This window comes from Rhinichthys klamathensis, unplaced genomic scaffold (genome assembly GCF_029890125.1).
Source record: "Rhinichthys klamathensis goyatoka isolate OS25496 unplaced genomic scaffold, OSU_Roscu_1.1 h1tg000440l_1, whole genome shotgun sequence".
NCBI classification, from domain to species: Eukaryota; Metazoa; Chordata; class Actinopteri; order Cypriniformes; family Leuciscidae; genus Rhinichthys; species Rhinichthys klamathensis.
In genome coordinates, this window is record NW_026606936.1 from 540436 (window position 1) to 599755 (window position 59320).

At 36.7% G+C, this 59320-nt stretch overlaps 6 protein-coding genes across 13 annotated transcripts in view; 5 read left to right on the forward strand and 1 right to left on the reverse strand.

Annotated features, from left to right (window-relative positions):
- crmp1 (collapsin response mediator protein 1) overlaps window positions 1-3194 on the forward strand; it is a 15401-nt gene extending 12207 nt beyond the window's left edge. For both annotated transcript variants that reach the window (XM_056236188.1, XM_056236189.1), the window contains exons 10-14: window positions 822-963; window positions 1046-1216; window positions 1796-1975; window positions 2736-2901; window positions 3039-3194. In XM_056236188.1, the coding sequence (XP_056092163.1) occupies window positions 822-963; window positions 1046-1216; window positions 1796-1975; window positions 2736-2901; window positions 3039-3130 (751 nt within the window). In that variant the 3' untranslated portion in view covers window positions 3131-3194. The remainder of the gene's footprint in view (window positions 1-821; window positions 964-1045; window positions 1217-1795; window positions 1976-2735; window positions 2902-3038) is intronic.
- Window positions 3195-6639: 3445 nt separating this feature from the next.
- On the forward strand, window positions 6640-7911 carry LOC130071395 (D(1) dopamine receptor). The gene has a single exon (XM_056236187.1). The coding sequence runs from the start codon at window positions 6657-6659 to the stop codon at window positions 7845-7847; it is 1191 nt and encodes a 396-aa protein (XP_056092162.1). The 5' UTR covers window positions 6640-6656; the 3' UTR covers window positions 7848-7911.
- Window positions 7912-13729: 5818 nt separating this feature from the next.
- Window positions 13730-28373, forward strand: fip1l1b (FIP1 like 1b (S. cerevisiae)). Of its 6 annotated transcripts, none has more exons than XM_056236175.1 (18): window positions 13730-13831; window positions 13924-14027; window positions 14927-14984; window positions 15430-15538; window positions 16226-16332; window positions 19003-19064; window positions 19188-19295; window positions 19382-19512; window positions 20407-20522; window positions 20674-20727; window positions 21725-21824; window positions 21920-22076; window positions 22257-22283; window positions 22497-22551; window positions 25384-25442; window positions 25608-25788; window positions 26056-26202; window positions 28026-28373. In XM_056236175.1, the coding sequence occupies exons 2-18, from the start codon at window positions 13949-13951 to the stop codon at window positions 28165-28167; spliced, it is 1692 nt and encodes a 563-aa protein (XP_056092150.1). In that variant the 5' UTR covers window positions 13730-13831; window positions 13924-13948; the 3' UTR covers window positions 28168-28373. The 6 variants fall into 6 exon arrangements, with proteins under 6 accessions (XP_056092150.1, XP_056092149.1, XP_056092152.1 ...); XM_056236176.1 differs by having other exon boundaries at window positions 13746-13831; window positions 13934-14027; XM_056236174.1 differs by having other exon boundaries at window positions 13731-14027.
- A 1019-nt stretch (window positions 28374-29392) lies between these two features.
- chic2 (cysteine-rich hydrophobic domain 2) lies at window positions 29393-35553 on the forward strand. The gene is made up of 6 exons (XM_056236184.1): window positions 29393-29689; window positions 30515-30569; window positions 32548-32703; window positions 33821-33877; window positions 33954-34013; window positions 34128-35553. Exons 1-6 carry the CDS (start codon window positions 29556-29558, stop codon window positions 34176-34178), a joined length of 513 nt encoding a protein of 170 aa, XP_056092159.1. The 5' UTR covers window positions 29393-29555; the 3' UTR covers window positions 34179-35553.
- A 617-nt stretch (window positions 35554-36170) lies between these two features.
- LOC130071387 (OCIA domain-containing protein 1) lies at window positions 36171-43878 on the reverse strand. 2 transcript variants are annotated; one of them, XM_056236173.1, is made up of 8 exons: window positions 43800-43878; window positions 43305-43389; window positions 43153-43206; window positions 43030-43077; window positions 42800-42929; window positions 41847-42007; window positions 40491-40634; window positions 36171-36249 (listed from the first exon to the last, which is right to left on the reverse strand). In XM_056236173.1, the coding sequence occupies exons 1-8, from the start codon at window positions 43848-43850 to the stop codon at window positions 36212-36214; spliced, it is 711 nt and encodes a 236-aa protein (XP_056092148.1). In that variant the 5' UTR covers window positions 43851-43878; the 3' UTR covers window positions 36171-36211. The 2 variants fall into 2 exon arrangements, with proteins under 2 accessions (XP_056092148.1, XP_056092146.1); XM_056236171.1 differs by having other exon boundaries at window positions 43791-43872.
- A 3051-nt stretch (window positions 43879-46929) lies between these two features.
- slc34a2a (solute carrier family 34 member 2a) lies at window positions 46930-54495 on the forward strand. Its single transcript, XM_056236196.1, has 13 exons — window positions 46930-47285; window positions 48442-48505; window positions 48598-48708; window positions 49773-49901; window positions 50592-50735; window positions 50910-51021; window positions 51874-52069; window positions 52234-52329; window positions 52437-52524; window positions 52656-52823; window positions 52954-53070; window positions 53714-53838; window positions 53930-54495. Exons 2-13 carry the CDS (start codon window positions 48445-48447, stop codon window positions 54482-54484), a joined length of 1902 nt encoding a protein of 633 aa, XP_056092171.1. The 5' UTR covers window positions 46930-47285; window positions 48442-48444; the 3' UTR covers window positions 54485-54495.
- Window positions 54496-59320: the final 4825 nt, after the last annotated feature.

The window sequence follows — 59320 nt, forward strand, 5'->3', positions numbered from 1 at the left end:
CTTTGCTGTTACAGGAATAAATTACATTTAAAATATATTAAGATGGAAAACATTTATTTTAAATTGTAATAATATTTCACAATATTATGGTTTACTGTATTTTTGCTCAAATAAATGCAGCCTTGGTGAGCATAAAACATCTTAGGCCGCATTTACATCACATGCTTCAAATGACCCAATACCGATTTTTTCCTCCCATGCGGCAGATTGATATGACCCACAAACGTATAAGCAGGAAAAAAGCACATGGATCAAGCACATGATTCATTTTTTTTTAAGGATTTCATCTTCATTGGGATTGGGGTTGAATCCTTAGGGAACCAGGACCGTAAAATGAGGCTTATCCCACTTGCATTGTGATCTGTAAACCCTCGCTTCCAAATCAATCTTGTTACCCACCATGTTTATTTTAAAATCTTTTATATATCCCTCCATGGCATATTTAAGTCCCACATGAAAGCACCTCGACAAGAGGTGGTCCTTCTGTGTCCAAAATTTATCAAAAACATCTTGGGACAAGGTTTTCACACTGACAGCTGTCATTAAATGACAGTTAGCAACTCCATTTGTTTGTTCGAGTTCGCAACAGTAACTAAGGGGGGCGGGGCTTACCGATAAGTCAATTGGTCATCAAGACCTACAGTATTCGGACTTACTGACCCCAAACTTGGTGTACAGTTGTACTTTCCATGACACATTATGCAACCTCTAAATAAAAATAAGGTAACAAAGAACATCAAAGCTATCTCTAGAGGACAGCTTGTGTTCGGTTTGTAGTTGCATCCCCTGTTGTTATGTGCCTTTTAATCTTCTTTCTTCAGTGGGGATCTGCAGGTTGTGGGCAGTGGACATTGTGCTTACAGCACCTCTCAAAAGGCCATAGGGAAGGACAACTTTACCCTTATACCTGAGGGGACAAATGGAGTGGAAGAGAGAATGGGTTTTGTTTGGGACAAATCTGTGGTAAGCGCATCTGTGAAATCTGTGAACCATTTATCTGTACGGGATGAATTCATCAGTCACCACTAAATTTTGTTCCCTGCAGGCCATGGGGAAGATGGATGAAAACCAGTTTGTTGCAGTTACAAGCACTAATGCAGCCAAAATCTTCAACCTGTACCCCCGGAAGGGGCGGATAGCAGTGGGTTCAGATGCTGACATTGTTATCTGGGACCCCGCCAAGATCAAGACCATCACAGCTAAAGCGCAGCAGTCGGTGAGGATTGGAAAGCTCTGCAAGATACTGTAATATTGAATGAATCTCTGGATTGCTGATATTTAGTTATACCTACATTTAACACTGTATACATTTGAATTGGACGGAATTATTACACTCTTTTTTATAAAAGTAGTAGGCCTACATGAAGGCCACGTACACACTGCAACTAAATTTGGTTGTCAATTCACCTTTTAGTACTCAATTATGTTCAGTACACACACACACACACACACAGTTCAGTAATTTACAGGATTGACAACCGCATTCTACAACCGAATGACCTCCTAAAAAATGCAGGTAGTGACAACCGCATTTACAAAAATTTTACGCAGTGTGTACGGAACCGAACTGAACATTAGTTGCTAATGACATATTTTAACGTGCATCAGAGATGTTTCTCTCTTCTTTATGTGTGGTTGGTGCAAGAAATCACAGGGAATCTTCTGTATTTTAACTAAACCTTAAATGATTTCAAAATATGAATGATCATTTTGTTCATGCTTGATAAACACTGGAAAATGTGTGGAATATAGAACGGATTTTCTTCTAGAACATCACTGTTCTTTTTCTTTCTAGGCTCTTGATTATAATATTTTTGAGGGGATGGAGTGTCATGGTGGTCCGGTGTATGTGGTCAGTCAGGGCAGGATTGTGTTTGAGGAAGGGAAGCTTCAGGTTCAGCAGGGGACTGGACGCTTTATCTCCCGCAAGCCTTTCCCTGATATTGCCTACCAGCGCATTCAGTACCGCAACAAGGTATGACTCTAGATTAGGCATTTCAAGCTAGTTTAAATTGTGAATATTTGACATGATTTATTCACTGAGCTTCCCTCAGTCTTAGTTAGATATGTTATATTAAACTATTTTCAAGTGATGTTATATATATTTGGGTTCAATAGGATTTTTTTTATGCTCAAAAGGTCTGCATTTAAAAAAAAAGTGATTGTGTGAAATTCTTTTTACAATTTACTGTTAATAAAATAACTGTTTTCTGTTCTAATATATTTTAAAATGTAATTTATTCCTGCTATGGCAAAGCTGAATTTTCAGAATTATTACTCCAGTCTTCAGTGTCACATGATCCTTCAGAAATCATTCTAATTTGCTGCTCAAGAAACATTTCTTATTTTTGAATACAGTTGCTTAATATTTTTTGTAACCATGATACAATTTTTTTTCAAAATTCATTGAATAGAAAGTTCAGCATTTGAAATTTGTTTTTTTTGGTGTTATAAATGTTTTACTGTCACTTCTGATAAATTTACTGCATTCTTGCTAAATAAAACTACTAATTTCTTTCAAAAAACATCGTACTGATCCCAAACTTTTGAAGAATAGTGTAGTAGCATAAAGGTTCAATAGTTGCTTTGTATCTATTTGTTAAATGATTACATAATCAAGTAATTAGTAGTAAATAATCCAGGGACAAAAATAGTGGAAAACAATAGTGTATTATCAAATTTTATAGGTTCACGTCTCACGGTGACAAACATGTCTTTTAACTGGTGTTTGGCAGATGATGACCAACCAGGGAGTTTCTCGTGGGATGTATGATGGTCCAGTATATGATGTCCCAGCAACACCAAAATACATAACCCCATCACCCTCTGCCAAGACCTCACCCACTACACACCAGCCTCCACCAATCAGAAACTTGCATCAGTCAAACTTCAGCCTATCAGGTAAGATAAGGTTAGATTAGAGGAAATTACCTTTTCTAATAATGAAAATAATATTCACAAATCTTTTGGGAAATATATTAATTTATATATCACATTAAAGTAAGTGTATATTTTCTTTAATATTTTTACATTTTTAGGGGCTCAAACCGATGACAACATTCCTAGGCGCTCCGGCCACCGCATTGTAGCTCCCCCTGGTGGTCGTTCCAACATCACTAACCTTGGTTGAGCCTTCAGCAGTGTGTGTGCGTGTGTGTGTGTGTGTGTGTGTGTGTGTGTGTGTGTGTGTGTGTGTGTGTGTGTGTGTGTGTGTGTGTGTGTGTGTGTGTGTGTGTGTGTGTGTGTGTGTGTGTGTGTGTGTGTGTGTGTGTGTGTGTGTGTGTGTGTGTGCGTGTGCGTGCGTGTGCGTGTGTGTGCGTGTGTAAGACAAATCATCAGTATTCCCCTCTCAAAGGGCCATACTATAAACAGATTTTTGTGCATTGCATGCATGTCAGAATATCACTACCTTACCTGTGCAGAAAATTTCCCGTCCACAGAGAATATTACTGTGTACATTGTACAATCACTGCTAAAGCAAACCTAGAAAAATACCTATAGATAGCTAGACAATCACTAGAAAATATTCTATATCCATAATGGAAAAAGTAGCATTTAAACAATTCTAATATAACTACTTATGTTTTTGAGTTGAGCCCCTCATTCTGTAGCCTCGTGAGACCATCCTGATCTCGCGAGCTTTCAAGGTTTCACTCGCAGATCAGTCTGGATACTTTCCGTTAAAGAAAATTTGGGAGCAGTTCACCAAACGAACGTCCAATCAGCGTTGGCTTTGAGGCGGGTTGAGGTGTGACGCAACGAGAAGCGCGACAGTTCAGTCTAAAGAACATGTCGGCTTCAGCGGATGAAACTAGCATCAGCGTGGCTATCGAGCAAGTTTTATCGGAATTACAGAGTATTTCTTCACTGAAAGAAGAGCAAAACACTGCTCTGGAGGCTTTTCTCAGAGGAAAAGATACGTCATATGCTTCGTTGATCTGATTGGTTGATTTGGCCCGTCTATCACCAACATAGGCCAATCAGCTAACCAGTATTTTCGCCCCTTACCAAAACTACTTCAACGGAAGGTTTCCAGATGGATATGCGGAGCAAATCCATCTGGCGGAGTCAGGTTACTCATTCTGCTGATGTGACCCCAGTGTTTGTGACATAGTGTTGAAAATGTTCTGCTATAAAGCCCTGTGAAGCCAGTCGCTGGTCATCCCACAAAATGGTGCTCTTCCTACTGGATAACTTACTGAACTAAAGATAACTTATTAGTGATGTTGAGGGAAAAGTGCTGTAGAATGCAGTTCTGAGATCGGTTTTGGCACAAGCACATTCTGAAGCTGAGCGAAGATCTGCCCCTGCAAGCACTTTTAACTCTCATGTTCTCTGTGCACTGAAATGGTTTTAATTCTGTGTTATCAGTCTTTTGTGGTAAAGAATAGTGATGGATTGCATGATTTCACTTTTAGATGTTGGTAATATTGACATCTGAACTTTGATTCGTACTCTCTATTTATACTTTTATTTTTCATCCAATCAAATTGGAATAATTTTACAAGAAACGTTTGTTATATCACTTTTTATTTTCATTTTACCTTTAGTAAAAAAAAGCTGCATGCAGCTCTTCTTAGCTCTGTAGATTATGCTTATTGCAAGATTAGATGTTGACTAGAGAAGATATTCAAATTACCTCAGTATTACAAATGCAAAATCAACTATATATGCAGCAACAGTAAGTCACACATGCATTCAGAGAGCTGAGAAGGCTTTTCGTTTCATTTTTCTTTTTCTTCAATTGTGAGATTTTAACAGTATTGCTCCACATCCAAATGGCACTAGCCTCACTGTGTACACTAAACGTCTTAATACTAAACTTCCACTAGATAAAGGGTGATTCCTCTTGTTTTGGACCAATACAAGGTCAATTCCAAGCCTGCTGTATTGCTTTCCCTGTTGTGATTTCGTATTGCCCTATGGTATTTATAGTGCTTATGACCAATGCTATTTTAGTTGGCTGATATCCACTAATGCACTCACTGAATATTGATAATGATATTCACTTTGCTATGTTAAATAAAGTCTGTGAATAGATGTTGTTGAAGCTGCTGCAGTGTGTTTCACTTGTGCGAGATTTATTTCTTCTGAATTAACCGAATCTGACAGACATGAACAAAGAAAACTGTAGTTGTAATTATCCTGGTTTGTCATACTATGTGTATTTTTGATATTTTGGTAGGCACTTACAAAATTTTGCCAAAAAAAGTCGAACATGTATGCAGCTAAACCATTTAGCAATTATGAAACTCAAAGCAACTCACAAAACGTACAAGGGTACGTCATACTATTTTGCTTTGGACAACATTTGTAATTAATAAATTGTATGAAATTACAACATGAGATAACTTGCTTCATTTAACATATGACCACATTTCCCCCCTAGCTCAAATCTATGAAAATAATCCATGAACCAATCATAAAAATCACACTCCACTCCAGCTGCTAAAGTGGAGCAAGAGCATCTGAAAGGCGAGGGAGTAGAAGGACTCAAATAGAATTAGAAAACTATAAAAATAGAACTATAAAATGTCCAAAACCAAGGCAAAACTTATTTGGATGAATGTCATAGAAAATGATCCATACATGAAACACCTGCTTGTCACACAAAAGGTTCAATAGGTCATAAAGAACAAAATACTTTCAAATTTTTTTAATTTTTATTTAAATATAAACTATATATAGGGCTGGAAATGGCAGATTCACTGGACTCTAGTTGGGATGATATTTTTATTTTTATTTCTATCTTTTACTTTCAATGAGTATCAAAACAGGCACATGAAAGGTAAATGAACAATATTTATGAATTGTGTGTACAGAATCTCTGCTTGGAGATAATTAAATTAAAGATACATTGTGTAGGAATGCATATGGTGAATGCAGAATTTAACAGATCACACAAACTATCAAAATAATTTGGATCATAATTTGGAAAAATCTAAATAATCATGTATCTAGATATCTACATATAAAAATATTGACTGCTTTTCTTAAACAATGGTTAAAAGGGTTGAAATATGAAATGTTGAAAGGTTTGAGGATGTTCCCCATTACATTAAATGAGGGGCCTTCAAAAATGTTGGACATGATAAAACTGCAAAAACAAACAATAGGCTACATGTTCCACTAACTTTTATTTTATTGTCTATACATTTCTACATTTAAAATAAAGTTTTTTCGTGAATTTGTTCAAAGGTGTGTTTAAAGGGAAGTATATTTGTTTTGTAGGCTACTGCAATGACATTCATGCATTTTTAAGCGCGGATTAAGTGTCCAAATACGTTTTGGGGCCACTATGTGTCTATTAAGTAAAATTGTTCTACAACGGTATGAATGTGACCGGCACTATATAGAAAGGAACCTGACACGAGACACTTCAGACTGTCGTTCAGCCATGTGAACATTTCAGCGAGGGTCTTAAGAAACAATGAGGTCACCCATAAGATCAGGTCAAAACGCTCGAGTAGATTGGATTGTTTTGCATGCGGTGTCCACCACACGGAACTGTTTTTGCTGTTTTTACTTTTCTTATTTGTGTTCTGTAAAGCACTTTGGTCTGTCTAAGCGGCTGTTTAAATGTGCTATATAAATAAATGAACTTGAACTTGAACATATATTGGAATGTTTTTGTTTTGTTTTTGACACTTAAGGACATGTACAACTTTACCTCATCCCTGATGCCTTCATGGCGCGCTCACGGAGAGCCAGCGGGTCGCATTTTCCTGGGGTTCGCTCTTTCTCTCCTCGTGCTGTGGACGCTTTTGGGGAATTTCACGGTTTGTGCTGCGGTTTTGCGCTTCCGTCACTTGAGAGGAAAAGTTACCAACATCTTTATCGTGTCTCTGGCAATGTCCGACCTGCTGGTGGCTGTTCTCGTGATGCCGTGGAAAGCGGCCACGGAGGTGACGGGACACTGGGCGTTTGGCTCTTTCTGTGAGTGCTGGGTGGCTTTTGACATTATGTGCTCCACAGCCTCCATCCTCAACCTGTGCGTGATCAGCTTGGATCGATACTGGGCGATTTCAGATCCATTTCAGTACGAGAGAAAGATGAACCGTAAAGTCGCCCTTGTCATGGTCAGCGTAACGTGGATCGTATCAGTGGCCATATCATTCGTGCCCGTGCAGCTGAACTGGCACCGCGCAGATCTGGGCACGGTCAACACAAGCAACTGGACCGAAATGTGTGATTCGAGTCTGAGTAGAACTTATGCCATATCATCTTCCCTAATAAGTTTTTACATTCCCGTAGCAGTGATGTTGGTCACATACACGCGCATCTACCGCATTGCTCAGGTTCAAATCAAGAGCATCTCTTCGCTGGAGCGCGCAGCAGAGCGCGCGCAGAGTTGCAGGGCAGGTGCGCGCACCTGTCCTCTCCAACACCGCGCCATAAGAGAAACCAAACTCTTTAAAACTCTGTCCGTGATTATGGGGGTGTTTGTGTGCTGCTGGTTCCCGTTCTTCGTCCTGAATTGTGCGGTTCCTTTCTGCCACAAGCCAAATTGTGTCAGTGAAGCAACTTTTAACGTGTTCGTGTGGTTCGGCTGGTGCAACTCATCGCTAAACCCGATCATCTATGCTTTCAATTCTGATTTCAGAGATTCTTTCGCTCGACTTCTGTGCTGCCATGGCCTGTGCACCAGAAGACCTCTTGCTATTCAGAGCAAGGATCCAGTATCCACTTATAATCAGGGCAGCTCTGTTAACACTATGGAGGTCGGTTATGTCAGTTTGCACAGGGTGGACAACGAAATGCAACGTCCTTTGGTGGAGCTACATGTGCTTGGAGATGAGAGCGAGGTTAAGCATATTAACTCAGAAGATGGATGTCAGAACAAATGACTTTTAGGTGTAGGGGAGACCGGGGCAAGTTTTAACACTGAATATATCAGGTTGTATTTTTGAAAGTCTTTTTCTATTTCTGTTTTTTTTTTATGTCCAGTAAACAAGATACAGTTCCATCAACACTGTTTCTAACAGGGTATGTTATCACACTGGAAACCTGCTATTTATTGAATGATTTGAGGGGAATGGAATTTTTAATCTTAAAGTAAGAATGCCATTTTCATCAAATTATATTCAAACTAAAAGGACTAACTTTTTTTTTGTAATTTTTAAACAGTAAAACAATTCATCCAACATGCATGTAAACATATACAGAATAATAATAAAAAAAATGTTTGGCTAACAGGTATTCATATAAATTGTTTGTATGGGACAACTTGCCCCAAACAACTTTTGAACATAATTCAGCAACAATAAATGAAGAACTTAAAGGGACAGATCGCTCAAAAATAAAAAATGATGTCATCACTTATTCACCATCATGTTGTTATTATCAACTGTGACCTACATTTTGACAACTTACTTACTTCTGTGAAACATCAAAAAAACAAAATTTAGATTAATGCCTACACTAATCTAAGTGTAGGCAAGATAATTGAAAAAGTTGTCTTCAATCAGCTGAACAAATTCTTAAGCTCAAATGGATACTTTGACAATTTTCAATCTGGTTTCCGATCGCATCACAGCACAGAGACAGCTCTCATAAAGATAATAAACGATATTCGCTTAAATACTGATACAGGGAAATTATCAGTGCTGGTACTACTCGACCTCAGTGCTGCATTTGACACTGTCGATCACGACATACTACTTGACAGGCTGGAAAACTGGGTGGGGCTTTCTGGGATAGTCCTAAAATGGTTCAGGTCATACTTAGAAGGGAGAGGTTATTATGTGAGTATAGGAGACCATAAGTCTGAGTGGACGTCCATGACATGCGGAGTCCCTCAAGGCTCAATTCTTGCACCACTCCTGTTCAACCTATATATGCTCCCAATGAGCCAAATAATGAGAAAGAACCGAATCTCTTACCACAGCTATGCAGACGACACACAGCTCTACTTAGCCCTATCGCCTAACGATTACAGCCCCATTGACTCCCTGTGCCAATGCATTGATGAAGTAAACAGTTGGATGTGCCAAAACTTTCTTCAGTTAAACAAAGACAAAACTGAAGTCATTGCGTTTGGAAACAAAGATGAAGTTCTCAAGGTGAATGCATACCTTGACGCTAGGGGTCTAACAACTAAAAATCAAGTCAGGAATCTTGGTGTGTCTCTAGTCAGATCTTAGTTTCAGTAGTCATGTCAAAGCAATAACTAAATCAGCATACTATCATCTGAAAAATATTGCAAGAATTAGATGCTTTGTTTCCAATCAAGACTTAGAGAAACTTGTGCATGCTTTCATCACCAGCAGGGTGGATTATTGTAATGGACTCCTCACTGGCCTTCCTAAAAAGACCATAAGACAGTTGCAGCTCATACAGAACGCTACTGCCAGGATCCTGAGCAGAACCAGAAAATATGAACACATCACACCAGTCCCCAGGTCTTTACACTGGCTCCCAGTTACATTTAGGATTGACTTTAAAGTATTATTACTGGTAGGCTATATAAATCTTTTAATGGGCTAGGACCTCAATATATTGCAGATATGCTCACTGAATATAAACCTAACAGATCACTCAGATCATTAGGATCACATCAGCTAGAAATACCAAGGGTTTACTCTAAGCATGGAGAGTCTGCTTTTAGCTATTATGCCAGCCGCAGCTGGAACCAGCTTCCAGAGGAGATCAGATGTGCTCCTACAGTAGTCACATTCAAATCCAGACTCAAAACACATCTGTTTAGCTATGCATTTACTGAATGAGCACTGTGCCAATGTTCGTCCGACTGTTTTTACTGTACTTTATTTTTTATTCTAATACCATTTACGATTAATTACCATTGTGTATGAAATGTGCTATATAAATAAACTTGCCTTGCCTTGCCTTGCCTTACACAATGGAAATCAACGAAAATTCTTTAAAATATATTATTTAGTATTCTGAAGAAAAATTAAAGCAATACAAATGCAATGGGGATGAGTAAATGATGACAGAATTTTCATTTTTGGGTGAACTGTCCCTTTAAGCTTTACTTATCTATTTTTTTTTCTCTCAGCAAGGTTAAAAGAAAATCAAAAGAATGGTAGAATTTCCTCTTGAAATTATATTTAATATATTAACATTTGTCTTTAAAATGCAGATTAAGTTAAGTTTAGTTTAAATCTGCCTTCAGTTGACCCTTAGCATAATCCCAGTGTGATTCTATTGTGCTCTTTTTTTACCCAACAGCTATAATTTGGAAGATGGAATACACAAAAATATCCTAAATTATGAGTTTTTAACTACTGTAGGTATTTGAAAGCAATTGGATTTCTACATCTAACCCTTCAAGTTCCTTAGATATAACCCCTGTGACAACTTCCTGTGTCTCCCCATAGTCTACTTTTTTGTTTTACTGATTTGCACATATTTAAAAATGACCACACGGGTCAGGTTATCACATCTGTGGCTACAGAAAGAGGTCTGACGTTTTAATAGACCGAATGCCAAAGAGCTTGACGAGTCCCAAGTATCGTTTTCCATTAGGCACGAGTGCACACAGTTACTTCCTCTCATAAATAATTAGTTGGCTGCAATCTCCACTCAAGGAATGTTACATTTCACTGTGCATAAGGGCTTTCGGACTGTAGATATGCTTTGAAAGTGCATTGAGCATGTTGATGCTTGCAAGATCTGCAAGAACACAGCATTTTATAGGGTCAAAACTGTGCACAACAATAATCAGGTTTATTCTGTTAATTAGGTTGATCGTCTTGACTTTGGATTTAGGTTGGACATCTTTTTCCTCCTATTGAACATACTACTCATGATTCTTCTTGATTTGTGTTAATTAAATTAATTGCAACACCAAAAGTCATTTAATATGGGCTTTCCTGTAAAGGTCGCACAAAGCAACATTTCCTGAGCCTTGGGAGTCTTTTAAGGACACATTGGGCTTGAGTCCATTCGCGACAGGCATGTTACATATGTAATTAATTCACAATGAGAGGTTTCAGTTGGCTCACAGCAATGAATAAAACATGGAAAGGCAATCCCTAATCCCTTAATAACCTTAAACAAACTGAAAAACGAGGATTGATTTTAAAATGTTAAACTACAACATGACTGTTATGTTTAGATTATGATGCAAACTCTGTGTAAATGCATTTGTGGGTAAATCACTGCTCAGATTTGTTGCTGAATGCACGAATGTTTAAAATTGATGGCCCATGCAGCTAAAAATACATCTTATGACCCTCCTTGATGTCTTCATTCTTTGAAGCACATCCGGCCCCTGAGGGTTACTTTAATTTTGGAATCCACAGGGATGTTTATCTATTGAAATTGTTAAAAAGAGCCATGACAGAGCTGCTAAGAACAAGCGCATGCTCCTTTTTACTTAAACTCAGATCTTAGTCTTCATTTTTTTTCAGTGGCTGGGGAGTAACAATGTAACAAATAAAATCCTTATAGGTCACAAAACATTTGGATAATTAAAGGGGTCCTATTCAACTTTCTTTAGTGTGCAATGCTGTGGCTGTTTGAGCATGAAAAAGGTCTGCAAAGTTTCAAAATCCCCTCCAAAAGGAACTTATTTTCAATATCAGTGAGCAATGTTTCTGAACTCGCTGAAACACCTTGATTGTAGTCTTGAGTTTTCTTCCCGGAACTTACACACCACAATATCCCTTATTTGAATAATTGCATATGACAGAGGACTGGTTGAGTTTCATCAGAATATTTGTGTTGAAATGGTAAGGGGTTGACCAATCAAAACACACTGATCCAATCATCCAATCAGAGGACATTGTGCTTTTTGAAAGGAGGGGCTTCCTACACCTGTGGTTACTCTGATAGGAGACCTGTGTGAACTTGAGGAGAACTGACTTCATATTATATCACTATAAATCACTCTTCTGAGATCAACTGGTTAAAGTAATTGCAAAAATGACTAAGAAAAGTGGTTTGTTTCAAAAGATGCACAGACATCATTTGTTTGCAGATCCCACTTGATTTTATAAGCAAGTGTGGCTTTAGTTTTCAAATACTTTTCAGGCCATCGCATATGCTTACTTAATGAAGAAGAAAGAGTATCTTTCCGTTTGTGCGCTTGGTCATCAAACACTCACAGTAATGTTAGCCTGCACACTGAGTTTCCTGTGACTGGTGGTCAGTGAGGTTAATGTGCATGATGTCAGGACAGGAGATCATTCACTGAGGGAGGAACACACAAAACAACACAGGAATCAGCGAAGACGTGCGCTTAATTAACTTAAAGTATTTTTTTAAAAACATTCAAATGAAACTGAAGTAGGAGTGATAGCAGTAAATAATAGTATGCTGAAGATAATTAAATTGTTTTGTAGCTCCAGTCCTCACATATAGTTTTGCCATAAAAAAAATAGAATATCACAAAAAATATTGCTAAATTATAGTTAAAATGGAGCATCCATTTGCAATAATTTTAAGTACCTGTAGGCCCTATGTACCATCGATGTAACATTTTCTAGTTTGTTATTTCTGTTTTTATATTTGTACTAAAATGCTCATTTTAAGGGCAGAGAGAGTGGAAGAACTACACTCTAAAAAATGCTGGGTTATTTCAACCCAAATTTGGGTCAAATATGGACAAACCCAAATGTTGGGTTAAAAATGTAATTAAAAAAAGTACAGTTGAAAGTGAAAGTTGAAGTTGGGTTAAAATTTTAAATTACATTTTTAACCCAACATTTGGGTTTGTCCATATTTGACCCGGCATTGTTTAGAGTGTAGTTAAATATTTTATAATTTGACACTTAAAATGCATGTGTGTGTGTGTGTGTGTGAGAATTTTGAATATTTCATTATTGTTTATTGAAAAACACACCTACACATGACCTAAATTGTATAAGGAATTTGTTGAAATAAAACTTATTGCTGAAAAAATGTATTTGATCTGAGAACCTGTTAATGGTATAGGGCATTATGCAACGTTGTATATGTGCCATCAGGTGCCAATAGCTCAACACAAAAAAAAAAAAATGTTTCAAGTGGTTTCCCCAAATTTAACTGAAAATGCAACTTTTAATGACGTGAAAGTGAAAAGTGAAAGCTTAGTGAGGCTAAGGCTATTATTGATAATATACACCCCAACAAAAGGCCTAGTAACCAACCCTAGAAGCCACACTTTTACAGAACATTTCAAATATCTATATCAACCGAAGGGCGATTGTATGTGATCCTATCAATGAAAAATCAATAAAAATATATTCTCCCCAAAAAAGTTGCTTTTTTTTTGTTGAATTTGAGGAAACCACTTGAAACATTGGTTGTTTTGAACTATTTTTCGAACTACTATTTGAGCTACTTTTGTTTGACTTGTTCATTGGAAACAGCTGAAGGTCTGTATATTTACATTAAATTGACTTAAAAGGTAGAAAATGGAGTTAAAACAAAGTAAAAACAGGCCATGCTGTCATAACTTATTGAGATATATATATATGTGTGTGTGTGTGTGTGTGTGTATTTTACAGTGTAGTACTGTAGTAGTAGGCTAATATAGATTTAAATCAATCACCCTTTGTTTAGATACTCTGCACACTCTGGGCATTCGGTTTTAAAATAGTAGCCTATTGAGATACACATTTGTACTGGAAATAAACTATTTCTCAACATTTAAGCGTGAGCAAAACCGTGATCATAAGAAACAAAACTTTTGTCAACCGTGTCCAAACCTTTTACTGGTAGACAGTGAACGCACTCAACGAAGTGAACTCAACTGAGAGACTTTTAGTTTGTACACTCATGAACCGGAACTGATGTCTTCAAGTCTGCAAGAACATCCTACAGAGGCTGTAGGAAGTGTGGATTTCTCCTTAAACATAATTTGATACGTTTGTTTGCTAAATTCGTATGTGCGTTTGTGTTTTTTCCCACCGAAATATTTGTGCGTCCGTTCTGGATTGGTGGGTTTTAATCTGACCTTGTCTTTGGCTTCTGGAGCGCGTTGTAGAGGCCAGAGGAGAAGATGTCTGCAGAGGAGGCGGATAAAACCACCACCACTGATGCCAGTGCAGGAGACGAGGAGGAGGAATGGCTGTACGGGGGTCAGTGAGCGCCACATCTACTCTCGTCTACTGTACCGTACTTTGCTGTTGAACACTAACGGCTCTGGAGAAGTGTGCTGCTAGTTTAATGTGAAGCACAAAATGCCATGTTGGTTAATGTAGGGCCCTTTATACTGCAGTGTTATGAGATAAGTTACCTGTCACTTCCCTCAATAATTTTAATTCACGTCCGTGCTTTAAGAAATGTTTTTCTTTACGAGGGAATTGATATAGCATCTATTTGTGAATGTATTAGATTCTGCTTCTTGAGACTAATTTTTCCTGAGGGAGTTGAGTTAGAATCACTTTTTTATTCACATTGAAATCTTTTTTTTCGCTGCTTAAATATTATTATGTAAATAGACTTTATCTAATTTTTCTCTGAGAATTCTGTTTGATGTGGACTTCACTTCTTTGAGAATAGGGTAAAATCTGTTTACGCGTGCGTTGTTGATTATAATATTTGTTCTATTTTTTTGCTACTTTAAGAAATTCGCTATGCTACTTCTCTTTCTGAGGGGAGTAAGAGAGAATTTAATAAAATCTCGAATAAATTCTGTTGTAGAATGAATTTGAGAATCTGCTCTACAATACCTTTCGAATCTGTAACACATTCTTGATTCTTTTTTGTTCTATTTGTATTTCACTTTAAGAAATACCCTAACCTTACTTCTCATTCTGAGGGGACTGAGAGAGAATTTATGAAATCTCGAATAGATTCTGGTGTAGAATGAATTTGAGAATCTGTTCAACAATACCTTTCAAATATGCTCATAATTCTGTAAGGTAAATATGAAATATTTATATTGGGAGCAGCTTAACTAATTTCTAACCTATAGAAATGGGGTACCTTGAGCCCATAGTCAGTTTGTCACTCATGCATTATGTCTTTTTTACAGATGAAGGTGAAAGTAAAGAAACTGAGGAAGAAGAGGCCAAACTGACAGCAGCCATCAGGTGAGATATGACATGCTAGTGTTGTAGACCTGGGGTTTTCGTTTGTTTTTGGGGTTTTTTAGATGCCACAGACCCCCAAGTAAGATGATCCTTATACGAGGGACCCGAAATTGTATTTATTTTTAATTTTTATAAAGACCCAAATTGCTTTCCTTTACCCATGCTTCTAAATGCACCCTCGTTTTCGTTTTTTTTTTGTTTTTTTTTAGATGCCACGGAAATCCTAAAATTGTATTTTTTTATTTTTTTATAAAGACCCAAATTAAACTGTGAAAATGTAATATTAATTATATCAGTTAGGAATTAAACTTTGCAGGACAGTGGGTCACCAGGAGCAGGGTTGAAAATGTGTGTCAGTAGTACTATGGTTGGCTTTTTCAAGTTAACTAAGGGGTTCATCTGCATTGTTTTCTTCATTCTTGTGCTGATTGGTCTGTGTTTGCAGTGTGACCTCTGCTCCTCCTGATACCGAGGAGGTCACCGAGACCACCGAGACCACCACCACCACCACCACTACCACCACCACCACCACTGGAAATGGTGTGGCCAGTCAGGTAACAATCAAGACCACTGTAAGCAACTTCATTCAGTTTTGATGAAGTTGATTTAAGGTCAGATTATCGCTGATCACTGTTAAGCTTAAATATATTTAAAGATTAAAGGTAAATATCAATATTGCTCCTGTACATTACACTGCGATGTGTGGCGAAAGCTGCAAATATGTGGATTTGAGTTTTGGCTCACACCAAGAACAATAACTATGAAGATAGCGATAACAATTTTAGCGTCCACACCAGCACACAATGTTGTTTTGTTTATTATAAGCACGTTCTACAGGTTTGTCATCTGCAGCTTTAAATGCTTGTGCTCTTTAAAGCAGGCTGTCAAAAGTTGTGATCAATCATCAGCTGGGAAAAATCATTCTGAAAGTGATTCCATAGAGATAATTTCTCTGTGCCATCATAGTTATAGTTGTGGTGTGGACTCTGCTATTCTTCTTATATTTAGAATGATTTTTTCTTTTATCTTTATTATCATTATAGTCGTCGTCCTTGGTGTGAATAGATCCTTGGGAAGTTTTTTCTTTAAAAGCATTTTTTCCTATGCTTTTTTCCCTGTGTAATTAATTTATAATTGGCAATTTTAGATTGAGTTACACATTTGAAACCTTTATATTGATTAGTTATGTTCAGTCGTTACAAAATAATAGAATAAAATAGGACACTTTGTTTCTTTTTTAGGAGGAAGCACCTGGAGAAGATGAAGACAGTGAGAGCGATAGCGATGATGACGATGATGATGTCCGTGTCACCATTGGAGATATCAAAACAGGGGCGCCACAGTACACGTAAGCGTTCAGTGATTATTCTCGCATCCTGAAGATTGTGAGGTTCACGTTGTTTTATTATAGGCTTTTATTCATATATAAGCACATTCATAGAGAGGATCACATATGGTAAACATGTAAGCTTGACTTTCGTTCATCTTTGTAACACAAATGAAGATATTTTTTGATGAAATCTGAGAGCTTTCTGTCTCTCCGTTGACAGCTACGCAACTGAAACTTTGACGCTTCAAAAAGTTCATAAAGAGATCGTAAAACTAATCCATATGAATTGGTTAATCCAAATTTTCTGAAGAGACATAATTGCTTTATATGGTGAACAGATTGAATTTAGGCTTTAATTCACTTATAGAATTTCATCAACGCACACATCAGTTGTGGTAAACTGAAGCTGAAGTATGTTCACTTGACGTCCGAGAACCAATGAGGTTCATTCCCGTGTTACACAGCACGTTTGAGCTTCTGCAAGAACCAATGAGGTTCATTCTCGTGTTACGCAGCACGTTTGAGCCAGAGCCATAGAGAGAGAGAGTTACGACACTCCCATAGACCGCCATAGGAACTTTGGAATGCGGAAGTAACGCGTGTCGTGGAGCGGCCAATAGTTCCAAACACTGATAGTTTCTCCATTGAACCCCATTCATTTTCAGTGCTTCCGAAGTACGCTCGCTGGTAAATTAATGAAATTACTGTATTTTTTTACTTTTACACACATTAGCCGACCTCTCGTGAATCTAGTCTGTAGTTATATTTTATGTAGACCGTTTTAGTAAATGTTTATTGGAAGATAATAGGTTAATTGCAGCGATAGCTTACGTGACCAACACTTCACTAACGTTAGCTAACTGGTAACCTGATCCTGATGTATATAATATATAATATTTTTAATAATATTTTATATATATATATATATATATATATATAGCCTATATATAATATTATATACATACACACAGACACACACACACAATTCATTTATTTAAATGGGTTAGGGTTATGCATATGCTTATGTATTTAGGAACACAGTTAATTCACTCATTAACTATCTCTCCGGTTTAATTTTATGAAGAATATTTTTCGGTTGAATATTTACCGAACATTGCTGTATATAGTCGTTGCTTTCTACGTTATGGGAGCAGTCTATTTCCCTCCTAAATCATTCATTTGTACATGCACAGCGTAATTATTTATATTTTATGTTGGTTGGAATTCTGAACGGACTGCAGACCTCTTTGCGTGATCACGAAGCGGAATTTATAAGCAAGATCACGGGAATCAATAGCCTAATACAGCCCAGTTGTGCTAAAATAAATATCATGAGACGTCCATCATCAGATGAATGACATGGAAAAGTTAAGTTACGAGCCGCTAAAGCCAGTGCTACCCATGCGAACATGAACACTAGCATTTCCCTCCAAAAATATAGCCTAAAACTTATCTAAGTTGTCACCCTGCCTCTACAAATGCAAAACTGACATTAACAAAATGCAATAACAGCTGAAAAAGTACTTGGGTGTGTGTTTTATTTTATATGTACCGTTTAATAATGCAATCGCTGCTGTCTGTCCATAGAAGAACATGACAGCCCGCGTCTGTTGTGGAACTATTGGGGCTTACATGAACCACGTGACAGCCGTCGCGGCGACATCAAAGCGTGTCGCAACTCTTTCTCTCTATGGCTCTGGTTTGAGCTTCTGCAAGAACCAATGAGGTTCATTCTCGTGTTACGCAGCACGTTTGAGCTTCCTCAAGAACCAATGAGTTTCATTCTCGTGTTACGCAGCACGTTTGAGCTTCCTCAAGAACCAATGAGGTTCATTCCCGTGTTACGCAGCACGTTTGAGCTTCCTCAAGAACCAATGAGGTTCATTCTCGTGTTACGCAGCACGTTTGAGCTTCCTCAAGAACCAATGAGGTTCATTCCCGTGTTACGCAGCACGTTTGAGCTTCCTCAAGAACCAATGAGGTTCATTCCCGTGTTACGCAGCACGTTTGAGCTTCCTCAAGAACCAATGAGTTTCATTCTCGTGTTACGCAGCACGTTTGAGCTTCCTCAAGAACCAATGAGGTTCATTCCCGTGTTACGCAGCACGTTTGAGCTTCCTCAAGAACCAATGAGGTTCATTCCCGTGTTACGCAGCACGTTTGAGCTTCTGCAAGAACCAATTAGGTTTGTTTTCTCGCGTCAAGCCAGTTTGGTTGAGCTTCTGTTTATGTTCGCTGATCAATGTTTACATGTGAATAAAAGTCAAAATTCAATCTGTTCATCATATAAAGCGATCGAGTCTCTTCAGAGAATTTGGACTTAACCCCTCAATTCATATGGATTAGATTTACGATCTCATGATGTTTTGAAGCATCAAAGTAGTAGTTGCGCAGGCTGTCAATGGAGGGACAGAAATCACTCAGATTTCATCAAAAGATCTTCATTTGTGTTCCGAAGATGAACGAAAGTCATACGGGTTTGGAATAAGGGGGAGCATTTTCATTTTTTGGATGAATTATCCCTTTAATGCTTTGGTTTCCTAAATATCATTGTCAATACTGTCATTATAGGGTACTTAAAGTCATTGGTGTTTTGAAGAGGGAATAGAAAGAATACTTTTTTTCTTTTCTTTTTTTTTTTGATATATGACTGCAGAACTGATGTAATTATGATGTTTTATTGTGCAGGGCATATGGGGGAACTCCAGTGAACCTGAACATAAAATCAGCTGGCAGCAGAGCGTATGGAGGTGAGTGAATCAATGTGTTTTGCAAAGCTTGGAACTTTAAATACATCAGTTTACTTCCAGAGGCCTTTTTATGCAACGCAACATTTGTGGGCTCCTGACATAGTTTGAGTGTGTACTCGGTAGGTTCTAAAGTGAAGGGCGTAGACCTCGAAGCTCCAGGCAGCATCAATGGAGTTCCAGTCCTGGAAGTGGATGTGGAGTCCTTTGAGGAGAAACCATGGAGGAAGCCAGGTGTGTATTATGAACCAGTTTGAAGTCTCTTTTGTGGATTTTGCATATGGTGTCTGCATAGTGTGTGTATGTATGTGTGTTTACAGGTGCGGACTTGTCTGACTATTTTAACTATGGTTTTAATGAGGACACGTGGAAAGCGTACTGTGAAAAGCAGAAGAGGTTACGCATGGGCCTCGACATTCTCAACATTGGATCCACCACTAGCAAGATCTCAGTAAGCATATCAGCTGTTACCAGGGATGGAAATTGTAAAGAGTTTAACAAATCTGTTTTTTATTCTACTTTTTCAGGTCCTTTAATGATTCCTTAGGGATTTGTAATGTTTGGAAAACAATTATTTTGAATGAATTACTCCCAGATCATTTCAAATTTCAACAGAAGTGAAATCAGAAAGAAACTATTATTCAGATCTTGGACAAAATGAAAAAAATTTCAACTTCTTCATATCTTGCCACTTTGCTTCTCTTAAAATTGCTTTTTTTTTTTTTTAAATTTATGGACACTATAAATCTCACAGGCTGACGATATGACTGTGGAGCCCAACACTAGTCACATGATCCTTCAGAAATCATTCTAATATTCTGATTTGCTGCTCGAGAAACATTTTTTTATTATCAATGTTGAAAACTGTTATACTACTCAATATTTTCTTTTATTAATAGAAATTTCTAAAAGAACAGCATTGATTTGAATTAGAAATCTTTTGGAACATTATGAATTTCTATACTGTCACTCTTGATCAGTTTAATTAATATTTGCTGAAAAAAGTATTAGTTTAAATACAAATAAAAAAATCTTACTGACCCCAAACTTTTGAAACTATTTTTGCAGAAATTCAGGACACTTCCGATAGTATCCAGATTATTTAGAATCAAGTAAAATAATCTGCATACAATCGAAAGTGTCCTGAAGTGTCCTGCAAAAATTGGGTTTTGAATAAGAGCTAGTTTTCCATTTCAAACTCTAGCTGTTACATTTCAGTCTAATAATCTCATGGTAGTAGTGATTTAATGACTAATTAATAGAACTACTAGTAAAGTGTGCATTTTGATAGATGCAGTTGTCCTAATTAACATTTTTACCTTTTCCACCTTTCTCTTTCTTTCAGGTTCAGCAGGGTCGTACAGGTAACAGTGAGAAGGAGATCACAATACCTACTCATGCATCTAAAGCAGACTTTTCCACTCCATCCAACCTGTATAAAACAGGAATCAACCCAGCGAGGTATGGAACATAAACACGTTCACTCACACATCGACTAGTAGAAGTCGTCATTTGTTTCAGAGTTTCCACACTCCAGTTTCAGAGTCATGTTTGGGGGAGAGGGGACTAGTAACTAATTTTTGCCTGTCTGCCCTTACCCATTCCCTCATAGGATATCCCCTCCGCACTGGGCAGGACCTCCCACTCAAGAAATGCCATATTATACGTAAGTGGGAGGTGACATGGGAGTGGTTTGTCTTACAAGGCCTGATTAGACATTTAAATATGAAATTTAAAGGGCTTCATTTGTTGTCTTTCTATGTTTTATTGATGACTGCAGTTCATTTCTGTTGGGGACGGTTTAATCTACAAAGCACTATGAAAAAAATAGCAAGATTAAAATCTGCTGCTATGACAACAGACTCGGCAAACTGAACCGTTTTTTTTCTGCAGAACTGTGTAGCTTTTAGTGCTTTTAATTTTAATATAGATTTTTTTAATGTGTGTGTGTGTTGGCGGTGTGACCAAAAATTTATTTTATGGTGTATTCACTTTGAATCACAATATAATTATTTTTGCTGGATTATATTTTAAAACGGCCTGTTGTAATTAAACAATATTGGAAGAATGGTCTGATATTTGGAATGAAGGCACGATTTGTGAGTGTGCTTTTATACAAAAGTTCAATGCACAAAAAGCTAATATTTGAGTAACTTACATTTTAGAGACCGTATTGACGGTCTATTTTTGCTCCGTCTACGACAATGGTTCCAAATGAAGCTAAAGCAGAAATTAAATATTTTATTTATTTTCTCTTTCGAATTTGGAACATGATTTATGCACAACAAACCATATGGAATAAATGCACAACACAGTGGGAAACACACTTGTCCTTTAAATGAAAAATGGTAAAACTAAGTTCTGATTGGATGAGCCACTTTCAAAGTCGTTGCAAAAATAACCATACATCATTTGAATTCTAAATTAATGTTGCGAGTTACAGCGTTGCCTGCATTGGTGTTATTATTAACTAAAACTGTTAAAAATAAAGCTGAAATAAAGTAAAATATTAATATTAGATGAAAAACTTTGTTTGAAGAGTTGAAGTACTAAAATTACATATTGCCCTGCCTTCCTCTGACGTGTGCTATGTATGCATCTGTAAAAACACAGAAATGCATGTACACCCTAAAGCTGTATGTGTATGTATGTTTTTGTTGCAGGAAGACGCCCGGGACCATAGATGTGATTGGAGGAGGGACTGCCACCATTAGCAGAGTGGAAGGACGACGTCGCCACAATCTGGAGGGGAATAACATCCAGGTTACACACATGACATGCCCTCACGCTCTCCTCAGTCTCCACACTGTAAAACTACATATCTGGGAACTGAATCATGTGACTTTTAACACTCGTAGGTGATCTCGGAACATTCCACCTCTGACACTGAACCGCCCGCCGTGGCTAAGATGCCGCCACCTTTCTTTCCTCCGGGGCCACTGCCTCCAAACATCCCCCCTCCTCCATTCCTCCCTCCTCCTGTCAGTCAGGCTCCACCTCTAATCCCGCCTCCACGTAAGACATTTATTTTTTGTATTCCTTTTTTATTTGTTTTTACTTTAAATCTATATGAAAAATGTATGAATGTATCACTTTCAACAGCATTGATATTGCGGTTTCTAATAGCATTTGTAATGTATTTCATGGTCTATCTATCCGTTTTTTCATCTTTCTTATCTTTTTTTTTTTTAACAGGGATGCCAATCACTGTTCCACCTCCCAGTAAGTTTATCCTTCTTTGAATGTTCGAGTGTGCAATAACATGACAAACATAGCAAAAGTAACTCAATATAAAGCTCTAAAATGTTTGTAAAGCATCTGTGTGTGTAATTGCAAACTTTATGACTGATTGTGTTTAAAAATCTTAATTATTCCTGTGTTTTCACTATGATTGTGTTGGTCGCTGTTTAAATCTTGTTTCTATTTATGTTCTAGATTTCCCTCCTCCCACAGGAGGACCTCCTCCTTCACTGATCCCTACTATGGACAAGTAGGTGTAGCTTCTGTACAACTCTAATACTTCTGTTACAATTTCATGTGTATATATATATATATATTAGAGATGCACTGATTGTATCGGCCAATAATCAGTATCGGCCAATTGTTTAAAAATAGCCGATGATCAGTGCCGATTATATCCTGTCAATCAAAAGGGTGAGGAAAAATGTGTCATACTGCAACTCATACTGTGTGTGAAGAAAATCTCTTGTTGAATTTAGGGCAAGTTAACGTGACAATAGGGCTTTAAAGTCCCACTCCGATCATATTTTGAGCTATTTTTAAACATTCCCAGTGGTCTTTAAATTATGATTATGCCATTTTTAGCCAAAATCACAAAACCTGTGCCGTTTTCTGGGACTTCGCTTCAGCAGAGCGGCAGTAGCTCATTAGCAATTCGCCTCTGCGTTGTGGGCGGAGCCGTTGGCACGGAGACGACCCTCCCCCTGCCCGTTGCTGAGAGCTCTGTCTCTCCCGCTAGCTTACACCCCCAATCCCGGTGGGGCAACAGTATTATATACATGTTAATTATTATTATTATCCGAAGTTAATCAAAGTTATCACCGATCACCGATCATTATTTCACTCCGAGACGTCGCGTGTGGAGACGCCCAGTGGAGTTACTACGTCACAACTCCAGTCTATTTTAGCCGGCATTTTAGCGTCTGCTACTGATTCACAGCCATTTGAATGTAGAAATACTCAGAAATACAACTTTGAGCTTATTTTTCTCAAGATATGTCCTCTAACATCAGAAAAATGCCACAAGAACATGTTAACACCTAGAAAAACATTATTTTCATCGGAGTGGGTCTTTAACAGTTACAAATAGCGACGTTAATGCAGGCTTTATTTGACCCTATGAATTACCCTTAGTTCAAACCCGGGTTGCCCGATCTACGGGTTTTTCCCTACATCAAAAATTATTTGTAATGCCTCCATCCAATAATCGCAAAGAGTTTGTGCTCTGTTACTTCTGAGAAGAAACAAAGGCTCAGCTTTCAAATTCTGTACATTTCATCACGAAATTCAAACAATAAATGACGTTTTGACACTCTTAAATGTGACGTGACGGATCGCTGTAGCGCCAGTGCGAGCCTTTTCTTCCATTTTAATACAAATTACATCTAAAAAAACATGCATGAATATCATAAGGTATGTTGAAAGATACAGTACAACTTACTGAAATCCGTATCATGACTCATGTAATCACTCAATCTGTGTTTCAACCGCAGGAAGACGTCAATAAAACAGCTTGTAAACAATATCACTTAATGTTGCATTTACCTCAGGAAAGTTAACCAGTGTTCACAGTTCGTTAGTTAGCTATAAAAAGACTAGAGAACAGCTTATTTACTGTTAATTATATATGTATGTTTGAATAAATTTGCAGTGAAGAAGTGTTTATGAAAACTACCTTATGTGCAACTGAGTTGTAGGCCTATACAAACATTTCAACTTTTATTTGAGTGTAAATATTATATCTGGAAATAAATAGCAGTTGAATATAATAGCTCTGTTGTTAATTTTAACCTCTAATATTATAGTGTACCCAAAATAATAGTTTGCAGCAGCATTTGGGAGAGATCTTTTTTCCTTAAGAACAATCAAACTATCGGTCATTCTGAATAATCGGCTATCGGTATCGGCAGAGAAATTTAGTATCGTGCATCTCATTTGTATATAAATTAATCAGGGATCGTACAAGGTGCTCAAAGTGCTTGAATTTGACTTTTTGAAATTGAAGTTCTGGAAAACCCTTGAAAACAGCCATATTTATGAAGAGGCACTTGAAAAGTGCTTGAGTTATTAAAAGACATACATGTGGAACTATTGCTTAATTTTATTGATAAAACAATCTTTTCACACAAAATTAATGCTGCAGTCATTTTGCATGGCTATTAGCGTGATTTGCTCATCATAATTATCCACGTATATGATAGTGTTTTCATTCTTCAGGTCAGTTTTATATTCATGGAAGAAAAAATAAGTTTGAATAAAGATATCTTTGTCATAGTATCCTTTCAATGGTTAAAGTTACCACAGTCATCGCATGTGCTGCACTTTATTTGTACCATTTTGTTTTATTAGTTTATTTATCTATTAACCTTTTTTAGAATTTGAAAGATATATATTTCAAAGATAGACAATAAAGATATTGTTTGATAAGTGAGATCTCTGATTGTAGTCCTTGAACACCAAAAAAGTAGTTCTTGAAAACTCCTTGAATTTTATTTTAAAGTATCTGTACGAACCCTGATTAATGCTGTTCTATATCATGTCTTACACAAATGTTTTAACATTGATGATAATAAGAAATGTTTCTTATGTACCAAATCAGAATATTAGAATGATTTCTGAAGGTTCATGTGACACTGAAGACTGGAGTAATGATGCTGAAAATTCAGCTTTGCATCACAGTAATAAATTACTTTTTAAAATATATTTAAATAGAAAATGCATATTTAAAATTGTAATAATATTTCACAATATGAACTGTTTTTACAGTATTTACTGTAAATATTACTGTAAATATTAAATATTACTATTTTTCAGCCTTGCTGCACTTCTTTAAACTTCTTTACTTCACACCTTTGAATGGTAGTGTAGATTATAAACTGTTTTGACAAAATTTCTGTATGTGTGATGTTTGTTTTTTGTTTACCTTTTATCCTTGGGTAATTCTTGTAAGCATGTATTTAGATTTACATACTTGCCGTAAAAAAAAAAAAAGAAAAAAAAAAAAAGATTCTGTAACCATTTAAAATGTTATACTTGACTTGCACTTTAACAGTTCCTTAATTGCCTATGCATTCTGTTTTAGCAGTGGGCACCCAGGAGGATATGATGGACGTCCTGTTGCTCCATACCCTTTTCCTACAGGTAAGTAGTGTGGTACCATCTCCCCAGTCTAATTATATTCACCTGGAAAACTCATTTAATTTAGATCTCGGTACAGGTCACAAGTACTTAAATATTTTCCAGGCTTTATTCACCTCAATTAAGAATCAGGCGCATTGGGGTTTGTTCCTATGGTTCCGTTTTCAGGTGGGTTTCCTCCACCCATGCAAGGAGCTGTTAGCCCCTGGCCCGGTTTGATGGACAACCCAAAGCAGTGGGACTACTACCCTCGGCGAGACAAAGAGAGGGAAAAAGAGCGAGAAAGGGACAGGCAGAGGGAACGGGGCCACGAGAGAGACCACAGTCCCACCCCTGTGGCTTATAACAGGTCAAAGATGATGTCAACCCACTCACTTACTACACAGATATACTCTGTTTTTCAGTTTGAACGTGTAGAATTGTCTTTAAACTGAGACATTTAGATTTTACTTTAAAGTCTTATTATTATTCCAAAGAAAAAACTCTGTCATCTTTGACTTTAACTTTGTCAAGAATTAAATAATTTTGGCCAAGTTTCTCTTTTTTTATTATTTAATTATATATAAAAAAAAAAAAAAAAAAACTTTTTTATTGATTTAAGCTTGGTCTTTTGCAGTGATGAGGAAAGGTATCGTTCTTACCGTGAGTATGGAGAAAGAGGGTACGAGAGGCATCGGGAGCGAGCGAGCCGCGAAAAGGAGGAGCGTCACAGAGAGAGGAGACACAGAGAGAAAGAGGAGGGGAGGCACAAGTCATCACGGAGGTATCATATCAGGGTCGGGAATTAATGGAGGCTTGGGGTAAAAATGCCACCAAAATGTATAAAAAATCGAGATATGGGGCAAAAATGCCCCTGTAAAAGTTCTTGTTTTTAATATTTGTAACATGATGCAGTTAAGCAGTATCACATGAGAAAGTCTGCTGTTTTCTTTTATATCAGCATTGCTTGGAAATATTATATTGATTTTATACAACAGCGCCCCCCCCCCCCCCCCCCCCCCCCCACAACAGTTCAATTAAAAATAAATTAATATTAAGTGATTTACATTTAGAGACAATATTGTCTATTTTTGCTCTATTGTGCCAAGAAAAATAGTTCCAAACAAAGCCACAGCAGCACCGTTGCGCATCAACACAGAGTGGTGTTTCATTACTGAATGAATCCACATTTTTAAACGAATTAGGTGTATGATTGATTCAATGACCCATTCACAGACAGTTGCTTGATTAGTTCCTGAATGAATCAGCCATTTTAAATGACCCAATGACTCACTCGTTAAGTGAGTGACAATGGGTCTCATCATGAAACATTCGTAAATATACGAGTAAATATGGAGTGATTTGCGCGTAAAGAGACCTTCCCGAAAACTCTTCTCCTGATTTACAAATACTTCGTAAACGTCAGATGTGATAGTGAAATGTGTGTGTGTGTTAATGAATTCCAATCAGTCGTAAATGGGATGCACGTGCACGTTCATTCTCAATTACCATAAATCCCGCCCATTAAATCCGACTGACAACTATATATGGGCATCATATTGTGACATGAATGCGAATGAAAAAAAAATTCTTAGATGCAGAAATTGAAGTTTTATTATCAGAAGTTCATTCAAAACGCCACATTTTATTTTCAAGCGTACATAGTGGTGTATCGGGTCCTAAAAAAAGGAAGCTTGGCAGCATATTACAGATGCAGTTAATGGAGTTTCATCTGTTAATCGAACATTCCCAGAAGTGAGAAGAAAATGGTTCGACATCAAGCTTGAGAGCAAAAAACGAATTAGTTCACTTCGGAAAAATAGTATTCAAACTGGAGAAGGACCACCATCGCAGATGCTATTACTGGCTCTCATAATAAGAAAAAACGTATGTAATTACTATATATAATATTTTTTCAAAATGCTGTGCAAATATGTACCCAATTAAGGTGAATTAAAATGCAGCCTTATTAATGAGCAAAACGTTCGGGTGTTAAGCGCACTATTTACGCGTGGCTGGGAGCAGGTGTAGATTTCTTGTGTACCAACTAACATTTGGAAAATACGAACATTTTAATGAATCCGAAAATTTACGCCAGAACCACTTTACACACGATTTACACAAAAATTCGTTCTGCTCGTGTTTCATGAATGAGACCCATTGACTTTAGTTTCATATTTAAAAGCATCTTTTCATTTTTTCCATAATTTCGTTTTATATTTAAAACATTTATCTCATAACATTATTTATGCAGTTGTAATTGTAAATGCATTCATGTCACTTCTGAGCAGCATTAAACTGTCACTAAATGCCACTTCAGTGCAGCGCAAAGATGGATTTTGTTTGTTAACAGCCATATAGTGTCTTATTATTCTAAGTGAATTTATTGTTTAAAAAAATAAATAAAAGAGATGTATTAATTTTAAGAATTTGACATAAAAGATGACTCATATATTTAATAAAATTGCCCTTATACTGTAAAAAAAAATCCCTGAGAAATCAAATAATGCCTTGTAATAGGAAAGGTAATTTCCATTATTGTAACAGTCTCATACAGTGCTCTGCATTCCCTTCAAGATCCTTATTCTTTTCTCTCTTCCATCACAGTAGTAGCAGACGAAGACATGACAGCGAGGAGGGGGACAGTCACCGGCGCCACAAGCACAAGAAGTCCAAGAGGAGCAAAGAGGGCAAGGAGCCCAGCGAGGAGCATTCTGTTGACCAGGAGAACCAGGAGGCCATGGAGTAACTCCTGTCTGTCTTCTCCGCTCTCCTTCCTTCTTATGAGAGCGCTGGTTGTCAACCAAATCATGCTAAATGAAACTAGAATCCAGTTTACCTTCCTCTTTTTTTTTCATGGTTTCCTTTTTTTTTTCGTGTAGTTTTTTTTTTTTTCCAGTGCAGTTGTACCATGTAGATGTTGATTTGTTGGATTAAAAAAAGAGCATTTGTTAATATTTGTTGTGTCTTTCATACTGTATATTGTGACTTGAGCAAATGGCAATCAGTGTTCACAGTTGATCATGGTATCCAGCTTGATTTATCAAAGATTAACAATTATTGTTTCTGAGATTTTAATTTGGTCTCAGCTTTTTGGTTACTGTACACTATTGTAGATTATCTCACCAAGGCTGCATTTATTTGATCAAAAATACAGTAAAATTGTGAAATATATTACAAATTAAAATGACTATTTTGTATTGTATTCCTGTGATGGCAAAGCTGAATTTCAAGCATCATTACTCCAGTCTTTAGTGTCACATGATCCTTAAATAAATCACTCTAATATGATGATTTTTTTATTATTTGATAAATACAACGTGCGAAAGAACAGCATTTATTTGTCTTTACTGTTGATCAATTTAATGCATTATTGCTGAACAAAAGTGTTTATTTCTTTTAAAAAAACGTACTGACCCCAAACTTTTGAACAGTAGAGTAATTTCGCTACCTAAACAATTATAAATATTATTGAATAATAAATCTGCAAGCAATAGGATACAATGTGCAATACCTATAGCCTGGCATGCCAGACCTACATCAAGATGTAATAATTTTCGCTGCCGCTAGGGTGCGTCTAGATTTCTAGGCTACAATACCTATTCTTTAATTAAACAACATAGCAGATTATATATATATATATATATATATATATCTTATGATCTATGTATAGGTGTATTTCTTTTCTGTGTATTTTGTCGTGCTTTTGAAAACAGCAAATGCAAACTAAGGGACACGTTTTTAATTACGTTACTAAATTTTATCCTTTCAACGTGCAAGTTAGAATATGACATAGAAGAAATATGTGAAGTTATAGGTGTCTTATGAAAGATCATAAAGCAAATGATTTTATTAGTAATAAAAAATGCAGGTCTCACCAGGGTCTCACACCCGTTTATTTTGACATAAGAAAGCCTCAAGCAGTGAGCATGTGATTTACATACTCTCGCGATGTATCCCGAGATCAATCCACACGAGATTTTCGGCGGATGTTGATATTTTGATCCGGATTTCTGTACAGTCGTTTCTCACCGAGGCCGTACGATCTGCGTTATTGCATATATTTGAGTAACGTGTGCGAAACGCGGTCTTTCTCGGCGCTTCTTTCGGGAAGCAAAGAGGCCGAGGCGGAGGGCGATGATGGAGGACTTTGATGAGATATACGAGGAGGAGGAAGAGGAAGAAGAGGACGAGGACAGGGCCGCGGAAGAGCAGCTGCTCAAATACGCTCCGGACCCGGTGGTAGTGCGCGGATCCGGGCACGTCACTGTGTAAGACTGCCGGCAGCTCTGGATGTATTCATATATAGATTATTAATCAACACTGATCACACCTAAGCTATCAGGAACTCAGTGCTCATTTAGAGACACATAAGACATGCTAAGTGTCATTACAACTGCTTAAGACAAATAGTAGTAGTTTTTTATGACAAATCCCAAAACGGTTTAACATTAACAACCTAAAAAATATGTTGAATGTTCGGATGCGCATACAATTCCCCTAAGAAATTGACAACTGACTATAATTTTGTGTTCCTTGGAAAAAGTAAGTTATACGGGTTTGGAATTACGCAAGAGTGAGTAAACGATTAAACTTTAATTTTTGGTGAACTACGTCTATTACAAGGATTTTCTATCTTTTAGATGCCCCAGACCCCCAAATAGGACAGTTCTCATGCGAGGGACTTTGGATAAAGACCTAGTGCTCATTTATACTGTGAATCTAAAATATTTTTGGGTAAATTTTTGGTTTCTGTTAAGCTAAATTATTAAGTTTCTACACATTAAAGTACTGTACTGTTGGATTGATTATTTATTTATTATTTACATATTATTAAATATTTACTCATTAATTTATATATTTACAACACACTTGTATATTATAAAATTTTATTTATTTTAATCTTTTTATTATTATTTTTTACATGTTGTACACCTTTCTCTTTTTTTGCTACTTGGTCTAGTAAAATGAACTTTACATTATTGAACTATTACAAAAATATAGCATATTACAGTAAATCTACTTGTGCCTTTGTCGAAACTCAAGTTTGAGAAATTAAAATCACAATATTTTAAATATTTTTTTCTTTCCTGTAGGTTTGGACTGAGCAATAAATTTGAGTCTGAGTTTCCCTCAGCCCTTACGGGAAAGGTAAGTGTTATTTCAGTGGCTTTTTCATCTCAAGGAACTACAATTAAATGTAGAATTATTCATTTCTAATCCCAGTGAGAAGTGCAAAGCCCCAGAGAAGCATGTCATTAATTGCATTCAGAAATGGAAGGAAATAGTGTAAGACTGTTAAGTGATAGAATGTTTAAAATAATTATTCCCTCCAACATTTTTGTCCAGCTCAAACAAGATGTTTAGTAGAATGTTCAAGCTGCTTTTATCCACGTAACTACAGGTGCTGGTCAACGAATTAGAATTATTTTAAATAGTGCAATCATGAAATTCTTTGAATGCATTTTTTGTGCAGAAAGCAAATCAGGTGTTCACCGCACCTGTCCTACTCGTTAGACTAATCACAGAACTCGTTATCTGGAAAAAAATTTGCTCAGCTGAGCTTTCCAAAAGGCCCATTTAGGCCATTTAACTGTGACACTGTTGTTTTATTGAATTAGAATAATGGTGAAAGCGTTTCATTGAATTAGAATAAATGCTCAAATTTTTGTTTTCTGTGAAGAGTGTTCACTGTGCAGTATAAAGTCAGGGTTGAGTAGAATTTCTAAGTTGTAAAATCAATCATGGGTAAGCAGCGCGACCTCTCAACCGGAATAGTGGCTCAAATTCAAGCCCTTCGCCAACAAGGCTTGACCCAAACTAAAATTGCTGAGCAGCTCGGCATCAGCCAGTCTTCCGTCTGCAAAGCTCTCAAGAAAAACTGCAGCAAGCGCACCAACTGTTCCGGCGTCCGAAAAACTTCTGCTCGCGACAACAAGCAGCTGAGAAAGATCGCAGTCAGCAACCGGTTCAAGTCCACTTCCGAGCTCACCGACTTGTGGAACAAGCAGACCGGCGCTGACGTCTCCAGATCAACCACTTACCGTCGTCTGCGCGAACTCTGCTTCAAATCTCGCGTTCCAGCAGTAAAACCGATGCTGAACAAGAAACAAGTGGTGAAACGGCTGAAGTGGGCCAAAGAACACGGCGAGTGGACTGCTGAAGACTGGCAGAAAGTGGTCTTCAGTGACGAATCACGCTTCTGCATCTCCTTCGGTGACCAAGGTCCTCGTGTCTGGCGTCGTGGTGGCGAAACCTACAACCACGAGTGCGTGAAAAGATCCGTCAAGTTTCCCCAGAGCGTTATGGTCTGGGGATGCATGTCCGCTCGAGGTGTAGGGAAACTCTGCTTCCTCAAGAAGACTGTCAATGCTGCCGTATATCAAGATGTTCTGGAAACGTTCCTGATTCCGACTGTTGAGGAACAGTTCGGCGAAGAAGACTTCATATTTCAACAGGATCTTGCACCGGCTCATGCGGCAAAGTCGACCAAAGATTGGTTCACTAAAAAACAGCTTGAAGTTTTGGCATGGCCGGCCAACTCGCCTGACCTCAATGTCATTGAAAGCCTTTGGGCCATCGTCAAGCGGAAAATTCGCGACAGAAAGCCTACTACGCTGGACCAACTGAAGCAGAACATCGCCACTGCCTGGGAAGCTGTGAGTGCGGAAACTTGCGACAAGCTGGTCAAATCGATGCCGCGGAGACTTCAGGCAGTCATACAAGCCAAAGGGGCAGCCACAAAATACTGAGAAAGTGATGATTGTAATTATAATAAAAATTATTGCAATTCAATGAAACGCTTTCACCATTATTCTAATTCAATAAAACAACAGTGTCACAGTTAAATGGCCTAAATGGGCCTTTTGGAAAGCTCAGCTGAGCAAATTTTTTTCCAGATAACGAGTTCTGTGATTAGTCTAACGAGTAGGACAGGTGCGGTGAACACCTGATTTGCTTTCTGCACAAAAAATGCATTCAAAGAATTTCATGATTGCACTATTTAAAATAATTCTAATTCGTTGACCAGCACCTGTAGTTGTTAAGCTCGAAAGTGTGTATTTTACAATGTAGTGCCACACAATTCTGAGGTTCTAGTTGACTGACTGCTTCGTTTATTGATTTACAGGTTGCACCGGAGGAGTTCAAAGCCAGCATAAACCGCGTGAACGGCTGTCTGAGGAAGGCTCTCCCGGTGAATGTGCGCTGGCTGCTGTGCGGCTGTCTCTGCTGTTGCTGTACTCTGGGCTTTAGTCTGTGGCCGGTCATCTGTCTTAGCAAAAGGGTGAGTTTGTTCAGAGTCACCTCGAGGAAATGTTCCTGGTTTAAAAGAAGCTTAGCTTTATCAAAAGCATTTGTGGTATGCTGTCAATTTCCTGGGAAAATTAGTTAAACCCATTCTTCAGTTTGTAAAAACGCAAATATACAATGGAAATATATAGGTTAGGAATGTGGTGTAATATTTTGCATTCAATATTGACAGTTTTGCAGGTCAGACAAGTTTTAATCCAATAGAATGAATGGTACACTTTACAATAATGTTCCATCTGTTAACATTAGCAATTAAAAATACATTTGTAAATCATAGTTAGTTCATTTCTACATTTTTCAATACATTAATAAAATTAAAAGTTGTATCTGTTAATATTATTTAATGGAGCTGACTGAGCTAACATGAACTAACAGTGCACATTTGTATTTTTATTAACTAACGTTAACAAAGATAACTAGTTATCTAATGGGACCATTTTGTAAATAAGCTTTACATTTCTTCTTTTAAACACCCAGAATTCCTTGCCTTATAGGCTCGCTTGTGATTTTGGTTTTCTTTATTGTTATTTTATTTTTTTCTACAAAGTGAGGGACAATATTTTCTTTGATAATTGACTCCAGTAGACAGGGTCAGTAAGATAAAAGGCATTTCAAATAAAAATAGAAACAAAAGATTTCTATTTCGTATAAATTCCATTTGGAAAAATTCATCAAATTATCACTGTTTCCACCAAAAATATTAAGCAGCACAACCGTTTTCAACATTGATAATAAAACTAAATTTTAATTGAGCACCAAATCAGCATATTAGAGTGATTTCTAAAGGATCATGTGACACTGAAGACTGGAGTAATGATGCTGAAAAATTCAGCTTTGGTGTCATAGGAATAAATAAAAACTTTAAATATAATTAAAATTGCTAACAATTATATTAAATAGGAATGATATTATAACAATATTACTGTTTTTACTTGTATTTTTCATCAAATAAATGTAGCCTAGGTGAGATGACTTTCAAAAACATTAAAAAAAAATCTTACCAACCCCAAACTTTTAAAAGGTATGGGTACATTATAGGACATAAATAACTTCTCTAGTCGTGTGCTGAATAGTGTCTTTTTCACCAATAGACACGCAGATCCATAGAGAAGCTATTGGAGTGGGAAAACTGCAGATTGTATCACAAGGTACGTAGAAGGTCGTGTGTTTGTTTGGAGTTTGTGTTTTACCGTCGGGTGCTAATTTTACGACATGTTCATTTAGCTGTGTTTGCATTGGAGGCTCAGCAAAAGGAAGTGTGAAACCAACAACATGATGGAATATGTAAGCCAACTACAAACACACACCTAAAACTATTTGAGCTGTTCCAAATAGAATAAATCGTACTTATGAAAAGTGTAAATTCACCTCCACCGTTTCTCTCCATCCTATTTATAGGTCATCCAAATAGAGTTCCTTCCCAAGATTCCCATCTTCCGGCCGGATTAGCAGTGGCGGGCCATAGCTCATCCCTCCGGCGTGGTCTTCCTGAGGTGCCTTTCTCCGGTACTGTCATGGTTTTATCATGTGGCCTCGTCTCTTTTCCCTCCACACTCTGAGCAAGAGACTCGCCTCACGTCCGAGCGCCACTCACAGCACTCCTCACTGAGAAAGCACTGTTTACAACCCACAAACACACATACCGAGGCACACGTCTGTGCCATTTTGGTTTCGCGAGTGCATGAATACACACTGAGGGACCTTTACTGTCACATGACTACACGGAGCCTGCGAGGAGGCCACGGAAAGTAACTTCTGAAACTGGAAACGTCTACTATACCATAATCACATCACACTAACTAAGCGACTTCCTGTTGCCGACAACATCACTGTGGAGCGAATCAGTGAAGAATGGCTTGAGGAAGTGGCGGCTGTAGAATTAAACCTTTCCTGTTAATTAAATAAAAAGATGGATGGTAGGAACGATTAATACGGATTTTCAGTTAGCTGAAAGCCAAATGGATACGGTCAATGCACAATACATAGTTCTCCATCTCTCCTTATCACAAATCATCATCTATATACAAAGACAATCAAACACTGACTGTGCCACGCACCATCTAGACTCTGACGGGACTTTTGAGTCTAGTGGAAGTCATGGATCTGATGCGGTCCAAGTTCACCAATGGGTAGTGACGCAGCACAGATTAGATTTCTTTTGCTGGGTTTTTTTTGGAGCATTTTTTATCTTTGTTTACTTGCTCAGTTTAAAAAGACGAGCAGCAAATGTTTGTCTCTTGATTTGTGTGTGGAGGTGATTGTTTCTGTCTGTCCCTGAGATATTTTGTTCACAAGTGAGACAAATCAAAACATTTATAGGTTTGTTGGGTCATTGGAAAAGTTCAACAATTCATTTTAACTAATTACTGGGAGTCAAACTAAATGATAATAAAATAAAATATGAACCCACAAATATAGGATTTTCTCCAGGGCAGAAAGACTTTATTTCTACTTTTTTTTTAATTTAATCTTTTTCACTTCATTTTTTTCATCTTTGTTTCAATCCTGGGTCAGGTGTGAAGACTAAGCAAGTCCTATGCAGGCATTTTCTCTTAGTGAACTATACTTGTGTAAATGTATCCAATTGTAGGTTAATAAAACCGTTATGTCCCAATACTCAATAAGACAATTGGTCCTATTAGGTCTCAAAACCTGAAATTTATGAAGTGTGTGTGTGAATACTGAATATTATTACTGAAATTACAATGGCCCTATCTCTTGTCTGATGTCATCCTAAATCCCAGGGACATCGTCTTTATTTTTCAAAAAATATTTCAGTGTATTTATGTACAATGTGTACAGAAATAAAACATGCCCAACTTGATTTTTGTTTTTTTCCATTTACTTCTGAATTTATGCCTATATTTTGATGTCTATATAGTATATATTGAATTCAAAAGATTTAATATCAAATTTATTAACCACAATTATTGTGGACCAGTCTGTCTTAAAATTATACTTGTTAATTAATACTCTTCCCATTAGAGGTTTATGAATCTCAAGTATTAAACAACAGTATGACCTGATGACCAGTCATTATGAAATGAGCGAAAAAAAATAGTCTGCTCTTGTAGATGGCCTCTTTCATGGTGTGCTAAAAACTCTCCAAATATTTTCGCTTGTATTCATCATTTGCAAGTCGCTTTTGATAAACGATAAATCAATAAATGTAAATACCATAGCTTTCAATTTTGAGTAAATAAATACCATAGGTTTAGTTTTTTAGTGGGAAAGCATCATTAAAATGTCTTCCGAGAATGTAAACACCTAACTGTATCCCCACAATTTCAAAATTTTGCTGCTATTATTAGATAATGCAGTGAGCTGTACACAATTTAAAAACCAATAGTAGCGTCTTTAACTTTAAATAGGTACAAAGTCAATGACAATCATCTCTCAGACACAGTAAGACATCTATATTGTAAAAGACCTCAGTTACAGACAGCGAATTTAGACAGTGAAACAGTGCGTTGAAGCAGCTCTCACTCCTCCCATGTGTCTCCATATATATTCTTCTTCCCTGTTTACAAAAAAGAAATGTATAATTAGTGCTGTCAAACGATTAAAATATTTAATCGCATTAATGTCATAGTTAACTCGCGATTAATCGCAATTAATGCAAATTTTTATCTATTCTAAACTTCTCTTGATTTCTTTTTGTCCCATAGTTTTTTTTTCTCATTTTAATGCTCTTATCAACATTGAAAAGTGTATCGGCTTGCTTTGTGCAAATGTTTTTTTATTGAAAACAACATTGGCATTTACTGTGTTCAAATTCACACTAACATTCTCACTTGGAGCAAGTAATTTCTCACACAATGTAACTGTCCATCAATAAAAGGGTGAAAGAAATACTGACGAGGTCCTGAAATTTACGAGGGGGCGGAGAATTCGCATCAGCTGTGTGTGTGATTTCAGACTGGACGTGCTGCGATGATGATAGCTCAGTTCACAACGACACAACACACAGATTACTTTGGTCTTGTCAATGGAACCATTTGGCAACTTTTTAAAAGTAAACTTTCCATTCAGAATCTTATTGGCATCCATTTCGGCGTCTCGCGCTCGTCATCCACTCAAAACGTAACGTTAACCAAATATTTGGCCGGCTCGCAAGCCCAAACAAGTGTGTGCGGCGTCGTGCCTGTTGTTTTGTTTGTAAGTGTAAGAGACTGATCGATGGATGACAGTGTTTACACATGAAGATGCCACTTAAATACATCACCAGCATCACTGCAGTGTGTTATGAATTACTTAAAAATGTAATATTGCAGGGGGGGAACCACTTTTTCTGGGCCAGCAGGTAAAACGGTTCCCCCTGTGTGTTCAGTGTAAGAGACGGATCGATGGATGACAGTGTTTACACATGAAGATGACACTTAAATACATCACCAGCATCACTGCAGTGTGTTATGAATTCCTTAAAAATGTAATATTGCAGGGGGGAACCACTTTTTCTGGGCCAGCAGGTAAAACGGTTCCCCCTGTGTTCTCAGTGTAAGAGACTGATCGATGGATGACAGTGTTTACACATGAAGATGCCACTTAAATACATCACCAGCATCACAGCAGTGTGTTATAAATACTGAAAATGTACTATACAGAACCACTTTTTCTGGGCCTTCAAGTAGACGAATATCATAAAATAACATAAATGAGAATAACAACACAGATTACTTATTTGTGCAGTGCAATATAGTTTATTTATGTCTACAGCAAACCGACACACACGCAGTAATAAAAATAATAATAAAAAGAACGTATAACTAGAATTAGCAAGTGCGATGTAACGTTATCTACATCCGATTGAGCCATAAACATCTGAAAATATACATTCTATGCTTTAAAACCTGTATGTAATTGCAGATTATCTAACAAACAGAGTAAAATGTACATTACTGTGATGGAGAATAAGTAAAAACACCGCGATGCACAATCATTGCACAATATATGGCTAGGAGTTTGCGCGGAATAATGACGTGAGATCATGATTTTCGTCTTGCTGTTGCGCATGCGCGCTGAAGGGGAAACGGGAACAGAATTTTCCGGAACACGGTCTACTCTAGCTAGATCCGCTTGCGCTTTGGTCGACGAAGCAACAAAACGTCCTTGCGCAGCGCAAGCCATTGAAATGAATAGGTTTCATAGTGCAGCGCCGCGCATGCCGCGTCCTGTTGCAAAAGCATGTGAAAAAAACTACGAAATTTGCTAGGCCAAACGCGTTAATCGCGCGATTAAAAAAATTGACGCCGTTAAAATGGGTTTGCGTTAACGCCGTTAATAACGCGTTTAACTGACAGCCTTAGTATATATACACATCATGTAGGCAAAAAAGAGGTTTTTTTTTTTACTAATATAAGTACAAAACACTATTCTTATATATACTATATACACTCACCGGCCACTTTATTAGGTACACCTGTCCAACTGCTCGTTAACACTTAATTTCTAAGCAGCCAATCACATGGCGGCAACTCAGTGCATTTAGGCATGTAGACATGGTCAAGACAATCTCCTGCAGTTCAAACCGAGCATCAGTATGGGGAAGAAAGGTGATTTGAGTGACTTTGAACGTGGCATGATTGTTGGTGCCAGAAGGGCTGGTCTGAGTATTTCAGAAACTGCTAATCTACTGGGATTTTCACGCACAACCATCTCTAGGGTTTACAGAGAATGGTCCGAAAAAGAAAAAACATCCAGTGAGCGGCAGTTCTGTGGTCGGAAATGCCTTGTTGATGCCAGAGGTCAGAGGAGAATGGCCAGACTGGTTCGAGCTGATAGAAGGGCAACAGTGACTGAAATAACCACTCGTTACAACCGAGGTATGCAGCAAAGCATTTGTGAAGCCACAACACGCACAACCTCGAGGCGGATGGGCTACAACAGCAGAAGACTCCACCGGGTACCACTCATCTCCACTACAAATAGGAAAAAGAGGCTACAATTTGCAAGAGCTCACCAAAATTGAACAGTTGAAGACTGGAAAAATGTTGCCTGGTCTGATGAGTCTCGATTTCTGTTGAGACATTCAGATGTTAGAGTCAGAATTTGGCGTAAACAGAATGAGAACATGGAACCATCATGCCTTGTTACCACTGTGCAGGCTGGTGTTGGTGGTGTAATGGTGTGGGGGATGTTTTCCTGGCACACTTTAGGCCCCTTAGTGCCAATTGGGCATCGTTTAAATGCCACGGCCTACCTGAGCATTGTTTCTGACCATGTCCATCCCTTTATGGCCACCATGTACCCATCCTCTGATGGCTACTTCCACCATGTCACAAAGCTCTAATCATTTCAAATTGGTTTCTTGAACATGACAATGAGTTCACTGTACTAAAATGGCCTCCACAGTCACCAGATCTCAACCCAATAGAGCATCTTTGGGATGTGGTGGAACGGGAGATTCGCATCATGGATGTGCAGCCGACAAATCTGCGGCAACTGTGTGATGCCATCATGTCAATATGGACCAAACTCCCTGAGGAATGCTTCCAGCACCTTGTTGAATCTATGCCACGAAGAATTGAGGCAGTTCTGAAGGCAAAAGGGGGTCCAACCCGTTACTAGCATGGGGTACCGAATAAAGTGGCCGGTGAGTGTATATATATTAATACAGAAACTCTTCCGCGTGGAGGTACGGCCCCAGGCAAAAGCTCAATGGCACAGTCGCCAGCACGGTGAGCGGGAAGATGAGAAGCTTAATTTTATGGTCAGGACAGAATATATTAATATTTTTATTCAGCAAGGATGCATTAAATTGTAACATAAAATATATATGTTTCAAATAAATGCTGTTCTTTTGTACTTTCTATTCATCAAAGAACCCTGAAAAAAGTATTCAGTTTCCATAAAAATATTAAGCAGCACAACTTTTTTCAACATTGATAATAAGAAATGTTTTTTTGCGAACCAAATTAGCATATTAGAATGATTTCTGAAGGATCATGGAGTAATGGCTGCTAAAATTTCAGCTTTGCCATCATAGGAATAAATTAAATTAAAAACAGTTAGTTTAAATTGTAATAATATTTCACAATGTTACTGTTTTTACTGTATTTTTGATCAAATAAATGTGGTTTTGGTGAACATGTGTGCTGTGTTACCGGTGCTCTGTGTAACCGGTGTTCTCTCTAACCACTCTGATGTCAAAGGTCAGAAGTATTAACTTTTATATTCTCCATGTATATTTGAGTTTTTAGTTTAGTGGACAAAAAAAAATTGTTGCAACACAATTGGGCTGTGTCTGAAATCGCCCCCTATACCCTTAAATAGGGCACTATTTGAGGGGACAGACATTTGTAGTGGTGTCCGAAACCATAGTTGGCGTTATTGAGTGCACTCGTTCAATCCCATAATGCACCACAATAACGAGTGTACAACTGATGTACACTCAACTGCTAGAGAATACCCATAATGCACTGTGAGGTTCGTACTGAAAGAATCATCCATACATTCATTTTCCACTTGTCCAATGTGGGTACAGTGTAATATCACACAGGTATAAATTCCTCTTTAATTGATTATTAAATGTTTAATTAAAGTTTATACATAGTTTCCATGACAGACTTCAAGATAAATCTTTTTTATTACTACTGGAGCAGCCAGTTTGCTAAGTTTTAAATTATTATTAAACTTTTCATTCACTCCTTCAAGTAAACTATTATTAGTGGACTAATGTAGGGAATAGAGAATGATGGTATAGGTGGCGATTTCGAACACAGCTCTAGTTAGGACGTTGGATAGTATATTGGCAGGTCTCACCTGTCTTGGTTGGGGTGGAATCGGCCGAAGACTTCGGCAGTGCGTCTGGTTTCATTGTGACTTCATAGTTTTCCCTGTTCTTGCTCTGTAGGTCCTTGTATAGAACATGTTTCTTCTGTGCATCATCCTCAATGTAAGATGATTCTGCTGGATTCGAGGGAAGGTTTTAAATAACACACACTCAATGGCAGGGAAGGGCAAACACTAGGTGCATTCACAACATGTAATTACTGTAATTACCAGATTTCAACTTGTAAAACGCATTCACATCCTCGTAGAGCTCGTAATTTCAACTAGGAAGCTGTGAATTTTTGAAGAGCTTCTATTTGTACCACATGCCCGCTGCAGATTAATTTGGCCATTGATAGTGTTGTCTTAGAAATGCATAATTCCCAGTCTGATGACGAATGAACAGAACGTCACGCGTTGAAATAACACGTGACTAGGGGTGTAACGGTACACAGAAGTTCGGTACATACTTCGGTTTTAGGGTCACGGTTCGAAACGTGTTCGGTACATTTACATGTCCTGCCTCCCTAGATTTGATTGCTTAAAGGGATACTCCACTTTTTTTGGAAATAGGCTCATTTTACAACTCTCCCAGAGTTAAACTGTTGAGTTTTACCGTTTTTGAATCCATTCAGCCGATCTCCGGTTCTGGCGGTACCACTTTTAGCATAGCTTAGCATACATCATTGAAGTGGACAAGACCATTAGCATTTCTAAAAAAAAAAAAAAATGACCAAAGAGTTTCGATATTTTTCCTATTTAAAACTTGACTCTTCTGTAGTTACATCGTGCACTAAGACCGATGGAAAATGTAAAGTTGCAATTTTCTAGGCTGATATGGCAAGGAACTATACTCTCATTCCTGCGTAATAATCAAGAAACTTTACTGCCGTACCATGAGAGCAGCAGGCGTAATGATATGACACAGCGCCTGAAAATAGACCCCAGCTCGGTAACTTCCAACGTGACCTATTTTCAGGCGCTGCGTCATATCATTGCGCCTGCTGCACTGATTATTATTTTTTTGCTTATTTTAACTGGCCCATCCAGTTTTCTGGAGGCCCACCTACAATCAAATTCCTGGCGCCGCTAGTGGCTCCAACCCTGTTAAAACCCTGTAGCTTTCTAGTAATCCTGAAGACCTTGATTGGTTCAGGTGTGTATGATTAGGGTTCGAGCTAACCTTTGCGGTACAGTGGTCCTCCAGAATAGTTTGAGGTTGAGGTTGAGGAACTATTCTACTGTTTAAAAATAGGCTAAGTAATAACTAAGATCTCCAGCAAATGTTAAGGGTAATAAGACCTACAGCAGTTTTTAATGCAAATAAATGATGGCACTTTAACTTGCCTGTAATTTGGGTGCCAGAGTGGTTTGTTGAATGCATGGGGTTAGTGTTAGTGAAATCACTGGCATAGGAGGCCGACTGATCCCTCTGATCATCAAGCTGAAAGACTGGCTCAAAATCAGCTTTGTTTGGATCACTCAACCCTGGCTGCTCACTAGTAAACCTGGAAAAAAAAACAATAAAAATTTCTTCCAAATGTCTCTTCCAAAACATCACTCCTTTTATTTAAAATTACGATAAAATGGAAATAGCAGCTGATCTTTTGTTCTGCATTGTTAGGCCCTGTTTACACCTGGTATTAAGATGCGTTTTGGTCGATCGGATCACAAGTATCCCGTTTACACCTGGTATTTTAATCCGTCTCTTTTGGCCACTTTCAACCACTTCTGACCAAATTTATTTAAACGAAGGATCTATGGGTGGGTAAATGTAGTTTTTTTCAGATATTTCGATCTAATGGACAAAATAAGCTCACGTGATTTACATATGAATGCGCCGCCCAGAGAGGACTGAAAACACACGGAGAGAAATAGCTTTTGTTTCTGCTCTGATAGCCGCAAGACCATGTCAAATGCTGTAAATGCGTGTTAGAAATCAGGAATGGTGAGAGAACATTGTGTTTTGTACGTTTTTCGTCTTCAAACCAAACTTGGGTCTCCCTGTCTTGACATCTTAATACCAGGTTTAAACGGTTCCTGAGATGTAGGCATTACACTCAAAAATGGAGGTATACAAAAGCTATATAAAAAATCTGGCATACGTCAGCAGTCATTTTCACCATAAGGTCCAGTTATGACATTTAGATTAAAGTCCCTGTAAAGGCAATTCAAAAAAAAAAATCTAAACACATTATAAATGTTAGAAATGTATTGCTAAAACATATTACAAAGACTTTGAACTGTGAAGTACTGAATTGTGGAGTTAGACCATTAAACAGTTTTTCACCATTGCTTACTTTGGTGGTTGGTGGTGCTGTTTCTGTCTCAGTGCCTCCCCTAGTGGTGAATTCTCCAAGCTCATAAACTTCTCCTGGCATGTCTTCATGTATGATATCTTCCCTCCAAGGTACCCACAAACACCAGCAACTAACACATACATACACATACAAGATGTACATACATATTTTTAACATTCAGTCTAACAATAAACCATCTCGCAGTTACATGGACAGTAAATTTTACTCACAAACTACTTTAGGCAATGATCCAAATCTGCCAGAGGACGTAAGAGCTCCTATAAAAATGAAATCAAAACATTTACATTATTGTTTAAAGGTTTGGTTTCGGGTAAGATTCTCAACAAACCCACCTCTAGAAATAAGGAACTGAGTGAAGGCCATGCTGGTGGCAGATATAGGGAGAGCTGTATGTACAGTATGTAAAGACAGAAACATAAATCAGTTATGATATCAATAAAACCACAAGCATAATAATGGATAAAAACACTGAACATCTACTCACATCTATACCAGAAGCTTTCCTGGTTGCATTCCCTGAACACCTTCCTCTCCTCCTCAGTGGGGTTGTAGTCAATTCCAATGGGACCCTACATACACATATTGAAACATATCATGTTCATATATATATGTACACGTACACACACACACATGAATATCAAGTTTTCTACAGCTCTCTAAATGTGATTAATATTTTAAATATATTATACAGTAATAACAGTATATAAATATGTATCATTAAAGTATTTATTTACTAATAACAAAGAATAATAGTACTATAGTATAATAATAATAATATTATAGTAATATCCAGAAAATTGTATAATGGTAAGACAGATGAGATCTAGCATGCATTCATGCATTATGGTGCATAAGCAGGTCTACTGATTATGTGACGCAATAGTGGAGACCAACAGCATTCAGCATTACAATGCATAACCTGGCTAAATCAATCTATCCTTTTCTTTCTTTTTAAGTGATATCTTGTTACCAAACACACCAAGGCTGCATTCCCTGGGCGTCCAGGGTCCGCTGGAGACTCCTGGGACATTGTGCATCCTATGTCTTTGGCTGTTGCTGCTCTCCAGTTAATGTCAAATCTACGGGAACCTTCTTCCTCGACTGTTCCGTAGGAGTTCATGGTGACCAGCTGTTAGTGCCATCATGCGGTTTGACATGGAATAGCTACAACTTTCAAAATGGTCGTAAAACATTTCACACCAAACTATACGAACGCGTTTTTCAAATAAAATAACATATTGGATCATCATCGACGAACTTCTGGTCGTCAGGTACAACCTTGTAGTGTTAATGCCTCAATGATGCCTGACGGGATGCTGTTATGGGGTCGAGTAGTAAATGTTCACAAATGTGACAGTTTTGTGTCATGATGTGTTCGTAGTTCAGTGCAGTGGTTGGTAAAATCGATACTTTTATTCAAAAAGAATGCATTGAATTGACCAAACGTGATAGTAAAGACATTTAAAAGATTTCTATTTTAAATAAATGCTGTTGAGCTTTTTATTCATCAAATAATCCTGAGGGAAAATAATGTTTATACAAAAATATTAAGCAGAACTGTTTTCAACAGTTTAATGATGCTGAAAATTCAGCTTTGCCATCACAGAATAAATTACACAATAAATTAAATAAAAAAATAAATTGATTAAAATAGAAATCATTTATTTCATTGTAATGATATTTCACAATATGACTGTTTTTATTGTCTTTTTGACGAAATACTAAATGCAGACTGTAAAAAAATGAATGTAATTTTAACTGTATTATTGTGGAAAAAACGCAATGGGAAAGAAACTGTTAATAGCAGTAAGTAGGCACCAAATGTTTGTAAATTACTGTTTTATGCTGTAAAATTTAAACGTTGTTCTGTAAATATGAATTAGTACTGTATTATTATAGAATTATTCTGGCAACCACAGCTGGCACAGCTTTCTTTTTTTTCTTTTTTTTACAGTGCAGCCTTGGTGAGCAGAAGAGTCTTCTTTCAAAAAAACATTAGAAAATCTCACTGACCCCCAGGCGTTTAAATGGTATCTGAATGTCATAATGTATTAACAGATATGTTTGTATGCTATTCTGACATTCTTTATCAATGCTCTGGTGGTTTTAGAACTGGACTGAAACCAGCTGGTGGCTCCATTAGTCTAAACTGGGAAATCAGTTATTCAGTGATCGATCAGCTCCAAACAGAATGATATTGCTCCTCTCCTTTTCAGGTCACAGGGTCTGTCTGTTTGTTAGACTATTTTTAGCCTACATTCTATTTTCACTTTCATTTTTAGTGTAGACTGTTTGTCAGTTTATCTAATGCATGATAAGAATAATAAAAAATATTAGAATAATATACTAAACTTCATGATAAGGAAATGTTTATTTTGATATCAAACATTTTATACAAACCTTTAGATTAATCTGTGCTCATTTACACTTCTAACTTGTTTTATTTCACTGCGTTCTGTGGATACACTAATTGTACTTTAAATAAACTTCAGTCTATTTAGTCTCTCTAGATTTTACATTTAAAATAGGTGAAACCATGGTTTCTATTGTGACAAATGGCCCCATATGCTCTATTGGGGGATGCTGTCATAATATTCACATTCAGTCTTTGTAAAGTATCATTTTGATGCAAAAAGTGTGAAAACTGGTTTCATATGATCTAATATCGCTATAATTAATAGCTACATACTAGTGTAGCTAATACACTTAATGAGTGCTTTTAAACCAGTAGAGAGCACTGCAATTTCACTCTGAAGTCACAACTTCCTCTTCAAAGAGAGATTTGGTGTATGAAAAAAAAAACAACTAGGAACAAATCTGAAGTACAAACTTGTATTCTAGACTAATATAAGTCCTAATATGACATCTATGTAAATATATTAGGGACGATTGTTTCCCCCAGAGCCCTGTGAGGACTGACCATTTGTCCAGGTAGTTTCCTTGCGTACAGACCGAAATTCTGGAATAGGCTCCAGCATCCTTGCATCCACATGTAGTTTGGAAAATGGATGGATGAATGGATGTTTTCCCCATTGTCATAATAAAGATCTCATTCATTCAGAAACTGATTGTCATGTGATCTATGCGGATGCAGGGTCAACAGGAATGTTCATGTATTGATCAGTGCCCTAGATTCAGGGTTCACACACACACACACACACACACATACACATTCGTTTTTTGTTCTCAGTAGAGGACATTTTGCTTTTTTAATTCTCGGAAACCATACATGTCACAGTTGTAAATCTGGTGTATCTTAAAGAGGGAATGGGCTGTTCAGTGATTCCCGTTTTGGGGGATACAACCTCTCATAGTTCTTTAAAAATGTCTGACCATTCACAGTTCAGCTCATTTTATGGAAGAATAAAATTAGGTGAGTTATTTTGGCAACTTTTAAATTATTTTGTAACTTTGTACAATTTAAATGTATCATATAAATGTAATATATTTTAAATTGTAATACAGAAAGAAATATGTTACACGACAAAGTTTTAAGTGTTATTTTAGTATCATTCATATTTTCTTATGTTTTCTATTTTCATTTTAAGTTAAAGTTTTAGTCATTTTGTTGTTTTTGTCATTTTTATTTATTAATATTATTTTTCAGTTTTATTTTAGTTTGGTGCATGTCAAACTGAATGAAAATGAGAAATGTTGTTTTTTTTAAAATATGAAATGTAGTTTTTATTTATTTTATTTTATTTCAGAAACAAAAATGTGTGTGTGTGTGATGTTTTTTTGAAAATGTGAAAAAGCAGAAAGTTTTCTGTGAAGGGTAGGTTTAGGGGTAGGGTTACATGTAAGGGGATAGAATATACAGTTTGTACAGTATAAAAATTATTATGTCTATGGAGAGTCCCCATAAAATGTGACAACACAACATGTGTGTGTGTGTCATAGAAACAATTGTGTAGTAACATCACAGGTTTCTTATTAGGACTTTCATATCCCAAACATTAAAATCCAGACTCCTTCGCACAGTCATTAGCTGATGCCACACGTGGACACTTTGAACCATGTGCATAAATGGACACACACACACACACACACAGACTCCCTATACCCAGAGTGTTATCACTGACGTGGTAAACCTTGTACAGGGGAATCCTAAATGCGCTGCTGGGCGTTTATAAATGCCACTGACTGAGCAGAGGTTGTTGGACTGAGCCACTCTGAACAACAGCAGAACTGAAACAGATCACCTGGACACGTGTGTCTCATCGAGTGGTCTCCTTCAAGACAAGTGCTTGTGTTCTTGGCTATAGTTTTGTCAGTTATGGTCTACGAGTAACTACCTGTGCACTGGGTTCAGGTGAGACAGGTAAAGAGGGAACACGGTTCAGACCATAGATAAGTCACGTATTGAACTCGAAGGCAGGTGAAGTGGGCTAAACATAACCACGCACGCGGCTGAAAGATTCGGAAGAGTTTGGACAGCTTTAGCTTTGAGAAACTACACCATCAGGTGAGTGCTTTGCGAAAATGCCTTTATTCAATGATATTTTTAAAAACATTTCAAGTAATATGTGGTGACACTTTACAAATAAGGTCACATTAGTTAACGTTGGTTAATGCATTAACTTTAAATAATGATATTAACTAACAATATGTTTTAATGTTATAGTTAATAGTTCATACAAATATGACTTTCATTGTTAGTTCATGTTAACTCCATTACAAAAATTAACAGATACAGCTTTTGATTTTAATAATGTATAAATGTTGAAATTAACAAAGAATAATAAATGCTTTCTAATATATAAATGATCTATTAATTCAAATCATCTTAATAATTGTCATTGAATTATATGTTAACACACTTCATTAATTTATTCATTTCATTCTTTTTAAGAAAATACTTAACACTTTCTATTATTCCAGCCAAATAGTTGTACCATTCTTTAAAAGCTTTAAAACAACAACCTCCAAAAGATGAAATTCTGTTGTACCATTTACATTAATATTTTAACATTCATTTGATTTTTGTATATAGCCAATAACATAAGATGAGCCACGTATCATTCACATTCTGTTCATTGTCAGTGCTGAAGCCAGTGCGGAAATTGTTTGGCACAGTACAGAAATCAATATAAAACCATGTGAGTTTAATCAATCGAGGAAGCTCTGATTATTGAGAAGCCCTGTGTGTTGTGTCCATTTACTTACAAAAACCAAATAGGGTGAATTCAGGATTATTGGGACACTTTTCCCCAATCATCTCACTGGCAAAAAAGTGTCCAAACTGAATTAAACCTACCAATCAAAAATTTGAACCTTGAATTTTTTGTCATTGATTGTAATTCTTATAATGAATCATTTATCTGAAAGATAGAAATCCATTACAGAAATCTTAATAAATAGTTCAATTTTATCTTTCATATCATATCTTATTTTTTCCACACCAATAAAACAATTTCATAAACATAAAACACCCTTTTATCTTTATAGATCCTGACTGGATTATCACTGTGAGCATCGTGAAAATGGCATTCTTAGATAACATTGCCATTACATTTGTACAGTAGAGAAGATGCCGCAGGCGATTACAAGCTATATTTAGTCCATTAAACATTAAAAGGCATCAATAAAACGGTGACAGAATTTATATTTATATTTCACAGACAATGGCACCGCGACCAAAGCAAGAGGATGAATCTGAGGGGAAGCCAACAGAAACACTTGACGGTATGAACAGTGAACATCTGAGTATAAATCGTAAATCTAAACAAACCTCATTTAAAAAAGTTTCTCTCTCTTTCCTTCACATGTTCTCTTAGTTCCCCGAAAGAAGTCTCTCTCCATGGCCCCTGCTCTTTCCACAGCAGCTCTGATTGAGGATGATCCCTGGGACATGGCAGAATTGCAGGACACAGGGGTTAAATGGGCAGGTATGCTGAATTGGCAGTGATTTTCACTGACCTTACCAAAAGCTTTACTATACAATTTTTTTTTTTTATTATTTTTTTTTTATGAAGCCTATACTGCATCATCTCATTTCTAAGGCCTTTAAACTATCAACATGGCCAAAACCTGTTGTAAAATCTTCTGCATGCCTCAAAAAAAAGCATTTTAGCATAATTATAAAAATGTCAACCTTCAAGTAGTGGTACAAGTCTTTTTGCTGTGAAAACGTTACTGATTTGAAGTAAACTTTTATATTGTTATTAATATTTCAAGATACACACTGACTGGACTGAAGCAACTTAGGTTGTCTTTATTATCCATATATCGTTAAAAAGCATGTTCAAATGTGAGTATCAAATATGATACATTGGGCTTTTGAGGGACGTTTCTTTGTACATCATTGTATGGCATTAGATTATATGTTTTGTCTGCCACAATACAAACTAGAGCTTTGATCATAAAACTAAAAATAATCTGACATGTTGTTGGGAGATATGAGATAAGTGACAACTGATATGTGTATTTTATGTAAGCAGTCTGTTATATAAAAATCCATTAATTTACATCAGAATTCCATATTCATTTGTGGCCATATATATCAGCAACTGCACCAAACTGTAAATACTAGCCTATACCTGTGGCAAAATTGTTGCAAAAAGCAAAATACGTACATATCACTGCAGTTTCTAACAGAAATGAACAGCAGAGGCGTAATAAAACGTTGCCATATTCACGTTCATCTGTTCCGGAAAAGAACTTAACACGCTTGTAGCGCCACCCACTGGACATGTCACGTTGAAACTTAAACACGACGCAAAGTATTTTTTTCTTTTTCTAATGGGCCTGGGCTGATATATTTTCTTAGTTTGGTCCTCTGAATAAAACTGTATTTTGTTCACTTCTCGAATGTGAGCTCTATATTCTTCTCACTATGAGCCATGATTTTTAAAAAACATTTAGTTGGTTTTGTTTTAAAAAATTTGGTTTGACTGACTATTATTTCATATGCCAGGCTTCACATAATGCTTTCTGTCTGTAAATTGTCTAGATCTGGACACCAAAAGGAAGATCCTGAGAGTTCTAACCACAATAGCCAAATTTATTGTGCTGATTGGTTTGCTCTACATGTTTGTTTGCTCACTGGACATCCTCAGCTCAGCTTTCCAGCTTGTTGGAGGTAAACTCTATGAATGCTCTTTATTGCTGTCTATAGGTTTCATATTGAGGATGCATTTATTCATATCAGTGCACTGGATTCGTGGTTCTCTAGGGTTCATCCAAAAATGAAAATTCTGGCATCATTATCGCACCTCCTGTTGTTTCAAACTTGTCTTTCTTCTGTGGGACTTAAAAGAAGATATGTTGGTAACCAAACAATTTGGATCTCATTGACCCATGTGGACAAAAATACATCAGGGGTCAATGGGAACCAAAACTGTTTGGTTAGTGTAACCGCTCAGAGCAGGATTTGAACCGGGGTCGCCAGCATGGGAGGTGGGCACGCTGAGAAGGACGCTAAAGACCTCAGATGCTACGTCAGTCGCTAGCGCACCTCTTGAGGGCAGGGGAGTGAGGTTTACACGCACAGATCTTACTGGCCTACGTCCGTTACTAGCAACATTTTTCTAAATATCTTTTTTTATGTTCCACAGAAGAAAAAATCATAAAGATTTGGAACGACATGAGGGTGAAATGATGACAGTATTTGCATTTCTGGGTGGACTAACCATTTAAATTAGCACACAGGCAGCTTTCCTTAAACCATGGCATCAGGCTAAGTCAACCTTTCTGGTTTTAAGTGGACCATTTTTTAAGACTACAAAGTTACTAAACTTGTTATGCGTAACAAGGATGTGTGTTTTCTCAGGAAAAGCTGCAGGGGACATCTTCCAGGAGAATAAAGTGCTCTCAAACCCTTTGGCAGGCCTGGTAATTGGGATGCTAGTAACTCTCCTAGTCCAGAGCTCCAGCACCTCCTCATCTATTGTGGTCAGCATGGTCTCGTCTGGATGTGAGTATCAAAACAATTCACATTTCAAATGGTCCTTTCTTTTAGTCTTCTTGAGCATAAATGCAAAATCTTTGAACAGAATTTAATCAAATTGACCTGAATCAGGATTTCAAATTTACAAATCTTGATGTAAATCCCACTTTAAATAAATAAATATAAACTACTTTTCAACAGTGCTGGATGTCTCAACTGCTGTTCCTATTATTATGGGGACCAACATTGGCACATCAGTCACAAATACTGTTGTAGCCATGACACAAGTTGGCGACAGGAACATGTTCCGCAGGTAAGAATAAGGCATTAATATAAAGTTCATAATGTGTAGAGCTGCTTATATCTGAGCTGAACTCGTTTCATAATTGACCTTCACACAGTTATTGAACTGAACTGAATCAACCTTGAACTGACCTGAATTACGGCACTATTAGAGTCTTTTTAGAGTTGGGGTTCTTTGCCACTGTCTGTTGCTTTGGCTTACTTAGTTGGGGTTTAAAAGACACGTAATATTCAGTAATATTGCATTATCGATTTGACTCCAGTTACACTATTGGATAGGTTATAAAAACTTGAACTGAATTGAGCTGGATGATGACACTATGGTCTTCTGCAGAGCTGGTTTATAGCTGAATCGACTTAGTTTCATAATTGATTCATTTTATAACATTGCCACTGTTTTAAAATGAATTAAACTGACTGCTTTGAATTTAACACATTTCTGATGATCTTTACACAGTTAATAAACTGAACTGAATCAACAGTGAACTGACTTGAAATCAATAATGACACTATTGTCTTTTCAGAGCTGCTTTACAGGTAGAATTCAAATTTGTCTCGTATTTGATGACGTTTGCATGATTGATTCTGTTATTTTCCTGTTTATTATTGTGACGCTGCTTTGAAACAATCTATTGTATAAAGCACTAAAGGTGACTTGACTTGACTTATTGTATCATGACTGGATAGAACATTACATGAAGCAGGAACTGATTTCATTTTTCAGAGAGAAATTCACTTAAAGGAACAGTTCACCCAAAAATGAAAATTCTGTCATCATTGACTTGAGGGATTAAATAATGACAGAATTGACAGAAAGATATTAATGATATTTAATTGAGATGTGACCCTTTTCTGTGTCCAGGGCATTTGCGGGAGCCACCGTGCACGATTTCTTTAACTGGCTTTCTGTCCTGGTGCTGTTGCCATTGGAAATTGCCTCAGGTTACCTGGTGAAGCTCACAAGCCTTATAGTGAGCTCATTTAATATCCAGAGTGGAGAAAATGCACCAGCCCTTCTGAATGTTATCACTGACCCTCTCACCCTCTCTATCATTGAGGTATGTATGAGTTCTGTCGGTATGTTGAAAGAAGCTAACATTAATGAGGACAAGAAGAGAGTGAATTACCCCACGCACACCTTATACTGCCCTTCTGTACAGTACAAAGTTACAAGAGATTAGAAGCATAATCATAATAATTAATTAATGCTTTTCATTTTCAGCTGGATGAGTCTGTGATAAGCGGCATTGCTATTGGAGACTCTGAAGCCAAAAACAAATCTCTCATCAAGGTCTGGTGCCAGACAGCCTCAAACACGGTAATTTTTCTAGCCGATGCAATGTGCCAGATATAAATAAATAAATACCATATTAGTTGGACATACTACTGGGGTTTACTGATTTTTCTGATGTTGTTTGTTTCTAGACTCAACAGAATGTGACAGCAGCAAATTGCAGTGCCTATCCTTGTTGGGAATTAAAAAATGTTACAGAAATTATAAACATAAAAAAATGTGAGTTTGAAATTGACACCCATTTTCATTGATATTGAGCAATAATTATGACTAAAGACACATACAGACGACAGCACTATACAGAAACAAGCAGAAACTCACTCATCTGTGGTCTCTCTCTATTCAAACAGGCAATCACATCTTTGTAAACGCAAACCTTTCTGACCTGGCGGCGGGTCTGATTCTACTGGCTTGTTCTCTGCTCGTCCTGTGCACTTGTCTCATTTTGATTGTGAAACTGCTCAACTCGATGCTCAAGGGCCAGGTTGCTGTTGTCATCAAGAAGATAATGAACACTGGTCAGCAGCATCCTTGAGATACATAAGAACCAGAGAGCAGATTTAGAAGTCAACTCCTGTTAAAATAAGAAAAAAAGAATCAACTGATCTATTTTATGACTGTTTGTTGATTTATTGTTTCTATGCACAGATTTTCCATTTCCATTTGCATGGCTGACTGGATATATTGCAATTCTGGTTGGAGCAGGAATGACCTTTATTGTCCAGAGCAGTTCTGTCTTTACCTCGGCCATAACTCCTCTTGTCGGTCAGTACAGCCATCTATCTATTCTTAGTCTTTTATTAAGGTATTATGATCAATTTTGTCAGTGATGGAATGTTGTTCAAAGTTTGGCATTATTTACTCACTCACCGACTGAATCAGTCTAATTGGTGAACGAATCATTCAAATTTGTTTTGTAAACCAGATCAACTGATTCAATGAAAAGATTTGTGAGAATGATTTATGAGTTAATTATTCATGTTCATGAACTGGGTGTTGCAACTGTACTTCTCTCACTTAAATTTTAGTCTGTTCCTCCCCTCAGAAGACTATAAATATACAAGTCAAAAGGGCTGCTTTTGTGCATAAATGTTTTGAAGCTTTTAAGCTGCAAATGTCCTTTTCAATGGCAAAAGTTTATTACAATTGCATGAAAAGAAAGTCATAACGGTTTGGAATGACATGAGGGTGAATAAACAATGCCCTAATTTTTAGCTTTAAGACAGTATATTTTTGTTCTGTATTACCTCTTTTTGTTTACCTATCTTGCTGTAAATTAATGGGAAATCAATTTGCCTGCTTTCTTCAAAGAACATTTGAGCGTATTTTACCATTTAACAACCAGAACTAGTAAAGCCTAGCTGTTGGAAGTTGACGTGTGTGTAAAGTGACACTTGTGTTTTTTCAGGTATTGGTGTTATAAAAATTGAAAGGGTATATCCTCTTTCCCTGGGATCCAATATTGGGACCACTACTACTGCAATATTAGCCGCCATGGCTAGTCCAGGGGAAAAACTTGAAAGTTCATTACAGGTTAGCATGACATGCAAATATATTCAAGCATAATCACAATCACTCATACACCCAGTCCATAACTTCATGATGTAACTCTTCTCTCCATTAGATCGCCTTGGTTCATCTCTTCTTCAACATCTCTGGGATTTTGCTGTGGTATCCAATCCCTTTCACACGTTTCCCCATTCGAATGGCAAAGGCTCTTGGTGAACTATCAGCCGAGTACCGTTGGTTTTCGGGCTTTTACATCATCTTCTGCTTCTTCGCTTTACCTCTATTTGTCTTCGGCCTTTCTTTGGCTGGTTGGCAGGTCCTTGTGGGGGTTCTTGTTCCCATAGTGGCTGTTCTGATCTTCGCTATCATTGTTAATATTCTACAGAAGCACAAACCTCAGTGGCTTCCTTCCGCTCTCCGGTCTTGGAGCTTCCTCCCTCTATGGGCCCACTCTCTTGAACCATGGGATAGAGTGGTTACCATAATAGCCGCTCGCTGCTGCTGTTGCTGCAAGTGCTGCAATGTTACGGAGGAAGATGAAGAGAAGGGAAAACATGAAAAAATGGATCATGGAATAGAATTGTATGATAATCCTAAAATGACTGATGAGATCAAGGAGGCCAAGAAAACATCAGACAATTGTGAAATCCTCAGGGCAACCTCTTTATAGAGTTTAACATAGCATTATGGGTTATTATTACTAAACATATCCAACTCAAACTGGATTAAGTTTTTTAAAACTTGCAGTTGACAGTAGGTTATATCAGTGGACTTGATGAACAGCAAGAATAAAGAGAAAACCAGTATATTTAATTTCACCATTTATTTTACTTCTTATATTGACATTTTTATACAAAGATGCTATTTTGTACAGGAAATTGTAAATGTTATTTTTAAATAATCTTATGTTACACTGTGAGATTTTGTGATTGCTCTTTTACTTGTGTCAGCATACAATGCATACATTTATTTTTAATACCTCTAGTTGGAAATAAACGCCGGCTTTCACTCAAACAAAGTCTACTGTAAAATCCGTTTTAAATCAGAGTTCAACTCTGCATTATTCTCCATTTCCTTTTATTTATGTAAACTTTATTTAACATGGGCCTTTGTATACTGTAAAATATTGCCATGATTTTACAATATTAAACCTTAATTTCTTGCAGTAAATTACTGTATTCATAATTGTATTAGTGTTACAAAACAACTTGCACTGTTATATGGGAAAATATTGACTTAAGTCTGATCATAATGTAGTCTATATGTTACTGTACAGTACTGCAAATTTTAACTGTACAGTACATACATAATATAATTTTTTATGAACAAGGAGGAATTAATTTTGTTATTGTTGACAAATCATTTTGTCATTCATTATGATTCTACAGGACAATGTCTTTATCATTTTCTGCTCCTTCGCTTTGAAGTCAGTTTATCTATTGTAATTTAACTGTAATGAACTGTAGAACTACTATTGTAAAAACTTACTGTGAAAGTATGACTAGATTGAAAGGAATATACTGCAAACCACACTAACATTTTAAGTGTAAACATTAAATATTTTTTCTTTGAAAGTATCTAATAGCTAGGAAAATATTGTAAATTCACACTTAACTTTTACAATGTGCACAACACAATTTAAAAAAATATAGATATTTCTAAAATCTGTGACCTATATATTTGTATTTTATAGTTTCTTGGGGATTTCAGGGGCAAATAATCAGGGCTCAAGCATCAGTCTTGTCTGGACCTGCCACGTACACTGTAAAAAAATATTATTGCTTTAACTTGGTTGCTTTACAATTTTAAGTTAATGAAATTAAAACATTTTGTTATTACAATGGAGATTGGTTTAATCAACAGAAACTCAAAATATTATGTTATCTGAACCGCATAAATTATCTAAGTTGATTTGACAAAAGAAAAAACGTGATAACAAATCATAAAAATATATTCTTTATAGTGTAATAACATTAAGTATTCAGAATCCAAAAATGAACTGAATTCATCCCTCCAAAGGGTTTCAAACACCCATGGTCAGATTACAGATGTTTTATACAATTGTGATTACTTCTCTCGTCTCATTGGTCACAAAATAATGTAAATGTGGAAGAAACTTTACCAATGAATTGAGAAATAGTCTTTTTCTGAACACTACACAAACTCACACTGCATACTTATTCTCTTGCTCACAAAAACAAATGTAACCAAATACACCACAGCCAGTTTCAAAAGGGAATTTTCATGGCAGCGATGCAGTAGAAGAATATTTTTTAGTTCCCCAAAGAACCTTTCAGTGAACCATTCTTAAAAGAACCGTGTTTTTCTTAGTGTGAAAGACAGCTTAAAAATCTAGAGAACATTTTTAAACTGTAAAGAACCTTTTGTGCAATGTAAAGGTTCCATGGATGTTAAAGGTTCTTCATGGTACTATAAATGCCTATAAAGTGAATAAACCTTTATTTTTTAGACTGCATGATGGTAGTGAGTCACAAACATATACTATTAAACCAGTGTGAAAACAGAATCCTGCTTTTGGAACGTTTCATCTGTAAATTTTTTAATTAAAGTTGATTAATAAAAACTGATCAGATGTGATTTTTTGGGTCTATAAAAGAAATATCATCCTTTTTTTTAACCTCAGCAAATCATATCGTCCTTGTCATCCCTCGTTTGCTGATTTGTGCAATATTACATACATCAACATTATCGCTTCCTCTATCATAGTTAATGATTCTTCTTCTCGGAGTCTCATTATCAGTCGCATCTCAGCTGCTTCTATCAGAAAAACTCATGATGTATCAGTATTTTTATGGCCAGTGGGTGGATTTGAGGCAATTAACTCAAGCTTTGTCTGTTGCCTGTTTCATCCTTTATCATGGTGTTTATGGCACACTGCCATTTAAGGACCTTCTAGAAAGAAATGAAATTGTAGAAGGTGAAGGAGGTTGTTAAAGTTGGGAATAAATTGATAATAACTGGAGTAAAGTCAGAGAAGAAGGAAGATGCTAGGTGAGGGCGAACTGCTTTGCCCTTTTTGGCCGTATTATCTTTATGGTTGGACATGTTATCCAGCAGTGGTGTCTATCAGCAATATTTATAGAGATTATCAAGTACTATTAGAACCCTGCTGTGTCATTTGTGCTTTCCTCAATAATAAAAGATCATTAATGATTAAATATGATAACTTCTTGGAATTGACTCAACTTCTTTGATTTGACTGTTGTTTAACAATTTTAAAATCTTGCTTTCAAAATGGATATTCTTTTCATATAGTATTCTTAATCTTTCATTTATTTTATGTAGAATAAAAAAACAATCACGTTTTATTTCAATCTATTTACTTTTAATCTACATAAAACAATATTCAACCTACTGTGTGTTTAGCAAACAAACATACCTTTTGCCCTCAAAATTTGATAAATTGCCAATTTGTTGACTAATACCTAAAGAGACTTAGACAAAAAACAAGTGCAGGGCCTCCCTGAGAGTAAAGCCTTTAAGGACAATTAGTAAAGAAATTTCGATCTCAGACATTTTTGTTGCTGCTTGTTCACTTGTACTCCTTGGGAACCTCGATTGACATTAAAATAAATAGAGAGCTTGCCATTTCTTAAAACATTTAAAATCCTGTCGAATCTGCATTGTACAATTACAGTATCAGCGTAAACCAGAATCTCTTAATACGTCTCAAACTATGGATACTTATCGTAACCAGTATATATATATATATATATATATATATATATATATATATATATATATATATATATATATATATATATAAAACATTTTTATTATTTTAAATGTGAGTTAAGTGTCCTGATACTTTTTTTTTTCATCAAGGAACCTCAAATGTATTATTAAAAGGTTGTTTTTTTAGAAAAATCTGAACCATCAGTATTTGAGAGAATGAAAAGATAAAAAGATAAGGTAAGTGAGTAATCTTAATGTCAAATGATCCAAGACATCGTGTTACTAGAAGAAACTAGGACTATCTGTCCTTAAACCTTTGATCTTTTAGTGTAATAGCAATTTCACAACTTAAGGGTTAAATGCCTACATAATGCTATTAAGGGGCAGTTCTCTGAATTGTATTCCGGCACATACTGGTACCAGGTAGTGCCAATGATTCCTTGATCAAATTTTTATCAAGTATATTTCAGTATATTGCTTACAAATTTTCTATCAAATGTAATACCCACACGCTTAATTAAAATGTACCCAAAGACTTCATGAACTCAAGAATTTATTGTCGTTCATTTAACGAAGAACATTAGCAATAGTGTCCTAAATCAAGATGAGGTTAAGTGCCTTGTTCAAGGGATCAATGATGATCATGGCTTGCTCCTTGTGTAGATCAAATAGCTTCTGATTTCAAACCATGTAATTGATAGCAAAAATATATATATTTAATATGAAGCTCCATTTAGTTGTTTAGAGTTTTAAAAATTCCACTTAATTAAACTGAAGACACTGCTTTAATACTAATTTAAAAAAATCTCAGTTCCACCATGAAATTTGTATTTGTTAAGTAATGAAAGGGTGTTAAATGAAAGGGAAATTAATAAAACACTGTTTATTATTTTGTTCATTTTTGTGAGTGTGTAAAGCCACTTAAATATGAACCTACTTCTGGCACTATTGTTGTGTGCCACTGTGCCGTAGTATTTGGAATATTTTGTCCTGTTGTTTAACCCTTTCACGCATAGTGGTCACTACAGTGGACAGCTATTAAAAAAGCATTTTCTTGAATTTGCAAGGGTTTTGATGGCAAAGTTGCACATCAATATCTACAGTGGATCCTGGTGCCTCATCCTATACATTGCAAACAAGTTGCAAGCCGTTGTGTTTAGATTTTTTACCCCTCCAAACCAAGATGGCCAATGGTCAGTCAGACACGCGGAATATCCACCCATTCCTTCTATCCAAGGAGACTCTTGTAGGTAAAAAAAATATTGCAGCATCAAGCAATATCTAATGAGTCATATCACAGTCAAATTTTCCAAGTTTTGATTTTAGATTGGGAGAAAAATTTGATTAATCACCTGTCCACTATAGTGGACCTCATGCATCAATGGCTATATTTCAGCTACAATTCATACTTGTACTGTGAATATTGTTTTTGAAAATACTTAATCTGCAGTGACTTTTTTGACTGTAAATAAATGTATTTGTATTATTAGAATGTTCATTGACATCGAAAAAAGTTATGTGATTACATCATTTATGTGACTTGTAATGCATTACTCATTTCATCAAAAAAGTAATCTAATTACGTAATGCATTACTTGTTAGATCAAAAAGTAATCTAATTACGTAATGCATTACTTGTTAGATCAAAAAGTAATCTGAGTACGTAATGAATGTTGCTTGTAATGCGTTTCTTTACTCGTAACAACAAAAAGTAATCTGAGTACGTAATGCTTGTTACTTGTAATGCGTTTCTTTACTCGTAACAACAAAAAGTAATCTGAGTACGTAATGCATGTTACTTGTAATGCGT

Bases quoted from the DNA above. Each gene is read 5' to 3' on its own strand.
- LOC130071395 (XM_056236187.1), top strand. From the start codon at position 6,657: ATGTACAACTTTACCTCATCCCTGATGCCTTCATGGCGCGCTCACGGA.
- fip1l1b (XM_056236175.1), top strand. From the start codon at position 13,949: ATGTCTGCAGAGGAGGCGGATAAAACCACCACCACTGATGCCAGTGCA. The intron at 25,443-25,607 runs GTAAGTAGTGTG...TTCCGTTTTCAG, and splicing joins TCCATACCCTTTTCCTACAG to GTGGGTTTCCTCCACCCATG. The intron at 25,789-26,055 runs GTCAAAGATGAT...GGTCTTTTGCAG, and splicing joins ACCCCTGTGGCTTATAACAG to TGATGAGGAAAGGTATCGTT.
- chic2 (XM_056236184.1), top strand. From the start codon at position 29,556: ATGATGGAGGACTTTGATGAGATATACGAGGAGGAGGAAGAGGAAGAA. The intron at 32,704-33,820 runs GTGAGTTTGTTC...TTTCACCAATAG, and splicing joins TCATCTGTCTTAGCAAAAGG to ACACGCAGATCCATAGAGAA. The intron at 33,878-33,953 runs GTACGTAGAAGG...ATGTTCATTTAG, and splicing joins ACTGCAGATTGTATCACAAG to CTGTGTTTGCATTGGAGGCT.
- LOC130071387 (XM_056236171.1), bottom strand. From the start codon at position 43,850: ATGTCCCAGGAGTCTCCAGCGGACCCTGGACGCCCAGGGAATGCAGCC. The intron at 42,930-43,029 runs GTGAGTAAAATT...TGTATGTGTTAG, and splicing joins ATCATTGCCTAAAGTAGTTT to TTGCTGGTGTTTGTGGGTAC. The intron at 40,635-41,846 runs GCAAGTTAAAGT...CGAATCCAGCAG, and splicing joins CTCTGGCACCCAAATTACAG to AATCATCTTACATTGAGGAT.
- slc34a2a (XM_056236196.1), top strand. From the start codon at position 48,445: ATGGCACCGCGACCAAAGCAAGAGGATGAATCTGAGGGGAAGCCAACA. The intron at 48,709-49,772 runs GTATGCTGAATT...TAAATTGTCTAG, and splicing joins CACAGGGGTTAAATGGGCAG to ATCTGGACACCAAAAGGAAG. The intron at 49,902-50,591 runs GTAAACTCTATG...GTGTTTTCTCAG, and splicing joins AGCTTTCCAGCTTGTTGGAG to GAAAAGCTGCAGGGGACATC.